Consider the following 72,089-nt stretch of genomic DNA (forward strand, 5'->3'; position numbering starts at 1 on the left):
ACAGCACGCCAGGCACCCCTGTATCACCAGCTCCCAAAGTTTACTCAAATTCATGTGCATTGAGTCGGTGATGCCATCCCACCATCTCATGTTCTGTCGTCCCCTTCTCCTCCTGCCCCCAATCCCTCCCAGCATCAGGGTCTTTTCCAACGAGCTAGCTCTTCGCATCAGGCGGCCAAAGTATTGGAGTTTCAGCTTCAGCATCAGTCCTTCCAATGAACACCCAGGACTGATCTCCTTTAGGATGGACTGGTTGGATCTCCTTGCAGTCCAAGGGACTCTCAAGAGTCTTCTCCAGCACCACAGTTCAAAAGCATCAATTATCTGGTGCTCAGCTTTCTTCACAGTCCAACTCTCACATCCATACATGACCACATAACACACACATATACACATGCACATATCATATGTGGAGTAGAGCAGCTCTCCATTTCACATTTCCTAAAGTCGAAAGTCATGGCTTCTTGATCTTCATCTTTTGCAGATCTTTTCATAAAACAGGAATTGCATAATCTCAGATTGAATTGTTTTCTTTCAGTTAAATAAATTTATCCCCAATATAAAGGCCCTATATTATCCTTATTTTTTTCATTTTACCTCATACTGGTGAAATTTTGTCACATACTGGTATTTGGAAATCACTGGCAGAGGGGCAACTCAGTTAATGAGCTAAATAGAGAACAGGGAAAGGCTGACTCACCTCACCAAGGTGAGGAATGTTCCTGTATAGAAAAACACAAGAAATACCCATTCCAAAAAGGACCATTTAGGATCAACATAGTATTTTAAGTGGTTAATAGGTGTTGTGCAGCAAAGCAGACAGGAGAGTGCTGGTCCAGGCACCCAGGCCTTTCTTTCTTTTGCAGAGATCATCCTTACAACCAGAATCGAAGGACCAATTTTTCACTTCTTTTTTAGTTATTTGTTTAATATAATTTTTCTCCAAACATATCTGAGGTATTATGGCCAATGCCATAGAACACTACGATTAACATTTGTTAATAAACGTTTGTTTTGAGAACATGACCACCCTCAGTGACTCTGTGGCTGAGTGTGACGTTCTGGGTATCTAAGGTACCATTCAGAGCAAGACCAGACCAAGTCCTTGCCCTTAAAGTCCTAATTTTCCGAGTTTATATACACACAGCACAGGCAGTATGAAAAACACAGAGCGTACCAAAGGGCTGGTTTGATGTCTGCTTTAATTCCCTAATAGAAGAAAAGAAAGGAAGGAAAGAGAATGGGGGTGGGTATGGGGAAGGAGGAAAGGAGAAAAAATGGAAAACAATAACGGTGGTTCCCAGAAAGAAGGACAACGGCCAGTGGGAGATTTATGGGAAGTGAAAGCCCTGATCCTGCCCAGATTGTCCGGGAACTTCTTCTTCTGGAGGGTGATTTGTTAACTGCTGTCTGGTCAGCATTTCCAGGGAGTCAATTTTGGACTCTAATCCTCACATTTAGAATCACCAAACCCAAGCCAAGGTTGTCTTCCAGGCATAGGGCTTTATCGGATGAGGCTACTTCATGTATTGTATGGTAACTGGTGAATACTCCACTTTGTATTTAAGAATAGCGTCAAGACAGAAAAAAAAAAAAAAAAGTGGCAATATTACCAAAGCTTGGAAAAGCACTATTTTAAAAACAATTCATTTCTTTCCAGCATAGATATGACTCTACATGACAATGAGTATGAAATGGTTCAATACTCAAACAGTCCTTTGAAAGTCACGAAGGACTTTCATGGATGCTTCAGAATAACCATCATGATACCAATAGTTCTGTTAATAAACCACTTTCAGTTTAATAATAATAGCAGCCAGCATATATTGAACTCTCCCCATATGCCAGCCACTGTATTAAATATTGATGTCACCTGCAGTATATTTAATCTCCACACTAGTCCAGAAAGATAATTAATATAATCATGTCCATTCTACAGATGAAGAAACTATGCCTTAGAAAGTTTAGTCACTTATTCAAAGTTAGTTTGATAATAAAGGTGGAACTATGATTTGAGCACAAACAGCCCAGTTGTAGAATCTCACATTTTAAGACCATTATATATTTCCTGCCATTCTAATAGCTACTTTTCTCACTCAAAGTCACTCTGAGCTTTAAAATCACATAGATATAGATTTAAATCCTGGTGTGTGACCCTAGAAAAGTCTTCTTGGAGTCTTACTTTTTTATTTGTAAAACAGATGTAATCATACCGCTCTGCAAGATTACTGTGAAAGTGAGAGGTAGTTCAGGTAGTCATTCAATATATGGAAAGTATTACCCCAGCATAGACAAGACACAGACCATTGTGATTAAAAGGGGAAAAAAGCATACAGAAAAACACGGAGCCCAGGTACTTAGGACCTATCTCCATGGCCAGGGATAACTGGTAGTAGCTCACCTTCAGAAATATTGTAATAATTTCCCTTTAAGCAATTCAATTGATAAAGTAAAAATTTAAGTATACTTGCAAAATAAGATTTCAGTAATAACATTTAAAGCAAATCAAACAAAAACAGGAAAGAGGAATAGATCCTGTACAAAGAAAACAAAATCTATACCATTAAAAAGATTATGCTCTGAGTCACACCAAAACAAATTAATTCATATAGTAAAGGAGGAATTGATATCTGAATCAGAACCCATCTGCCTGTCATACATAATGCAATATCCACAAAAGCAGGTTAAACCAGACACATTCCTTATCTTATGTTGTGGAGGAGTCATCTCTGTGACTATTGAACCAAATAAGCTCTAGGTTAAACGATCACTCTGGTAGAATCCTAGACAGAGTGGATTGGCAATCCACTGGCAATTGCCATCAAGAATCTGATGTGTGGTGTGGAAAAACAAATAGATAACGGACCTTAGAGAGGATCACATTGGCCGGGTCTCCAGCATTCTTGTGCTCTGCATTCTCTAAGTAATGTAATTTCCAGTCCAGTAGAAGTTCATAGCCTTTCCATTGTAGAAACACTAGAGATCTAAGATAAAAAGGAAAAAAGAATATTATAAAATGGAGAGTGGAAATGATAGCACAAATAGCAAAAGCACAAAAGAAAATAGTCTGAGAGAGGATCTGCTGTACTAGCGACAGAAATCTCCATGAGTACTTTGCTACTGTAAGTTGGAGTCTCTCATTCTGTGGTCCCTATCTTCACAGTGCACTGCAACAAAGAGGTAAAATTTATGAAAACAAAACCTTTTATTTTTTGGTAGCTTGCTTTGTGTACATAAATTTTGCAGAGAAAAGGTGAATTCAAAAACTTCAGTCAATTAAACCTGCAGTTGTAAGACTTGCTTAAGTTCTGCCTACTAAAACAAAATCAACAAACTTTTGCCGAGATCCTTCAAAAAGGCTTTCATTCATCAAATGTTACTATGTCTTTCAGAAACTAACTTTAAAGACAGCTGCTGCTGCTGCTGCTAAGTCGCTTCAGTCATGTCCGACTCCACATGACCCCATAGACAGCAGTGCACCAGGCTCCCCCATCCCTGAGATTTTCCAGGCAAGAACACTGGAGTGGGTTGCCATTTCCTTCTCCATAAAGACAGCATCAGTTCAGTCACTCAGTCATGTCCAACTCTTTGCAACCCCATAGACTACAGCATGCCAGGCCCCCTGTCCATCACCAACTCCTGGAGTTTACCTAAAGTCATGTCCACTGAGTCGGTGATGCCACCATCTCATCCTCTGTCGTCCCTTTCTTCTCCTGCCCTCAATCTTTCCCAGCAGCAGGGTCTTTTCCAATGAGTCAGTTCTTCACATCATGTGGCCAAAGTATTGGAGTTTCAGCTTCAACATCAGTCTTTCCAATGAACACTTAGGACTGATCTCCTTTATAATGGACTGGTTGGATCTCCTTGCAGTCCAAGGGACTCTCAAGAGTCTTCTCCAACACCACAGCATAAATTCTTTGGCACTCAGCATTCTTTATAGTCCAACTCTCACATCCATACATGACTACTGGAAAAACCATAGCCTCGACTAGACAGACATCTGTTGGCAAAGTAATATCTCTGCTTTTTAATATGCTGTCCAGATTGGTCATAACTTGCCTTCCAAGGAGTAAGTGTCTTTTAATTTCATGGCTGCAGTCACCATCTGCAGTGATTTTGGAGCCCCCCAAAATAAAGTCAGCCACTGTTTCTACTGTTTCCCCATCTGTTTCCCACGAAGTGATGGGACCAGATGCCATGATCTCAGTTTTCTGAATGTTGAGCTTTAAGCCAACTTTTTCACTCTCCTCTTTTACTTTCATCAAGAGGCTCTTTAGTTCTTCTTCACTTTCTGCCATAAGGGTGGTGTCATCTGCATATCTGAGGTTATTGGTATTTCTCCTAGCAATCTTGATTCCAGCTTGTGATTCATCAGCCTGGCATTTTGCATAATGTACTCTGCATAGAAGTTAAATAAGCAGGGTGACAATATACAGCCTTGACGTACTCCTTTTCCTATTTGGAACCAGTCTGTTCTTCCATGTCCAGTTCTAACTGTTACTTCCTGACCTGCATACAGATTTCTCAAGAGGCAGGTCAGGTGGCCTGGTATTCCCATCTCTTTCTTATTATATCCCATGCTACGGTGTTTTTAACCTGCTGTTATTACTTGAATACTTAGAAGGGCCTCAGTGGGTATTTGTTACACAGTAGAAAGGATTTTCTAGAGAGTTTTTAAACCTTTCATGATTTCATAGTTTAACATTTCATAATAATTAAGATCAAGCTCTGAGATCAGATGGATCTAACTCACTATCTGTGTCCTTCAGCAGGTGTTTGTAACTTCTTTAAGACTCAGATTTTTTTTTTTATTAAAAGAAATCTCAGTATATAATTACTTCTTCCATTGGGTGTTCACTTAGATTAAAAAGAGAATTTATATAAAACTCATAGCTCAGAACCATGTCCATGGCTCTAAAATGCTAGAAACATTTGCTACTAACATTTTACACCTCATCTTAGGGAAATGATGTACACAATTCTTTAATCTGATCTTCTTGGCCATATGAAGTATATACTAAACCTTTTTGTGATAGTATCAAGTATTTGGTCATGGCAAAATGACATACTTTTTGACGGAGATTTGTATGACTCATCAACAAACAGACGGAAATTCCTCATTTTTCATGGTAGTTTATTGGTAGTAGGAGATGGATGTGTATTCTATAGCAGAGGCCAGAGCACAGAGACCAGGAGGGATAGAATAATATACTTACAGAATAAAAGGAAAGGCCCTATTTTCTGATGCTGAGCCTTATAACACGTTTGATGGGCACATCACTGAAAAAGCTGGATCATCCATGATAACGGTAGTGGGAGGAAAAGGATGCGCCCCCCCTCCTCTTTTTTTTTTTTTGGCAAGGGAGAGGCAAGAAAGAAGATATAAAGAGGAGGAAGAAGGAGAAAATTTCACTATACACAAAATGGGGGTCAAGGTGAGCCTGCTGGGGGCAGTGTGGTACAGTAGACGTCACATGGGCTTTATAATGGGATAGATCTAAATCTGGTTTTCTAGCTGGGTTATTTGTTACGGAGGCTAAGTATCTATTGCTATTTAACAATCTGTGCACCTGTCACTTCATCTTTGTCATGGTAATAAAAATCATAATTATAAAATATATAAATATAAAAAATATGTCATAGGGATCTAGTAAAGACATAATGAAACAACATTGCTAGTTGAGTGCCCAATCCATTTTCTGGTCTTAGAAAATACTTCTCACTCACTCTGCAGGCAAGAAAGGCACAAAAATGCTTGCTGAAGCATTGTTTCTTATACTTTTTTACTCATTTCTCCCATAAGCATTCCTGGTAATTGTGGGAGATTTGTCTTGTGTCAATTTAGCTAAGCTGGGACATTTCCCAGAATCCACCTTTCCCTCATGCAATCAGCTCAAGCCCAGGCTCAGAAGGGCGAAGGAAAGCCTAGCTGGCTTCTGGAGCTGAGAAGGTTGGTGCAGACTAGGTACTGTTGCAGCTTCTGCCGGTGGTGCTGCCTCCTGGCTTCTTGGTTGGAGAGTGGCAGCAGCAAGGTGCTTAACTCCTCCAGATTCTATCAAATCTCCTGTTCCAAGTTCTCCAACTCTCAGCTCAGTTTTGTGTTTAGCAGTGTGACAAAGGGGCATCAGCTTCTCCTGAAGAAAACCCTTAGCATCAAAGTTTGAAACTTGGAGGCAATAAGGAACCAATACATGTTCCAGTTCATTCTCGAGGGTCCCAATTCAGACTTGGAGGTTGCTGTTTGGCCTTGTTGCATCTGCACAGGCAGCTGGCCTTTCCTCACTCCACAGCCATCTTCCCTTCCCAAACATCTGCCTGTGGTATCAGGTTCCAGCATAGACTCAGACACTAAACCTCACATGCGTTGTTTCTTCTGTTTCAATAGTTACGTAAGGTTAAACCTTTATGATCAATGCCTATGTGTGTGTGTGTGTATATATATATATGCCTGAACTTCCCAGGTGGCGCTAGTGGTAAAGAACCCCGCTGCCAATGCAGATGTGGGTTCAGTCCCTGGGTTGGGAAGATCTCCTGGAGGAGGAAATGGCAACCCACTCCACATTCTTGCCTGGAGAGTCCCGTGGACAGAGGAGCCTGGTGGGCTACAGTCCATAGGGTCACAGAGTCAGACACGGCTGAAGTGAGTTAGCACATATGTATATATACTTCAGTTCAGTTCAGTTCAGTCGCTCAGTCATGTCCGACTCTTTGCGACCCCATGAATCGCAGCACGCCAGGCCTCCCTGTCCATCACCAACTCCCGGAGTTCACTCAGACTCACAACCATCGAGTCAGTGATGCCATCCAGCCATCTCATCCTCTGTCATCCTCTTCTCCTCCTGCCCCCAATCCCTCCCAGCATCAGAGTCTTCTCCAATGAGTCAACTCTTTGCATGAGGCGGCCAAAGTACTTACAGATACACATGTACTTATCCTGTTCATCTTATTTCTCTGATAATCTGATAAAAAGCTTAACTGATTCAGTGGGCTCTCTATGTTATGGACTGATAAAACCAATGAGTAAGTACAGATCCTGTATACAATTCTTAGAGGAAAAATCAGACATCACTCATAATATAAGAAATTATGAAGTTTCTATGGATTTGCCTACTCTGGACTATATAATATGTGACCTGTTATATCTGTTTTTTTCCCCACTTAGCATGCTTACTAAGTTTATCCACATTGCTGGTTGTCTCAGTACTTCAACTTTTATGGCTGAATAATATTCAGTCATATGGATGTATCACATTTTGTTTACTCGTTTATCCACTGATGTACGTTTGGTTTGTTTTCAATTTTGGGAACTATATAGTTTCAAACAAGATAGTGATAATCACAAACATTGTGAACATATTAAATGCCACTGAAATACACACTTTAAAATTGTTAAGCTTGTATTGCATAAATTTCACTTCGATAAAAAATTTAAGGTTATGAAGTTATAATGTTTGATTTTCTTTAGTTTAAAATTTTTTTACATGTACACACATGTACATGTCCACAATGAAATTGAAGATACTCCATTGAAATTTATGGGTGCCAAACCGGTAAAAAGTATGTTCACTTAACTAGATATTTTCAGTGATAAGGTCAGATGTTTTCTACATTTGACTCCAATCTACTTCGTATATTATTCTTCGCTCTGCTGTTTTACTACAAACCTGCCATTGACTGGGTTCTTGACATGCACATAAAATCAATTAGCATTCAGCCTGTGAGAATAATTTTCTTAGTAGATTACTGCTTTCACCATTTAGCCAATAGAGAAATGTTTCTGTCCACACCATCCCACACTTATTTAGGAAAGCATTTGGTAACACTTATCAGCCTGCACATGCCAGCAATTAGATGTCAATAGAATTGCTATGTTCAATCCTTTGTATACAAGGAACATATTAACCAAAATTTCCAGTCCTCTCACAATTTTATGAACACATTAGTTTTTGTCCTTTTAGCATGGAGTGTCTTTAGAGACATATACAGGCCCACATCTGCCTCCAAGCAGTATGAAAGAAGATTTCAAGATTGAGGATATTCTAAGCCAGCTTTCTTTCTCTTATGTTTCAGGAGGTACAATAAAAAGTCAGTATTTTCCTTCAATTGCCAAGTCCACTTTCTTTTTTTGTTTGTTTTAATTCTTTCTTATTCTATCTAATACGACTATCATTGTTTTACAGAAATTCCTAGCCCCACCTCCATCTATTATCCCTCTCTTACACTATTCTCCAGTCACACTGGTTTATGTTTAGCTTCAGGAACATGTGAAACTCATCTCCATCTCAAGACCTTTAGAAATGCTCATTCTGCTTGAACATGCTGTCTCAACAAGGTCATTTTTTCATCATCCACATCTCTAATCATATGGTACCTTTCCCCAGTGGGCTCCCATAGCATATCAGCCTTTCAGTCACACTCTACCACACTACCCTATTTGTTTTTTATTTTATGTATTACATTACTATATTATAGCTTCCCAGTGGCTCAGTGGTCAAGAATCCACCTGCCAAAGTAGGAGACCCAAGACATACGGGTTTGATCCCTGGGTTGGGAAGGTCCCCTGGAGGAAGAAATGGCAACCCACTCCAATATTCTTGCTGGGAGAATACCATGGAGAGAGGAGCCTTTGGGCTACAGTCCACAGGGTCACAAAGAGTTGAACACATCTGAGCATCTGAGGCCAGCACATCACTGTATCATATTGTTAACATAGTGGAGGCTCTGCCTGTCTGGTTGACAGCTGTTTTCCCAGAGTTTTGAACAATGCTGGAGCAGTTAGGAGATGTAAAGTAACTATCTTGACTGACTAATAAACTAACAGGTTTATTAGTTTATTAACTAATAATAAACTAATCATGCTAATAAATGTAAATTTGCAATATGATTCACAGTGGTATCATCAAGGTAACACAAGATGCTGAAAAAGATTGGGTATTTATACATATATACATGCATGTATGTATGTATGCTGGTTAGGGGGTTTTGAGGTGGTGAAAGGAGCAGGTTATAAGTTCAGTTTTGATATTTTCATTTTGAAGTATCATTAATATCCCAAGAAGTGATATTAAATAAGTAAATTTTTGGATTCAGGTCAGATCAGTCGCTCAGTTGTGTCCGACTCTTTGTGACCCCATGAATAGCAGCACGCCAGGCCTCCCTGTCCATCACCATCTCCTGGAGTTCACTGAGACTCACGTCCATCGAGTCAGTGATGCCATCCAGCCATCTCATCCTCTGTTGTCCCCTTCTCCTCTTGCCCCCAATCCCTTCCAGCATCAGAGTCTTTTCCAATGAGTCAACTCTTCGCATGAGGTGGCCAAAGTACTGGAGTTTCAGCTTTAGCATCATTCCTTCCAAAGAACACCCAGGGCTGATCTCCTTCAGAATGGACTGGCTGGATCTCCTTGCAGTCCAAGGGACTCTCAAGAGTCTTCTCTAACACCACAGTTCAAAAGCATCAATTCTTCAGCGCTCAGCCATCTTCACAGTCCAACTCTCACATCCATACATGACCACAGGAAAAACCATAGCCTTGACTAGACGAACCTTTGTTGGCAAAGTAATGTCTCTGCTTTTTAATATGCTATCTAGGTTGGTCATAACTTTCCTTCCAAGGAGTAAGCGTCTTTTAATTTCATGGCTGCAGTCACCATCTGTAGTGATTTTGGAGCCCAGAAAAATAAAGTCTGACACTGTTTTCACTGTTTTCCCATCTATTTCCCATGAAGTGATGGGACCGGATGCCATGATCTTCGTTTTCTGAATGTTGAGCTGACCAAACTTAAAAATTAAAAGTGTGGTATAGTGATGATTCATGAGACATCTGCTCCTCATTGCTTATTAAATGTGGGCATGGATAAGATCATCCAGGAATAGCAAGAAGAATAGAAAGAGAGGAATGCAAGTAAGAATGGATAACAATTGAAAGCAAACAGAACAAGAGTTGTCAGTGAGAGGGGAGGATAACCATGAAGGTGTGGCACCCTGAAGAAGAGTGTAGTTTTAGGCTGAGTATGTCTTAAGAAAATCCACATGCTGAAGTCCTAATCCCCAGTGTAATGATATTTGGAGGTGGGGCCTTGGGAAGTAATCAGATTTAGATGAGGTCATGAAGGTGGAGTATCAGATGAGATTAGTGCTCTCATAAGATGAGAAAGAGACACCAGAACTTTTCTTTTTCTCCCCTGAATTTGAACAAAGAAGAGGTTATGTGAAGACACAGTGAGATTTGTTGTTGTTCGGTCACTAAGGCGTGTCCAATTCTTCGCGACCCCATGGACTGCAGCACGCCAGGCTTCCTTGTCCTTCACTATCTCCTGGAGTTTTCTCAACTCATGTCCACTGAGTCAGTGATGCCATCCAACATCTTACCCTCTGTCACCCCCTTCTCCTCTTGCCCTCAATCTTTCCCAGCATCAGATCTTTCCAATGACTTGGCTCTTCATATCAGGTGGCCAAAGTATTGGAACTTCAGCTTCAGAAGCAGTCCTTCAAATGAATATTCAGGACTGATTTTCTTTAGGATTGACTGGTTTGATCTCCCTGCTGTCCAAGGGACATTCAAGAGTCTTTTCCAGCACCACAACTCAAGAGCATCAATTCTTCGGTGCTCAGCTGTCTTTATGGTCCAACTTTCACATCCATACATGATTACTAGAAAAACCATAGCTTTGATTATACAAAACTTTGTCACCAAAGTGATGTTTCTGCTTTTTAATATGCTAAATTTGTCATAACTTTTCTTCCAAGGAGCAAGCATCTTTTAATTTCATGGCTGCAGTCACCATCCACAGTGATTGTGGGGCCTAAGAAAATAAAAGCTGTCAGCTTCCAATGTTTCCCCATTTATTTGCCCTGAAGTGTTGGGACCAGATGCTATGATCTTAGTTTTTTGAATGTTGAGTTTTAAGCTAGCCTTTTCACTCTCCTCTTTTACTTTCATCTAGAGGCTTTTTAGTTCCTCTTTGCTTTCAGCCATTAGAGTGGTATCATCTGCATATTTGAGGTTGTTGATATTTGTCCTGGCAACCTTGATCCCAGCTTGTGATTCATCCAGTCTGGGATTTTGCATGATGTACTATGCATGTAAGTTAAATAAGCAGGGTGACAACATACAGCCTTGACATACTCCTTTCCCAATTTGAAAGCAGTCTGTTGTCCCATGTTCAGTTCTAACTATTGCTTCTTGACCTGCATACAGGTTTCTCAGGAGACAGTAAGGTGTTCTGGTATTCCCATCTCTTCAAGAATTTCCCACAGTTTGCTGTGATCCACACAGTCATAGGTTTCAATATAGTCAATGACGCAGAGGCAGATGTTTTTCTGGAATTCCTTTGCTTTCTCTATGATCTAATGAATGTTGGCAATTTGATCTCTGGTTCCTCTGCCTTTTCTAAACCCAGCTTGTACATCTGGAAGTTCTCGGTTCACATACTGCTAAAACCTAGCTTGAAGGATTTTGAATAATACCTTGCTAGCTTATGAACTATGTAGTTTCAAACATTCTTTGGCATATGCAATTGTATGTTTGAACATTCTTTTGCATTGCCCTTCTTTAGGATTGGGATGAAAACTGACCTTTTCCAGTCCTGTGGCCACTGCTGAGCTTAACAAATTTGCTAACATATTAAGGGCAGCACTTTAACAGCATCACCATTTAGGATTTGAAATAGCTCCACTGGGGGCTTCCCTGGTAACTCAGCTGGTAAAGAACCTGCCTGCAATACAACAGACCCTGGTTTGATTCCTGGGTTGGGAAGATCCCCTGGAGAAGGGATATACTACCCACTCCAGTATTCTTGGGTTTCCCTGGTGGCTCAGCTGGTAAAGAATCCACCTGCAAGGTGAGAAACCTGGGTTCGATCCCTGGGTTGGGCAGATTCCCTGGAGGAGGGCATGGCAACCCACTTCTGTATTCTTGCCTGGAGAATCCCCATGGAGACAGGAGTCTGGAGGGCTATGGTCTATGGGGACACAAAGAGTTGGACAGGACTGAGTGACTAAGCACAGCACAATAGCTCCACTGGACTTCTGTCACCTCCACTAGCTTTGTTCATAGTAATGCTTTCCTAAGGCCCACTTCACTTTACAGTCCAAGATGCATGGCTCTAGGTGAGTGACCACACAATCATGTTTTATCTGGGTCATCAGACCTTTTTGTATAGTTCTTTTGTGTATTCTTGCCACCTCTTCTTAATCTCTTCTGCTTCGGTTAGATCCTTGCCATTTTTATCCTTTATTGTGCCTGTATTTGCATGAAATGTTCCTTTGGTATCTCCAATTTTCTTGAAGAGATCTCCAGTCTTTTCCATTCTACTGCTTTCCTCCTTTTCTTTGCATTGTTCACTTAAGAAGGCTTTCTTAAGTCTCCTTGCAGTTCTCTGGAACACTGCATTCAGCTGGGTATATCTTTCCCTTTCACCTCTCTTCTTTTCTTAGCTACTTGTAAGGCTTCCTCAGACAACCACTTTGCCTTCTTGCATTTTTTTTTCCTTGGGATATTTTTTTTCATCACCTCCTGTACAATGTTACATGCCTCTGTCCACAGTTCTTCAGGCAATCTACAAGACTACCAGATATACTAGTCAAGAGATCTAGTCTCTTGAATCTATTCCTTTCCTGTACTGTGTAATCATAACAGATATGATTTAGGTCATACCTTAGTGGCCTAATGGTTTTCCATATTTTCTTCAATTTCAGCCTGAATTTTGCAGTAAGGTGATCATGATCTGAGCCATAGTCAGCTCCAGGTGTTATTTTTGCTGATTGCATCTTCATCTTTGGCTGCAAAGAATATAATCAATCTGATTTTGGTACTGACCATCTGATGATTATGACAGTGAGATGATGAACCTCTAAAAGCCAGAAAGAGTGTTCTCATCAGGAATGAAAACTATCAGCAACTTAATCTTGGACTTTCAGCTTCCAGAACTTTGGGAAAATACATTTCTGTTGTTTAAACCAATTAATCTATGGCATTTTGTTATAGAGCCCAAGTTGGCTAAGGCAAGAGTGTTTCAAGAAGGAGAGAATTTATATTTCATCCTAACTTTGAGATTTTTATTGGAGACTCTACTTCCTAACCAATTTTCCCCCTATTTCCTATGTTTCCTACAGGAATCATTTACATGCCTCTTTTTTTACATGATTTTTTTACATGACTCTCAGTAGACTATATTTCCTCATTGGTCAATATTTCCATGACCTTGAAATGTCCATGCCATGGATCACTTCTCCAGTTTATAACACTTACCCATTCAGACCTGCTGTAATCATTGCAAACTTCAGGTACTTATTTCATATTTCAGTTTTTTAGAAATACCAAGCACAAATGACCATATACTCTGTTTCTATCATCTTATTTTGACCCCAAGTTCTAAGGGTTCTAAGCATATGCTGGAAGGTTGGCAGGTTTCATCCACGTCTTCTAGTTCAGGTGCTCGTCTTCTGAGTGTAGAGGACTTTTATCATATAGGGCAGTTCCCCATCAACACCCTTTTCTAGCAAGAAACCAGAGATCATTGGAGTACCATCTGATGATCTTTCTTTTTTCTTTGGAGTGGCATCTGACAGAACAGGCGCAAGTGTCCCAGTCTCAATCAACCAGAAGCTCCAACATGGGACAGTGACTCTGTAGTGAGGGACACAAAACCAAAGTGACCATTAAGATTCATTCATAGCAGCAACAGCAGCATCAGTGATGTCCTACATGCAGCAGCAGCTCTAGACCATCCTGCTTGGTTAAAAGACCCTGGCTTCCTCCCTCTTGGCATAAAAGAACAGAAGTGCCTTCATTCATACCCAGTCTCTATGCCTGGTTCCCTATCCTCACGTTGCTTCTGTGACATCCTTGGTATCCTTGCAAATTTATATACCTTTTTCTCCCTTTTTCCTAACACTAGCCAGTTAGTTTGTGTTACCTGTAATCAAAACCTTTCAAACTAATAGAAAGGGATGTCTTCACATGATCCACTCAAGTAAGAACCACGTCACCATGATTAATGGCTAAGCTAGCACTTCCTAACAGAATTATTTGTTACTCTTGGCAGATTTCAGGGAGAAAAAACCCCACTGCTTTGCCAGAGCTTCTGTTGCCAGTGACTATCACTCTAGGGGTATTCTCCAGAGAAAGAGGACACTGGGGGGTAAAAAACATTTGCAATTTAGATTGCCACTTCATTTAATAAATGGGGAGATGGTATTACTTTACTGGTAATTAATTTTTTAAAGCCTTTGTAAAATGTCAGTTGGACTCTGTTTATTGGAACATACCAACACATTAGACAAAACTAACCTTGTGGATTTACTCAAGACAGCTAAGCTGACAAATTTCAATGGAGCCTGTTACAAGGCTGGCTCTGACTTATAAAAATGTCTATTTTGAGTCATGACTAAGTAGGACTGTATATGTATTTATAAGTGTATTTTCCTGCCTCTAATGAAAGACACAGACACGTGGGAAAGTTGTTCATCCTATGAGCACCAAACATCATACTGATCCCCTTGAAATGTTAAAATTTGGAGCTATTGGTCTGTTATCTACAGAGAGAAAAACAATACTGTGGGTTCAGGAGAAATGGATAGGAGGGTTTGAAATGGGAAGAAAAACACCAACAGGAATGATAAACTGGGTTTTAATGACAAAGTCACTTTGCCAATTGTAACTCGGGTGCTGGGTAAGCTGATCTGACTTCATTAGGTGATAGCCAGCCTCCCAAAGCCATCATCAGGCTGGAAGAAAGCCATATGTGTTGGTCGCACAAATGGACATTGATTTTTCAATAAACTGGAACCCAAAGCCAACATCACTCCAATGATATCTTTTCTCAGGAGAGACGATTTCTCGCTCATGCCTGGCACCATGTCTCAGCCCTTATATTACAAGAATTACATGGGTGAAGCAGAGTAGAAAACATCAGCTCACTTAAGTTATGTGATGAATGAGGCAATTAAGTCAATTAGATGCAGAGTTACTGAGCTATATCTATTTTGCTTTGTAAAATATAATTTTAAATAAGATCATCTGTCATATCATACTCGACAGCATCAGAATTCTGTGTGGCAGAAAAAATGTGGTTCATTACTCTGTGAAAACAGTGTCTACTCTCTCAACTGGATAAAGTAACCTTCTTCTTTAGGTTGAAGGTGATTGTCTCTTAACTCTTTCTCTAAAAGAAAGCAGAACACATTTTGTGTTTGCTATATATTTCCACATTTCTTTAAATGAATAGTTTTTCCAATAGTCATCATGTGTTTGGGGGATTAGTAGACAGAACTCATTTGAGTTTTTCAGTGTATGATATACCAGATGCATCTCTTTCTGGAGGGAGAGAGACAGAGAGCACAGATTTTCATTGTTCTGGTAAGCATCACTTGAGTGACTTTGTGGTGAAAAATGAACAGGCACTCTTGTCTAAGAGAAGAGTGCCAGGATCTTTAAGTTGCTTAACTAAAGGTATTCACCACCATTCTATCCCTTTGGTATGCAGAACTTGTCACTAGGGAAGAGGTGTGTATCTACAGTGGAACGGAGGAGGCCTTTTCAGTGACTGTAATCAGACTCTTTGCTTTTGGAGGAATATTTCTAGAGCCTCTGATGGATTGTGATGGTCCTACTGAAGATGTGTGGGCAGGTTAGGACACCAGGAGCTACCATTGGGAAACTAACCACAAATGTGGATAATACTGGACTGGTGGCCAAGGCTAGATTAGAGGCTTATCAATAAATTTCTTATGAGCTAAGCTGTTTTCTTTGTTTCAAGGTAGAGAACCAATAAAACTTAGTGAACTGTTTAACAGAATATTTCACATATAAATATGAATTACATTGGCCAGTGCACATGTTCTCAGTTTTCTCAAAAGCCTACCACTCACATATATATTATTACTCTTCCTGCTTCACTCATTTCTCTAACTTGCTGGAACACAGAAGGCAATTGAGTTATTTGCCTTTTGCCAAGATGGTTGTGAAAGTGAATGCCTCTCAGTTGTGTCTGACTCTTTGTGACCTGGACTCTGTTGCACAGTCCATGGAATTCTCCAGGCCAGAATACTGGGGTGGGTAGCCTTTCCCTTCTCCACGGGATCTTCTCAACCCAGGGATCAAATCCAGGTCTCCCACATTGCAGATGTATTCTTTACCAGCTGAGCCACAAGGGAAGCCCCTTTTTCTTCAAAATGGTGGAGTAGAAGGACATGCGCTCTTCTCCTGCAAGAACTCCAAAATTACAACTTGCTTCTGAACAACCATTGGCAGGAAAAGTTGGATCCCACCAAAAAAAGATACCCCACGTCCAAGGGCAAAGGAGAAGCCCCAGCAAGATGGTAGGAGGTGCAAAATTACGTTTAGAATCAAAGCCCATACCTGCCAGAGACACTCGGAGGGCTCAAAGAAAACCTTGTGTGCATCAGGAGACCCTACAGAGACTGAGCCAGACCTGCCTTTGAGTGTTTGAGTATCTCCTGTAGGAGTATGGCTCAGGTAACCTGCTGCAGGGGCAGGGGCTCTGGGTGCAGCAATCCTGTGTGTGGCATAAACCCTCTTGGAGAAAGTCACCATTAACCCCACCATAGAGCCACTAAGCACACAACCCACAAACTGCAGAACAATTTTATACCAAATAAATTTTCACACTGTTAAGAAAGTGCTAGGACACACAACAGATTTCCCAACCTGAGTATCTGGCAAAGGGACTGAGAACCCCCAGGGAATTTAACTTTGGAGACCAGTGGGAATTGATTACAGAAATTACACAGGACTGGGGAAACAGACTCTTGGAGGGCACAAACAAACCTTGAGCGGACCAGGACCCAGGAGAAAGGAGCAGTGACCCCCACAAAAGACTGATCCAGACTTGTCCGTGAGTGTCCAGGAGTCCCTGGAAGAGGCATGGGTCAGCAGTGGCTTGCTACAGGGTCAGGGCACTGAGTGCAGCAGTGCATGCATGGGGCCTTTTGAAGGAGGTCACCATTATCTTCATTACCTCCACCATAGTTTGGTCTCAGGTCAAACAACAGGGAGGGAACACAAACTTGTGCATCAACAGAAAATTGGATTAAAGATTTACTGAGAATGGCCTTGCCTATCAGAAAAGACCTAGTTTCACCCACAGTCAGTCTCTCCCATCAGGAAGCTTCCATAAGCCTCTTATCCTTACCAATCAGACAGTGACAAAATGAAAACCACAAGCACAGAAAACTAATCAAAACTGATCACATGGACCACAGCCTTACCTAACTCAATGAAACTGGGAGCCATGCCATGTAGAGCCACCCAAGATGGACAGGTCATGGTGGAGAGTTCTGACAAAATGTGTCCACTGGAGAAGGGAATGGCAAACCACTTCAGTATTCTTGCCTTGAGAACCCCATGAACAGTATGAAAAGGCAAAAAGATAGGACACAGAAAGATGAACTCCCCAGGTTGGTAGGTGCCCAACATGCTACTGGAGAAGAGTGGAGAAATAACTCTAGAAAGAATGAAGAGATGGAGCCAAGTGAAAACAATGCCCAGTTGTGGATGTGACTAGTGATGGAAGTAAAGTCCAATGCTGTAAAGAACAGTATTGCATAGGAACCTGGAATGTAGGCCCATGAATCAAGGCACATTGGAAGTGGTCAAACAGGAGACGGCAAGAGTGAACACTGCCATTTTAGGAATCAGTGAACTAAAATGGACTGGAATGGGTGAATTTAACTCAGATGACCATTATATCTACTACTGTGGGCAAGAATCCCTTAGAAGAAGTGGAGTAGCCCTCATAGTCAACAAAAGAGTCTGAAATGCAGTACTTGTGTGCAATCTCCAAAACAACAGAATGATCTCTATTCACTTCCAAGGCAAACCACTCAATATCACAGTAATCTAAGTTTATGCCCCAACCAGTAATGCTGAAGAAGCTGAAGTTGAATGGTTCTATGAAGACCTACAAGACCTTCTAGAACTAACACCCCCAAAAGATGTTCTTTTCATTATAGGGGACTGGAATGCAAAAGAAGGAAGTCAAGAGATACCTGGAGTAACAGGCAAATTTGGCCTTGGAGTACAAAATGAAACAGGGAAAAGGCTAACATAGTTTTGCCAAGAGAAGCACTGGTCATAGCAAACACTCTCTTCCAACAACACAAGAGAAGACTCTACACATGGACATCACTAGATGGTTAACACCAAAATCAGACTGATTATACTCTTTACAGCCAAAGATGGAGAAGCTCTATACAGCCAGCAAAAACAAGACTGGAAGCTGACTGTGGCTCAGATCATGAACTCCTTATGGCCAAATTGAGACTTAAATTGAAGAAAGTAGGGAAAACCACTAGGCCATTCAGGTATGACCTAAATCAAATCCTTTATGATTATACAGTGGAAGTGACAAATAGATTCAAAGGATTAGATCTGAAAGAGTGCCTGAAGAACTATGGACAGAGGTTCATGACATTATACAGGAGGCAAAGATCAAGACCATCCCCAAGAAAAAGAAATCCAAAAAGGCAAAATGGTTGTCTGAGGAGGCCTTGAAAACAGCTGTGAATAGAAGAGAAGTAAAAGGCAAAGGAGAAAAGGAAAGACATACCCATATGAATGCAGTAGAGTTTCTAAGAACTTAGAGTTCCTAAGAATAGCAAGGAAGGATAAGAAAGCCTTCCTCAGTGATCAATGCAAAGAAATAGAGGAAAACAACAGAATGGGAAAGACTAGATAGAGATCTTTGCAAGAAAATTAGTGATTCCAAGGGAACATCTCATACAAAGATGAAAAAAGGACAGAAATGGTATGGACCTAAAAGAAGCAGAAGATATTAAGAAGAGATGGCAAGAATACACAGAAGAATTATACAAAAAAGATCATTATGATCTAGATAATGATGATGGTGTGATCACTCACCTAGAGCCAGACATCCTGGAATGAGAAGTCAAATTGGCCTAAGGAAGCATTACTATGAACAAAGCTAGTGGAGGTGATGGAATTCCAGTTGAGCTATTTAAAATCCTAAAAGATGATACTGTTTAAGTGCTGCACTCAATATGCCAGCAAATCTGGAAAACTCAGCAGTGGCCACAGGACTGGAAAAGGTCAGTTTTCATTCCAATCCCAAAGAAAGGCGATGCCAAAGAATGTTCAAAGTACTGCACAATTGCACTCATCTCACACACTAGCAAAGTAATGCTCAAAATTCTCCAAGTCAGGCTTCTACAGTACATGAATTGAAAAATTCCAGATTTTCAAGCTGGATTTAGAAAATGCAGAGGAACCAGAGATAAAATTGCCAACATACATTGGATCATATAAAAAGCAAGAGAGTTCCAGAAAAACATCTACTTCTACTGCACTGACTATGCCAAAGCCTGTGACTGTGGGGATGACAACAAACTGTGGAAAATTCTTAAAGAGATGGGAATACCAGACCACCTTACCTGCCTCCTGAGAAATCTGTATGCAGGTCAAGAAGCAACAATTAGAATCGGACATGGAACAACAGCCTAGTTCCAAATTGGGAAAGGAGTACGTCAAGTTTGTATGTTGTCACCCTGCTTGTTTAACTTCTACGAAGAGTATGTTATGTGAATGAATGAAGCACAAGCTGGAATCAAGGTTGCCAGGAAAAATATCAATAACCTCAGATATGCAAATGATACCACCCTTATGGCAGAAAGCAAAGAAGAACTAAAGAACCTATTGATGAAAGTGAAAGATGAGAGTGAAAAAGTTGTCTCAAAGCTCAACATTCAGAAATAAGATCATATCATCTGGTCCCATCACTTCATAGCATATAGATGCAGAAACAATGGAAACAGTGAGAGACTATTTTGGAGGGCTTCAAAATCAGCGCAGATGGTGACTACAGCCATGAAATTAAAAGATGCTTGCTCCTTGGAATAAAAGCTATGCAAACCTAGAAAGCATGTTAAAAAGCACAGACATTACTTTTCCAACAAAGGTCCATCTAGTTAAAGCTATGGTTTTTCTAGTAGTTATGTATGGATGTGAGAGTTGGACCATAAAGAAGGCTGAGCACCAAAGAATTGATGCTTTTGAACTGTGGTGTTGGAGAAGACTCTTGAGAATCCCTTGGACTGCAAGGAGATCCAACCAGTCAATCCTAAAGGAAATCAGTCCTGAATATTCACTGGAAGGACTGATGCTGAAGCTGAAACTCCAATACTTTGGCCACCTAATGTGAAGAACTGACTCATTGGAAAAGACCCTGATGCTGGGAAAGATTTAAGGCAGGAAGAGAAGGGGAAGACAGAGGATGAGATGGTTGGATGGCATCACAGATTTGATGGACATGGGTTTGAACAAACTCCGGGAATTGGTGATGGACAGGGAAGCTGGTGTGCTGAAGTCCATGGGGTCACAATGAGTCAGACACGACTAAGCAACTGAACTGAACTGAAGATGGTTGTGGGGAGAGGGTATCAAGTCTGTCACAGAATAGGGCTGAGACTGGCAGCCTCTTTAAGCCAGCCACCTGGGAATATGCTTGAGAAACTGTGACTGAACACGTGGAGAGAAACTGACTTGTGACCTTGGGAATATACCTAATTGAACTGAGTATATGAGTGATTATCTCACACACAAAGTGTGGGGATCTAGCAATGGCATTATTGCAGGAAGGGACAAGGACATCAAACATGGATTTTTAAGATATAATTGCTGGTTAAAGAATATGTTAAATCATAAGTTTAAAAATGTTATCAAGTTGATCTCAGAAAGGTTGAACCAAGTTATATACAAACCAGCAATTCATGAGAACACCAGTTTGCATATTAGTCAGCATTGGCTATCATTGGTTTTTAAAGTTTTGCTAATCTGATGGGGAAAAATTGATGCTTTAACTTTTCCTGAATACTGGTAAATTTAGGCATATTTTCAGATGTATGCTGGCCATTTTTATTTTTTCTAAGAACTACCAGGTTAGAACTATTGTTTATTTTTGTTTTTAGGTTATTTGCTTTTCCTTATTGAACTGTAAGAACTCTTAGATGGTTCTCTTTCTCTGTCATATTTGTTGCAAATATTTTTTCCAATCTGTTAATTGCCTTTTAACTTTGCTGCTGCATCATACATTGTGCATAAATAGTTAATTTTTATTTAGAAAATTGTTACTTTTTAAAAATGATTTTGGGATTTAATGTCATTCATAGATCACCTCAGCTACACAATGCCAAAATAATCCCCTCAGATCAGTTCAGTTGTTCAGTCGTGTCTGACTCTGCATTACCTTGTAATGCAGCCCGCCAGGCTTCTCTGTCCATCATCAACTCCCAGAGCTTGATCAAAATCATGTCCATTAAGTCAGTGATACCATCCAACCATCTCATCTTCTGTTGTCCCCTTCTCTTCCTGCCTTCAATCTTTCCCAGCATCAGGGTCTTCTCTAACGAGTCAGCTCTTCACATCGGGTGAGCAAAGTATTGTAGCTTCAGCTTCAGCATCAGTCTTTCCATAGAATATTCAGGTTTCATTTCCTTTGGGATTTACTGGTTTGATCTCCTTGCAGTCCAAGGGACTCTCAAGAGTCTTCTCCAACACCACAGTTCAAAAGCATCAATTTTTCAACACTCAGCTTTCTTTATGGTCCAACTCTCACATCCATACATGACTACTAGAAAACCCATAGCTTTGACTAGATGGACCTTTGTTGGCAACATAATATCTCTGATTTTTAATATGCTATCTAGATTGGTATCTAGCTTTTCTTCCATGGAGCAAGTGCCTTTTAATTTCATGGCTGCAGTCATCATCTGCAGTGATTTTGGAGCCCAAGAAAATAAACTCTCATTATTTTCATTGTTTCCCCATATATTTGCCATGAGGTGATGGGACCAGATGCCATGATCTTAGTATTCTGAATGTTGACTTTTAAACCAACTTTTTCACTCTCCTCTTTCACTTTCATCAAGAGGCTCTTTAGTTCCTCTTTGCTTTCTGCCATAAGGGTGGTGTCATCTGCATATCTGAGGTTACTGATATTTCTCCCGGCAATCTTGATTCCAGTTGTGCTTCATCTAGCCCAGCATTTTTCATGATGCACTCTGCATAGATGTTAAATAAGCAGGGTAACAATATACAGCCTTGAGATAGTCCTTTCCCAATTTGGAACCAGTTCATTGTTCCATGTCCGGTTCTGTTGCTTCTTGACCCGCATACAGATTTCTCAGGAGGCACTTGACCTGCACACAGATTTCTCAGGAGGCAGGTAAGGTGGTCTGGTATTCCTATCTTTTGAGGAATTTTCCAATTTGTTGTGATCCACACATCAAAGGCTTTGGAATATCAATAAAGCAGAAGTAGATGTTTTTTTGGAACATTCTTGCTTTTTCTATGATCCAATGTATGTTGGCAATTTGATCTCTGGTCCCTCTACCTTTTCTAAATCCAGCTTGAACATCTGGAAGTTCTCAGTTCATGTACTGTTGAAGTCTGGCTTGGAGAACTTTGAGCATTACTTTGCTAGCGTGTGAGATGAGTGCAATTGTGTGGTAGTTTGAACATTCTTTGGCATTGCCTTTCTTTGGAATTGAAATGAAAACTGACCTTTTCCAGTCCTATGGCCACTGCTGAGCTTTCCAAATTTGCTGGGATATTGAGTGCAGCACTTTTAACAGTATCATCTTTTAGGATTTGAAATAGCTCATCTGGAATTCCATCACCTCCACTAGCTTTGTTCATAGTGATGCTTCCTAAGGTCCCCTTGACCTTTCATTCCAGGATGCCTGGCTCTAGATAAGTGATCACACTATCGTGATTATCTGGGTCATAAGATCTTTTTTGTATACTTCTGTGTATTGTACCACCTCTTAAAATCTTCTGCTTTGTTAGGTTCATACCGTTTCTGTCCTTTGTTGTGACCACATTTGCATGAGCTGTTCCCTTAGTATAACTAATTTTTTGAGATCTCTGACTGAGTGAGTGAGTGAAGTCGCTCAGTCATGTCTGGGATTCTCCAGGCAGGAATACTGGAGTGGGTTGCCATTTCCTTCTCCAGGGTATCTTCCTGACCCAGGAATCGAACCCAGGTCTCCCGCATTGCGGGCAGACGCTTTAACCCCTGAGCTACAAGGGAAGTCTTTCCCATTCTATTGTTTTCCTCAATTTCTTTGCATTGATCACCAAGGAAGCCTTTCTTATCTCTCCTTGCTATTCTTTGGAACTCTGTACTCAGATGGGTATTTTTCTTTTCTCCTTTGCCTTTCACTTCTCTTCTTTTCTCAGTTATTTGTAAAGCCTTCTCAGACAACCATTTTGCCTTTTTGGATTTCTTTTTCTTGGGGATGGTTTTGATCACTGCCTCCTGTACAATGTCATAGACCTCCATCCATAGTTCTTCAGGCACTCTGTCTATCGAATCCAATCCCTTAAATCTATTTGTCTACCTATTTACTTGTAAAGTGATTGATTTTTGTATGTTGACATCGTATAAACCTGTTTTACCTTCCCTCTCTGAGGCATATAATAATTCTATTATATGCAAATAATAAAAGTTTGAGTTTGTTATTCCAAATTTCTATTTTCCTTTATTGCTTTGTTGGATTGGTAGAGTTTCAGTTTTAGTAGCTATGATGGTATTCATTTCGGTTCAGTTCAGTTGCTCAGTTGTGTCCAACTCTTTGCGACCCCATGAACCACAGCACGCCAGGCCTCCCTGTCCATCACCAACTCCCAGAATCCACCCAAACCCCTGTCCATCAAGTCAGTGATGCCATCCAACCATCTCATCCTCTGTTGTTCCCTTCTCCTCCTGCCCTCAATATTTCCCAGAATCAGGGTCTTTTCCAGTGAGTCAGCTCTTCGCATCAGGTAGCCAAAGTATTGGAGTTTCAGCTTCAACATCAGTCCTTCCAATGAACACCCAGGACTGATCTCCTTTAGGATGGACTGGGTGGATCTCCTTGCAGTCCAAGGGACTCTCAAAAGTCTTCTTCAACACCACAGGTCAAAAGCAGCAACTCTTTGGTGCTCAGCTTTCTTTATAGTCCAATTCTCACGTCCATACATGACCACTGGAAAAACCATAGCCTTGACTAGATGGACCTTTGTTGGCAAAGTAATGTCTCTGCTTTTGAATATGCTATACAAGTTGGTCATAATTTTCCTTCCAAGGAGTGGGCGTCTTTTAATTTCATGGCTGCAATCACCATCTGCAGTGAGTTTGGAGCCCAGAAAAATAAAGTCAGCCACTGTTTCCACTGTTCCCCCATCTATTTCCCATGAAGTGATGGGACCAGATGCTATGATCTTCGTTTCCTGAATGTTGAGGTTTAAGCCAACTTTTTCACTCTCCTCTTTCACTTTCATCAAGAGGCTCTTTAGTTCCTCTTCACTTTCTGCCATAAGGGTGGTGTCATCTGCATATCTGAGGTTATTGATATTTCTCCTGGCAATCTTGATTCCAGCTTGTGCTTCTTCCAGCCCAGCATTTCTCATGATGTACTCTCATATAAGTTAAATAAGCAGGGTGACAATATACAGCCTTGATGTACTCTTTTTCCTATTTGCATTCTTATTTTGGTCAGGACTTAAATGGGAAGTTTTTTAATGTTTCTCCATTATCATGTTTGCTAAGTTTTTGTGCCAATTTTCTTAATTAAATTAGGGAGGAACCTATTTATTCCTAGTTTGATTTTATTAATAATGATATTTATTCATGGGAAACACCTTTTTTATAATAAGATAGGTATATAGTATTCTCTGAATGTGTTTATCTAGTTGAATTTTATAAGCAGATATTTCCATGTGAAACTTATTACACTTCTAGAATAAATCCTAGTCATTTTATTATTCTGTGAAAAAGTTACTTGTTATAATTTGTGAATATGTAACTTGAGATGTTCATCCTTATGTTTGTAAATGAGATTAATCTATAGTTCTTCCCAGTTTTTGTTCATTTGTTTCTGGTTTTGTAACAGGGTTACACAGCTTAACTAAATGAATTTTAAAGTTTTTGACAACATTTTTAATTCTTTGGTAAGTTTATTTAATGGAGTAATTATCTTATCTTTAAAAGTTGAATACATTTATTTTGAATTCAGTTCAATTCAGTTCAGTTGCTCAGTAGTGTCCAACTCTTTGTGACCCCATCGATCGCAGCACGCCAGGCCTCCCTGTCCATCACCATCTCCCGGAGTTCACTCAAACTCATGTCCATCGAGTCGATGATGCCATCCAGCCATGTCGTCCCCTTCTCCTCCTGCCCCCAATCCCTCCCAGCATCAGAGTCTTTTCCAATGAGTCATCTCTTCACATGAGGTGGCCAAAGTACTGGAGTTTCAGCTTTAGCATCAGTCCTTCCAATGAATACCCAGGACTGATCACCTCTAGAATGGACTGGTTGGATCTCCTTGCAGTCCAAGGGACTCTCAAGAGTCTTCTCCAACACCACAGTTCAAAAGCATTAATTCTTTGGTGAATTATTGTCTTTCTAAATGGGATCTTTGTTGCAACATGTGGAATCTTTCCTAGCAGCACAAGGACTCAGTAGTAGCAGGGTGCGATCTTAGTTGCCTCAAGGTGTGTGGGATCTCAGCTCCCTGACCAGAGATAAAACCCGTGTTCCCTGCATTGGAAGGCAGATTCTTAACCAGTGGACCACCAGGGAAGTCCCTATATTTTTTTTAATTCATAGAATTTATTCATAGAATTATTTCATGATTTCTTGACATGCATATCCCTAGCTATATTTTTTCTTGTTTCAAGTTATTTTATCTTTTCTCTTTTTTCCTTCAATATATTTACCAAAGAAAAGTTAAAAGTTCTCATTTTATTGATTAAATCTATTATATATTTTATAAATGTCCACTTCTTTCTTTATTGAGTCCTGTTCCCATTTCAGCAGGTGTTGGTCTTTAGTGTGTGCTTTACTGGAAGTTTTTGAAAGCACACTACAGCACCGTGAAATTTTTTTATGTGGGATTCTCTCAGTTTATGAGAGCTTTTTCATTGATATTATGGAAAATGAGGTAAATTTAATTACAAATCACATTCTCTCTGGATGGATAGAGCTTGTGAAATCTTCCAGCCTTACTGCATTTGTATTTATTCAAATATTTTATATAAAAATATTTAATTCCCACTATGTATTACATGTTATACTGTGCTAAGAATATATCAGTTAATCAAATAAACATTGTTCCTACCTTCGTAAGGCTTCAGAGTGATGGAAAAAACAGATCAATAATTCATGATAAACAGATAAGTAAATTATAATTGTTCTATGAAGTTTAAGAAAGTAAAAGAGAATAATTTAGATGGAGAAATCAGAGAATGTGTCTCTGAAGAAATGACATTTAAGTTAAGAGGAGAATGATGGTAGGCATGCAAAGGTAGGCAAAGAACGAAGGGAGGGCAGTAGGGGTAAGGAGAAGAGCATATGCAACAGCATGGAGAAGAGGATGATTCTGGCTTGCTCAAAGATTAAGAGTGAGACTACACCAAATTAAGCAGCAGGAGAGAAGGAAAACTAAGGTGTCTATGGGGTCACACAGAGTTGGACACAACTGAAGCGACTTAGCAGCAGCAGCAGCAGCAGGCCAAGATCTGAGCTTGATGGGCCTGTAGCCACAACCAGAAGTTTGGGATTTGATTATAAAATGATAAACCACTAAAAGGCTTATATGGGGAGTGATATAATCTAATCCACATTTGTAAAGACCAATCTGGCTTCAAGGCAGAGAACAAATTGAAGCAGAGCAATTGGACTTCCCTAAAGCTCAGATGCTAAAGAAACTGCCTGCAATGCAAGAGACCCAGGTTCAACCCCTGGGTCAAGATCCCCTGAAGAAGGAAATGGCAACCCAATCCAGTATTCTTGCCTCGAGAATCCCATGGACAGAGGAGCTTTGTGGGCTACAGTCCATGGGGTCGCAGAGTCAGACACGACTAAGCAACTGACACACATACACATACACAAAGGTGGAAAGGAGAACAGGAGTTAGAAATTGTTATGTATCATGCAAGAAATAATGGTGGCTTGGCTTCCCTGATGACTCAAATGATAAAGAGTCCGCCTGCAATGCAAGAGACCTGGCTTGGATCCTTGGGTTGGGGGGATCCCCTGGAGAAGGGAGCGATTACCCACTCCAGTATTCTGGCCTGGAGAATTCCATGCACAGAGGAGTCTGGCAGGCTACAGTCCATGAGGTCTCAAAGAGTCAGACATGACTAAGCAACTTTCACATTCACTCTTGGGCTAGAATAGTAGAATTAGGATGACAATTGTACATTGATTTAAGGCGTTTTACGAGATAAAATCAGTATGACTAGATGGTGATTTTTTTCCTCTGGTAAGATACCCACAACATAAAATTTACCATTTTAAGTGTACAATTCTGTAGCACTTAGTATGGTCTCCCGCATTGCAGGCAGAGGCTTTACCATCTGAGCCACCATGGAAGCTGCATTTAGTACATTCACGATGTTTGCAACCATTACTGTCATGAAGTTCCAGAATATTTTCATGACTCTAAAAGAAAGAGTTACACCCATTGAGCAGTTATTCCTTGTTATGGGCTGAATTATGCTCTCCCCAAATTCCTGTGTTATCCAACTCCAAGTACCTCAGAAGATGACTGTATTTGGAGACAGAATCTTTAAAGAGGAAATTAAGGTAAAATGAGGTCATATGTTAGGCCATACTTCAATATGGCCGGTGTCTTTCTAAGAAGGATAGATTAGGACATAGACATGCAGAGGAGAGATCATATGAAGACAGAGAGAAAAAGCATCCATGTTCAAGCCAAGGATACAGGACTCAGAAGAAATCAACACTGCTAACACCTTCGTCTCAGAGGCCTAGCTTCAAGAATCATGAGAAAATACATTCTGTTGTTTAAGCCACCCCGTCTGTGATACTTTGTGATGCAGGCCTAGCAAACTAATGTACTCTTCTTTCCTTTCCTCCCCTCAGCTCATGGCAACCAATTATTTGCTTTTTCTCATTATAGTTTTGCCTATTCTGGATATTTCCTATACAGAGAATCTTACAATATGTGGCCTTTTGTGTCCATTTTATTTTACTTAGCATAATGCTTGCAAGATTCATCCATGTTATAATATGTATCATTACTTTATTCCTTTTTTGGCTGAATAATATTTCATTATATAAATATATCACTTTTTGTTTACTCTTCAGTTGGCTGATGATGACTTTGTTGTAAGGAATGAGGAAGAAGTTTTCAAGAATGACTTCTAGATTTCTGAATGAATGGATGCCATTTATTGAGGTGGGAATGAATGTGGTAAGAGTATAGTAGAGGGAAGATTTGGGAAGCTTACGTCTTCAAAGGGTTAATGACAAGTCACCTGGTTTATGCAGGTCCGTTTGCTACCGTTCTATTATCCTCTCTCTTTCTCTAAGAAATCAGCATGTGTGAGAGAATCTAAACCATTTTAGTCATTTCAGCTATTTTCCTTTTCTTATCTACCAAGTAAAATTATTTCTGATCAATTCTAGTCCAGGTATATGCCCTCTGACCCATGACAACAAAAGTTCCTGAAACAAACTAACAAAGTATGAGCCAAGAGTTTCAACATACGAACACATAATTGGGTTTAAATACTAAGCCAGCCACAGAGTTAGAATTCAATCAACCAACCACCAAGTGATCCTTTCTCTTGGTCTCCCAGAACATTCTAGTTCTTTTTAAGCAGTACTTTTTCTATTTATGAAAATAGTAAATACACATTATAAAAATTGGTATATACAGAAAGGAACACAAAAATAAGCTCTTATGATCTTTTATGATCTCTCCACTTACAGATAAGCAGTGTTTACATTTCTGAATATTTCTTTTTTTCCTATAAATTTTATAGGAATCTCTCTAAATTTAGGGCTTGTATTCCTAAAAGAATTGTAATTGGCGAAAGAATGATTGGCATGCTCAAGGTGCTATAGGAAATATAGGTTTAAGGCGAAGGGTTAAACGGTACTGAATTAATTTTAAAACATTGCAAATACAAATTCTAAAATATGTTTACTTTAAAAAGAAATCTTAAACATTTGTTAGAAGGCCCTTGTCTAAATCACCTTCTTCAGTTGCACATGAAATATTGCTGCAGTGTCATGACCTGCTAGGGATTTTAACTTATGCAGACTCTATCACTTTTTACTTTTTAAACAAGTTTTTACTGCTTTGAAAATGTCTTTTGCATTCAAGGTCTCCATCATTTGTTTTTGCAATTAGTGGCAAAATGTTTGAGTATTTCATTACCCCTACTCCTTGTCTTGTCCCAGCCTCTTCACAGTCTATCATTGGGCTTAAGAACACATTTCTTTGAATATAGCCTTCCATTTCTCCATGAGAGGGTGTGTTCTCTTTTGTTTGGAGTATCCCATAGACTGGCTTACATGGAATATAGAAAGAGCTAACAATAACAGTGGTGTTCTTTTAAGAGAATCTGACAAGAATAGGAATGATATTCATCATCAACAATAATATGAACAGAAGCAGCAGCATAGAATGACATTTTCCAGATGTTTTAATTGATATGCTATAATATAAAACTAAGTTACCTAAAAGTCAAAATAACGAGTTTGAGCAAACTCCGAGAGATCATGAAGGACAGGGAATCCTGGCGTGCTGCAGTCCATGGAGTTGCAAAAAGTAGGACAAGACTGAGCAACTGAACAATAACAACAGTATATTTTTATGTTGAAATCTATTATTTTTGTCATCTGTGTGCTGCTGCTGCTGCTGCTGCTAAGTCGCTTCAGTCGTGTCCGACTCCTTGCGACCCCAGAGACAGCAGCCTACCAGGCTTCCCCGTCCCTGGGATTCTCCAGGCAAGAATACTGGAGTGGGTTGCCATTTCCTTTTCCAATGCATGAAAGTGAAAAGTGAAAGTGAAGTCGCTCAGTCGTATCTGACTCCTAGCGACCCCATGGACTTTAGCCCACCAGGCTCCTCCGTCCATGGGATTTTCCAGGCAAGAGTACTGGAGTGGGGTGCCATTGCCTTCTCCGTGTCGTCTGTGTACTCTTCACTTAATATCTTAGAAGAATTTCTGCTATGTGATTAAGATACAGCCTTTCTTTGAAAAATGTAAAGGATTGATGCATAGTCCAGTGCTTTGTTTTTACAGTTAAAGAGACGTGGCTGTTAGGGAACATCCTCTCCAGGAGAAAACTGGAGAAAACAGGATAAAACTGGTCAGCATGAAAACTGACCTCCTTATTGAAAACTACATACATGTAGCCATGGTCAAAGTACTATCTACTATGATCTCTTTCAAGGCTATGGTGAATTTCTGGTGCCACTGCAAGCTGGTGATAGAAAGAATAAAACACAGTGTCAAAACTTGGATCACTGTAACTTGTCACAACTCATCTATATGAATGTACCCTTAAACTTGAGTCTTATTAAATAGGAAAGTCCTAAGAAGACCTAGGCTGATCCAATCCCATGGCTCCAAAGCCAATTAGCCACATTTGGCAGCATGGCCAAGTAAAAATAAAATGCTGATCAACACAGAAAGATGAATTTTGTGGCAAAAATACAAAGTCAAAGTAACTGTCATTACTTGTCAATATCCCCTCTTGCCAGAGGTAATGGTGGAAACATGGCTAGAGTTTGAGCCATTTCTGGAAAAAAGTCATCTGGTCAGATTGCACATGATTCATTTGTTTCGAAAAAGGTTAAAATATCAAGGATGTTTTGAAACTGACTTCAGCCAAAAATCAATTTTTTCACATTAAATTTAAGCTACTACATTTCCAAATATTTTAGAATATTTTATAACATAGCACTTGTAGCTTACTGATATGCATAATGCATTATATATGTTGATTTTCCTTATTTTAAAACATCTTATTTTGGAAGATTAAAATTTTTATGTTCATAGTCAGTATTTATAAACTGTGTTTGAGTATTTAAAATTTTATGAAAATAAAGATTTGAGTGACTATTTTTGGAATCACTGAGATGGAAAGAAGATAAATTAGATTGAATTCCCTTCCCTCCAGGCTGCATCATCCTAGCATGCATGCGTGCTAAGTCGCTTCAGTCATGTCTGACTCTTTGTAACGTTATGGACTGTAGCCTGCCAATCTCCTCTGTCCATGGGATTCTCCAGGCAAGAATACTGGAATGGGTTGCCATTTCCTCCTCCGGCATCTCTGGTGTCTCCTGCATCGGCGAGAGGGTTCTTTACCACTAGCACCACCTGGGAAGCCCAGTAGCTGGAAGGAATAGCTAGTTGGCCTTTGAACAATGTTTTGATTTACATTTTCTTGTTAACTTGAAATTTTATCTCAATACCTGTAAGATTTTTCTAGTCAAGCCCATGACATTTCACTGATTCTTTAATTCAGATATTCAGCAACTATTTTGTGCCAACTGACGGGGTTAGCAGAGCAAGCAATGCCATCATTCATTCATTCCATAAATGTTCACTGGCTACCTACTATGAGTCAGGCGTTGTTTTAGATGATTGAGATATATCAATGAAAAGAAAATCAGACAGAATTCCAGCCCTCGAGGTGCTTACAGCATTCTTATTCGGGGGAGAAGGGAAATTAAATAAAAGATAAACATAGTGTGTACTGTGCATTTTGTTAGAAGGTGAAAAATACTATTCGAAAAAATATATAGAAAGGTGGTCAGTGGAAGGATTGGAATTTTAAATAAAAAAATCATAGTAGGCCTCATTGGGACAGTAACATGAGAGCAAAGACCTGAAGGAGAAGAGGGGGTGAGCCATGTGCATATCCTCATGGACAAAGGAAATAGCCTATACAAAGGCAATGGGATAGGATAGACTGGGCCTGCCATGTTTAAGGCCCTGAAGAGAGGTCAGAATATCTAGAAACGAGTGAACAAGAAGAAGCATCAGAGGAGATAAGGGTAGAGAAGTCAGGGGAAAGACCATGGAAAAGTCCGTTGAAGGATTCTGGCTTTTATTCTGAGGGTTTTGTCTGAAGGAGTGACATGAACTGACTTAGAGTCCCCAAAAGTACTCCTACAAAGGGTTTGGTATCCTGTACATATTCTCCTAATTTACTGACCTCCCACATTCCATTTCTGCTATCCAGTTCTGATATTTTTCCTCTCCTCAACGGTAATTCTCCCTTTGAATTTCCTCCCCTTCAGTACATTTCACATTCACTATTCCTCTACCTTTCACATGAGTTCTTTACAGTTTGTTATCTCTTTTTAAAACAGTTAATAATTTTTGCTGCCTATTTTTTGTTTTTATTCTTCTTTCAAATTATTTTGCTACCATAGTACAACCAATATGGATAATGTTACCTAATTGTCATAACTCCCCATATTAAACTATATTCAGTATCACATGTTCCCACCCATTTCCAAATTACTGACATTTTCTGGAATGAGTATCTTAACAACTGTGGATAGCATTCTCCTAGGTAATGAGGCAAAGACCTAGGCATATTTACCATTTCCTAATGTTTTTATTTATTTTTAATTAATTTATTTTTATTGAAGGAAAATTGCTTTACTTAATTTTGTTGTTTTCTGTCACACCTCAACATGAATCAGCCATGTGTATACAGATGTATCCTCCCTTTTGAACCTCCCACCCATCTCAGGACCCATCCCACTTATCTAGATTTATACAGAGCCCCTGTTTGAGTTTCCTGAGCCATACAGTGAATTTCCTTTGGCTATTTTACATATGGTAATGAAAGTTTCCATGTTACTCTTTCATATATCTCACCTTCCCCTACCCTCTCCCCATGTCCATAAATCTATTCCCTGTGTGTTTCTCCATTGTTGCCCTGTGAATAAATTCTTCAGTATCATTTCTCTAGATTTTGTATATATGCATTAGAATATGATATTTCTCTTTCTCTTTCTGACTCAATTCACTCTGTATAATAGGTTCTAGGTTCATCCACTTCATCAGAACTGAATCAAATGTGTTCCTTTTTATGGCTGAGTAATATTCCATTGTGTATATGTATCACAACTTCTTTATCCATTCATCTGTCGATGGACATCTAGGTTGCTTCCATGTTCTAGCTATTGTAAATAGTGCTGCATGAATAATGGGATACATGTGTCTCTTTAAATTTTGGTTTCCTCAGGGTAGATGCCTAGGAGTGGGATTGCTGGGTCATATGGTCAGAGAAGGCAATGGCACCCAACTCCAGCACTCTTGCCTGGAAAATCCCATGGACAGAGGAGCCTGGTGGGCTGCAGTCCATGAGGTCGCTAAGAGTCAGATATGACTGAGCGACTTCACTTTCACTTTTCACTTTCATGCATTGGAGAAGGAAATGGAAACCCACTCCAGTATTCTTGCCTGGAGAATCCCAGGGACGGGGGAGCCTGGTGGGCTGCCGTCTATGGGGTTGCAAGGAGTCGGACACGACTGAAGCAACTTAGCAGCAGCAGCAGTAGCAGAAGCATGGTGGTTTTATTCCTAGTTCTTAAATGAATCTCCATATCATCTTCCATAGTGGCTGTATCAATTTACATTCTCACCAACAGTGCAAGAGTGTTCCCTTTTCTCCACACCCTTTCCAGCATTTATTGTTTGTAGACTTTTTGACAAGCGCCATTCTGACTGGTGTAAGGTGATATCTCATTGTAGTTTTGATTTGCATTTCTCAAATAATGAGTGATGTTGAGCATCTTTTCATGTGTTTGTTAGTCATCTGTGTGTCTTTGGAGAAATGTCTGTTTAAGTCTTTTCTCCACTCTTTGATTGGGTTGTTTGTTTTTCTGGCATTGAGATGTATGTGTTGCTTGTATATTTTGGAAATTAATCCTTTATCAGTTGTTTCATTTGCTATTATTTTCCTCCCATTCTGAGGGTTGCCTTTTCACCTTGCTTATAGTTTCCTTTGCTGAGCAAAAGCTTGTAAGTTTAATCAGGTCCCACTTGTTTACTTTTGTTTTTATTTCCGTTACTCTGGGAGGTGGGTCATAGAGGATCTTGCTTTGATTTATGTCATTGAGGGTTCTGCCTATGTTTTCCTCTAAGTTTTATAGTTTCTGGTCTTATATTCAGGTCTTTAACATGTAGCTCTCCAGTTTTCCCAGTACCATTTATTAAAGAGGCTGTCTTTGTCCCATTGCATATTCTTGCCTCCTTTGTCAAAAATAAGGTACCCATAGGTGCATGGGTGTATTCCTGGGCTTTCTATATTGTTCCATTGGTCTATATTTCTGTTTTTGTGCCAGTACCATACTGTCTTGATGACTGTGGCTTTGTAGTATAACCTGAAGTCAGGAAGGTTGATTCCTCCATTCTTCTTTCTCAAGACTGCTTTGGCTATTTGGGGTCTTTTGTGTTTCCATATGAATTGTGAAATTTTTTGTTCTAGTTCTGTGAAAAATGCCATTGGTAATTTGATAGGGATTGCACTGAATCTGCAGATTACATTTGGTAGCATAGTCATTTTCATGATATTGATTCTTCCTACCCAGGAACATGGAATATCTCTCCATCTGTTTATGTTATCTTTGATTTCTTTCATTAGTGTCTTATTTTCTGTGTACAGTTCTTTTGTCTCCTTAGGTAAGTTTATTCCTAGATACTTAATTCTTTTTGTTGCAGTGGTAAATGGGATTGATTCCTTAATTGCGCTTTCTGATTTTTCATTGTTAGTATATAGAAATGCAAGTGATTTCTGTGTATTGATTTTGTATCCTGAAACTCTGCTAAATTCACTGATTAGCTCTAGTAATTTTCTGATGCTATCTTTAGGGTTTTCTATGTATAGTATCATGTCATCTGCAAACAGTGAGAGCTTTATTTCTTCTTTTCTGATCTGGATTCCTTTTTTTTCTTTTTCTTCTCTGATTGCTGTAGCTAGGACTTCCAGAACTATGTTGAATAATAGTTGCGAAAGTGGACACCCTTTTCTTGTTCCTGATCTTAGCAGGAATGCTTTCAGTTTTTCACCATTGAGAATAATGCTTCCTGTAGGCTTATCATGTATGGCCTTTACTATGTTGATGTAGGTGCCTTCTATGCCCATTTTTTGAAAAGTTTTACTCATGAATAGGTGCTGAATTTTGTCAAAGGCTTTTTCTGCATCTACTGAGATGATCATATGGTTTTTATTTTTTCAATCTGTACAGTAGATTGACCCGGGGAACAAAGGAAACCAAAAACTATATCTCCCAGAACAAAACTAACTAAAGCACAAACTGGAAAACAAAACTGAAGCAAGGTGCCAACTGGGGAATAAAGCAATGAAAATAAAACTAACAAGTTTTTTGAGAGGAAAGGAGAGAAAGAAAAGAAAGAAAGAATAGATAAGCAAAGTTAAATAGAAGTAGATAAAGAAGATTTATATACATTAAAGATTAACTGTAAGGGGAAAAGAACAGTAGGAAAAGCAAACAAAGGAATAAATGTAGAAAAAATAATAGGTTTAAAAATTAAATTAAAAAGGAAAAGAAAAAAGAGAGAGAGAAAAAAAAAAGAGGGAAACACCACAGAACTGCAAAAGCCCAATGTATAGGCAGAGGTTGATGACAACAATAAAAAATGTGACTGAGGAAAAAGAAAAATAAAGAATTTAAAAAGCTCAAAAGCATAACTGGATTTCTTAGTGCCAATAAAATCAACTACAATGGGGTGGGGGAGGATAAAAAAAGAAAAAAAATCCAAAAGAATCTACAGAACAAGTCAAAAGATAAGAATAATAAATGCTTTTCTTGAGTCATTGCTGTCAGAGTCCTTTCCTGAGCTGGGAATCACAGCCCGCCTTACCTCCCTAGGATGCCCTCCAACACTGTACTGATCTCTGGATCTGCTGTGGGGGCCGGTCAGACTCTAATCTGGTCCTACTCCTGTGTGTTCTTGCCTCCAATGTCCACAGCTATCAGAGTTAGTGCGTTTCTGTGTGTGTGGGGCTGGGGGGCGGGGGTGGAGGGGGGAGCGGTGGAGCTCTCAATGGCCTTTTATATATTCCATAGACACAGAGTCTGCTTAGTTTATCATGTGGATTTAATGTGCAGCTTGTACAGCTGGTGGGAAGGTTTTGGGTCTTCTTCCTTAGCCACACTGCCCCTGGATTTCAATTGTGGTTTTATTTCCACCTCTACATGTGTGTTGTCCTCTGGGGTTTAGCTCCTGAGGATGCCCTGGAGGGCTTGGGTTTGCCCCTGTGAGGGCCGGGTGTGGAAGTGGTGCAGCTGCTTGGGTCGCAGGGGTTTTGGCAGCACCAGGTACTTGTGGTGGGGGGGGGGGGGGGGGGGGGGGGGGGGGGCGGGGGTGGCGGTTAGGGCAGCAGGAAATATAGTGCTCTAGAAGGGTATGGCAACCAGTATTGGCCAATACGCTCCAGTATTCTTGCCTGGAGAACCCCCTCTCTGACAGAGAAGCCTGGCAGGCCACAGTCTACAGGGTCGCAAAGAGTCCGACAGGACTTTTTTTTTTTTTTTTTTTGGCCTGTGGCATCACTACCCCAGTGAGAGCTGTTAAGGTGATGTAGCTGCTTGGCTTGCAGGGACCCTGGCAGTGCCAAGTGTTCAGGGACACAAACTGCCTCTGCTGCGGGAGTTATGGCCCTATCAGAGTCTTTTTTTGAGCCTTTTGTAGCTGGCGATCAGAAGGCCTCTTTGGCCAGTCTTTCTCTGTAGCTCCACCAATTCAGGCACATAGAGAGGGCCCCCCCTGACTGGGGTCCTACTCTGTAGATTGGCCCATCAGGCACTTAAAGGAGCACCCTGGGTGGAGTCCTGCTCTATAGTTCAGTGCGTTAGGCATTTGATGGGTCAGCCTCTCTATTGTTCAGCGGTGCATGCTGGCATGTGGAGAGAGAGAGGCTACGGTGATGGCTCCACCCTCTACGTGTGACTCAGCAGTATCGCCTTGCTTCCATGGCTGCCTGGCTTCCTTCCACAGGCATTTCCCATCACAATCTCCTCCCTCACATCTCCTCCATCTGTCTCTCCACAGTCAACAACAGCCCTCGCATTGGGATTGCTCTACAATCCCTAAACTCCAGCTCCCAGCCACTGCCCCTTCCAGGAGACCCGGGTTCCTTCTCAGCATATGTATGGCTGTGGCAAAGACTGTGTGATACTTATTCCATTTAGGCTGTCACAGATCAGCCATTTCACTCTCAGCCTTAAATATTTCTCCTCTGACTCAGACAGTTGCCCCACTATGGGCATCAGACCCCTGCTTCAGATCCCTCACCTGCAGAGGACAGGTCCAGAACTACTAATACTCCTGTTTTTCCCCCTAGTTCCTTCGTCCTACCTTTTCCGTGGTTCTCTATATACTTTTCCACTGGTCAGGTCCTCCTGTATGCTCTCAGCTGGTGTTCTGCATGCACCAGCTGTGCATTTCTGTGTCTGAAGGTGTATTCCTGATGTATCTGTGGACAGAGATGCACTCCATGTCCACCTACTCCTCTGCCATCTTGTTCTTTTTAACGCTGCCCCTAATGTATTTTTGACTGCTGTGTCACAGCCTCTGAGTTTCTGTGCTGCTGCTGCTGCTAAGTCGCTTCAGTCATGGCCGGCTCTGTGCAACCCCATAGACGGCAGCCCACCAGGCTCCCCCGTCCCTGGGATTCTCCAGGAAAGGACAGGGGAGTGGGTTGCCATTTCCTTCTCCAATGCACGAAAGTGAAAAGTAAAAGTGAAGTTGCTCAGTCGTGTCCGACTCTTAGCGACCCCATGGACTGCAGCCTACCAGGCTCCTCCATCCATAGGATTTTCCAGGCAAGAGCACTGGAGTGGGTTGCCACTGCCTTCTCCAAATTTCAATTTTTCTACTATTTAGCTCCCTATATGGCTAATAGAAAAAACTGTGGTTTTCACATTTTATTTCCATGTACTCTAAAAAGAGAATAAGGTTGTGACTAGAGTTTACTTTAAAGACCTGTAATATTGGGTAGAAACAGAAGCAACATTTATTTGAGCACTTTGTGACTTGTTACAGTCCTTTAATTGGGATTTTTAAATTGTTTATTCAATTTATGGTAGTAGAAGGCTACATCTTGCAAGAATGTCCATTGTAGCTTGGCAGCTGTTCAGGGCCAATAATCCAACTTCAGTGGACAAGGAAGAGGCTTCTACAAAGGAATCAGAATTGCAACCACATTCTGGAAAGTTTTAAGCAGAAATACATTGCACCTTGTTTTAGTTTCAGATCGCCCAGAAGATCCTGGGATAATAATTCAAATTTGAGTGATTTATTTGGCAAGTAGAGGGACTATCAAAAGAAGAGGTAACCCAAGAAGTGGAAGGCAATCAATAAAGGATATACTATTCCAGCTACCATGTGGGCAACTGAAGCTTATTCCCATAGGGTACCTCTGGGAAATGGTACAATACACATGCTTCAGAATTATCCCACCCAAGATGCATCTTGGGTGGGATAATTCTGAAGCATGTGTATACACACGCACGCACACACACACACACACACACACACACACACACACACATATATATATATATATATATATATATGGCTTCCCTGGTGGCTCAGAGGTTAAAGCGTCTGCCTGCAATGCGGGAGACCTGGGTTCAATCCCTGGGTTGGGAAGATTCCCTGGAGAAGGAAATGGCAACCCATTCCAGTATTCCTGCCTGGAGAATCCTATGGACGGAAGAGCCTGGTGGACTACAGTCCACGGGGTTGCAGAGTCGGACACGACTGAGCGACTTCATTCACTCACTCACTCATACTTTCAGATTCATTTGTCAAGAGATGTTCTGTGGGTATTAACTCAGTACTTCTGGCATGCCATTTTTCACAGTTGGGGTAAGAGGATGAAGAAGACAAGTCCTTGGGCTCATCTGGAAGTTAGAAGTCTGGCAGAGCAAATTGAGACATTTGAGTAATATGATAGCATCTCTACACATCTGGGTCCACCTCCCCTCCAGGGCTGCATACATGAACTCACAGGTTGTCTGCTGCATATTCTTGTAGAACACAACACACATAGATGACAAGGTGAGTGGGCCCCTCTGGAGTGATGCGGCTGGACTATTCCCATCTGGGGTCCAGCTCAGTCCTCACAACTACTAGTCGTTTTGGTCCATATGACATTAAACTGTCAACTTCTCTCATAAACTTCTCCCACAATTGCTTCTCATAGTAATCCACAGACAAGGCCTAACTCCAGCCACCATGGTTCAATTAGAGAAATTTATAAATAGCTTCCATTGAGATTGAGACTGAATTTTCAGATTTGTTAACCCTTGTCTCTTTAGAATAATTACTTTTCACTAACTGGCCTAATCAGTCAGACATATACAATCCATTACACTTAATATGATGCTTTTAGAACCAAAGTAGAGACTGATGGATTACAACAGGCAAGATAAAAAGCTAAGAATAGTTGTTTCCACTATAACACACTTTGTATCTTGGGCAATGCTCTCTTTCTCTAGTAATACAGGAACACACACACACACACACACATATATATATATACATGCCTTTATTTAATAAATTCATGATGTACCAATGGTAGCCTCTCTTTTTTTAGAATTGGCATATAATTACTGTATGATGTGTTAATTTCTGCTATACAACAAAGCAAATCAGATATATGTATATACATAATTCCTCCCTCCAGAGCCTCCTTCCAAACCCCACAATATCCCACCCCTCTAGGCCATCACAGAACAGATAACTCTTCTTTGATGTTGGGTATATTCACAAGAATAAGACACACTCTCAATCCACATTAAGCTCATGGTGTATGAAAAACACAGACATGAAAACAATTATAATACAACAGCTGGTAACATTCTTGTTGAAAGGTGCTAATGAGGGATGCTAATATAATTTTGAAAATTCCAGGTGTCAATATTTAAATGCAGTAGTCAAGTTGGATTCACAAAGCTCAGGCAACCTTGTTTACAAAGTCTTTAACTTGGAACTTTATGAAAACAATAAGAAAACTTGAAAATGTTTGAACTTAGTCATTGACATGGGAACTATACAATTTGTCACACCCTATCTTAAGCCAGGGTATTAATAATAAGCCAAATATCATTTAGTGGGGTTATGATACCTGTGTTTGACTTTTACTCACTTAAGGAATGACTAGAAGAGTAGTCAAGACAATAATGTCTATTCTGATCTCAACTGGGATTCTTATTCTTCTAAGTTTGCTGATTTTTTGTATATCCCACAATGTTTTATTTTTGTCCCATACAAACTACCCTGGGATGATGTCATCCTGAGAACTTATCTGAAGTCTTTTTGAGGTAGAATCTTTATCATTATTTGCTTTTGAGTTTTATTTCTCCCTAAAATTCTCTTTAAAATGCCTGCTTGGCTGTCTCAGTAAGCTTAGTGTTTTCTGGATGTGTTCTCCTGCCATGGTGAAGGATGGCTCCATTCAGCTCCAGCTCTCCTAAAGATCTGCTTCCTAATTAAAGCCTGTGCTCAAAATAAGCCCCTCACTTCATAGTGCCAAGACTCTTCAATATACAGTACTACATAGCAGCTCAACACTGGAGGCTCAATGTTCTGAGGTCATGTGATAATAAAAGCAGGAGCTAGAATTTCCAGTAGATACTGAGTACTCTAACTGTATACCGACTCTACCAGGTAGGTCCTGGTACAGCATGAGAGTCTTACTCTGGAATATATTTCTTTGATTTGCCTTTGAGTATAATAAAGATGGCTTTATAGGATTTTTAGACAGACTAGCTAATTCTACAAATACTATAGTTTCTTGGATTAGCCATAGAGTTAGTTCTCTGGCTTTCCTTCCATGGAATAAAGATGATCTGATTGTTTGACTTTTTTCTCAAAAATAAGCAACTTCAATAGCAGATCTTATAGAACTATGTAGATATTTCCTGAGTTTTGAAAAACTTGTTAAAATCACTATAAAGTATCTCATCACCATAAATTGGAAAATTATTACCAATTTACACTTGCTTATTTAACTTATATGCAGAGTACCTCATGCAAAATGCCAGAATGGATGAAGCACAAGCTGGAATCAAGACTTCAGGGAGAAACATCAATAATTTCAGATAGGCAGATGACACCACCCTTATGACAAAAAGCAAAGAGGAACTAAAGAGCCTCTTGAGGAAAGTGAAAGAGGAGAGTGAAAAAGCTGGCTTAAAACACAACATTCAAATACAAAGACCCTGAATAGCCAAAGCAGTCTTGAAAAAGAAGAATGGAGCTGGAGGAATCAACCTTCCTGACTTTGGATTATACTACAAAGCCACAGTCATCAAGACAGTATGGTACTGGCACAAAAACAGAAATATAGATCAATAGAACAATATAGAAAGCCCAGAAATATACCCATGCACCTATGGGTATCTTATTTTTGACAAAGGAGGCAAGAATATACAATGGGGCAAAGATAGCCTCTTCAATAAATGGTGCCAGGAAAACTGGAGAGCTACTTGTAAAAGAATGAAATTAGAACACTTCTAACACCATACACAAAGATAAACTCAAAATGGATTAAAGACCTAAATGTATGACCAGAAACTGTAAAACTCTTAGAGGAAAACAGGCAGAACCCTCAAAGACATAAATCAAAGCAAGATCCTCTTTGACCCACCTCCCAGAGTAATGGAAATAAAAACAAAAGCAAACAAGTGGGACCTGATTAAACTTATAAGCTTTTGCACAGCAAAGGAAACTACAAGCAAAGTGAAAAGACAACCCTCAGAATGGGAGAAAACAATAGCAAATGAAACAACTGATAAAGGATTAATTTCCAAAATATACAAGCAACACATACATCTCAATGCCAGAAAAACAAACAACCCAATCAAAAAGTGAGAAAAAGACTTAAACAGACATTTCTCCAAAGAAGACACACAGATGACTAACAAACACATGAAAAGATACTCAACATCACTTATTATTCAAGAACTGCAAATCAAAACTACAATGAGATATCACCTCACACCAGTCAGAATGGCCCTCATCAAAAAGTCTATAAACAATAAATGCTGGAAAGGGTGTGGAGAAAAGGGAACACTCTTGCACTGTTGGTGGGACTGTAAATTGATACAGCCACTATGGAAGATGGTATGGAGATTCCTTTAAAAACTAGGAATAAAACCACCATATGACCCAGCAATCCCACTCCTAGGCATCTACCCTGAGGAAACCAAAATTGAACGAGACACATGTATCCCATTGTTCATGCAGCACTGTTTACAATAGCTAGAACATGGAAGCAACCTAGATGTCCATCGACAGATGAATGGATAAAGAAGTTGTGATACATATACACAATGGAATATTACTCAGCCATAAAAAGGAACACATTTGATTCAGTTCTGATGAAGTGGATGAACCTAGAACCTATTATACAGAGTGAATTGAGTCAGAAAGAGAAAGAGAAATATCATATTCTAATGCATATATACAAAATCTAGAGAAATGATACTGAAGAATTTATTTACAGGGCAACAATGGAGAAACAGATATAGAGAATAGACTTATGGACATGGGGAGAAGGTGAGACGCATGGAAAGAGTAACATGGAAACTTTCATTACCATATGTAAAATAGCCAAAGGAAATTCGCTATATGGCTCAGGAAACTCAAACAGGGGCTCTGTATCAATCTAGAGGGGTGGGATGGGTCATGAGATGGGTGGAAGGTTCAAAAGGGATGGGATATATGTATATCTATGGCTGATTCATGTTGAGGTTTGGCAGAAAACAAAAAAAATTCTGTAAAGCAATTATCCTTCAATAAAAAAATTTAAAAAACCACTTCAACATCCAAAAAACTAAGATCATGGCATCTGATTCCATCTGTTCAGTTCAGTTAAGTTGCTCAGTCGTATCTGACTCTTTGTGACCCCATCAATTGCAGCACGCCAGGCCTCACTGCCCATCACCATCTCCCAGAGTTCACTCAAACTCATGTCCATAGAGTCGGTGATGCCATCCAGCCATCTTATCCTCTGTCATCCACTTTTCCTCCTGCCCTCAATCCCTCCCAGCATCAGAGTCTTTTCCAATGAGTCAACTCTTCATATGAGGTGGCCAAAGTACTGGAGTTTCAGCTTTAGCATCATTCCTTCCAAAGAACACCCAGGGCTGATCTCCTTCAGAATGGACTGTTTGGATCTCCTTGCAGTCCAAAGGACTCTCAAGAGTCTTCTCCAACACCACAGTTCAAAAGCAGCAATTCAGTGCTCAGCTTTCTTCAAAGTCCAACTCTCACATCCATACATGACCACTGGAAAAACCATAGCCTTGACTAAATGGACCTTTGTTGGCAAAGTAATGTCTCTGATTTTCAATATGCTATCTAGGTTGGTCATAACTTTTCTTCCAAGGAGTAAGCGTCTTTTAATTTCATGGATGCAATCACTATCTGCAGTGATTTTGGAGCCCCAGAAGATACAGTCTGACACTGTTTCCACTGTTTTCCCATCTATTTTCCATGAAGTGATGGGACCAGATGCCATGATCTTTGTTTTCTGAATGTTGAGCTTTAAGCCAACTTTTTCACTCTCCTCTTTGACTTTCATCAAGAGGCTTTTTAGTTCCTCTTGACTTTCTGCCATAAGGGTGGTGTTATCTGCATATCTAAGGTTATTGGTATTTCTCACTTCATGTCAAATAGATGGGGAAACAATGGAAACAGTGACAGATTTTATTTTCTTGGGCTCCAAAATCACTGCAGATGTTGACTGCAGCCATGAAATTAAAAGACGCTTGCTCCTTAGAAGAAAAGCTATGACAAAGCTAGACAGCATATAAAAAGCAGACATATCACTTTGCTGACAAAGGTCCATATAGTCAGCTATGATTTTTCCAGTAGTCATGTATGGATGTGAGGGTTGGACCATAAAGAAAGCTGAAGAAGTGATGCTTTTGAACTGTGGTATTGGAGAAGAGTCTTGAGAGTCCCTTGGACTGCAAGAAGATCAAATCAGTCATTCCTAAAGGAAATCAGTCCTGAGTACTCATCAGAAGGACTGATGCTGAAGCTGAAGCTCCAGTACTTTGGCCACCTGGTACAAAGAACTGACTCATTAGAAAATATCTTGTTGCTGGGAAAGATTGAAGGCAGGAGGAGAAGGGGAGAACAGAGGATGAATTGGTTGGATGGCATCACCGATTCAATGGACATGAGTTTGAGCAAGCTTCAGGAGTTGGTGGTGGACAGGGAAGCTTGGTGTGCTGCAGTCCATGGCATCACAAAGAGTCAGACACAACTGAAGTACTGCACTGAACTGAACTGATTGCCAATACTACTCAGAGTGCGCTGCTCGTTGCTAGTCCACCTAGTGACATCATGAAAAATAAATATGGAGTGGACCACTAGAATTGACTTTCTCCAAAAGATTTGTCTCAGGATTTTGCTTTTATCCCTTTGCATGCTAAGCATCTATGCCTGGAACTAAAGTCAGTCTTAAGGAGAGGGAGAGAGAACTCATATTTACTAAGCACCTCCTATGAATTAGGTAAGCCTCCTTATAAATATCTGATTTCATTTTCATAAAATCCTTGCAGGCTATAAATTTTCTCTTATGGTTTAGGTAACTTGAAGAAGATAAATGACATAGGAGTTGAATCTATGACCTTCAGACTACTGAGATCATGGTTTTGCATTTATGTTTCTGCTACATAATATACATGAAGTTGAAAAACTGTGTTTAATTAAATCTTGATCTTCATGTTAAAACCATTTCTATTTGAAATATTCTCATTCATTCACTCAACAGCCAATATCTGGAGCATCTACTTTATGTCAAGTGTCGTATTAAACCTATTGTTACTCTGTTCATTCTCTATCATCTTATCCTGTGCAAAGAACTGATCTTGCTTAACTTTCCAGATGCTCAAGGACATGACAGTTTTACAGATTTGAATTGATTTAACCTTTTGAAGCTTTGGAAAGATCACGGTTGATCTCTTTCAGATATATCTGTGGTACAGGGGGGAATGTTAATGCCAGTGCTTTGTACATTTTAATCCTTTGACTTGAAATCATCAATGTACTAAACTCAACTGGCTCATTCCAGTGAGCCAAATATCAAACTGGGCTCCATTCCTCTGTGAACTTTGCACAAAACAGAGTCCTCTACAGATCAAAGAGGGATCCTAGAAGTGGATTCACATCCCAGAAAGCAGCTATGCTCATACAGGCTGAATCCATGACATAGTCTTAAATAGAGAGATCCACAAGCCAACCAGAGAAATACTGAGATTGTGTCTCATAGTGCCAGAAAGAAAACCTCATCTTCCCCTGATTTCATCTACAATGAAGTCAAAGATTGGATTTCTGGAAATATCTGGATGACTGAGTAGAATTTTATGCAACTTCATCTCAATATTTGGTAACATTTATGCATAGCCTGAGGTTGCTAAACTCAAGCCATTCTCTACTGTTTAAAACACTTTTTTCCTCCTCCCCCACCCCCCACCCCATAAAATGGCTTCATTGTTCTTTATTTAGTCTAACAGAAAGGTCCATGCACCAGGCACTGCCTTAGCTTTGCTTGGCTTCAATTATACAAACTAACCACACTCAGTTGGATGGTAACTGCTGCTAGCAGGGTGCCTGCCCTCTCCAATTCATGAGTGGAGTTTTTCCATCCACAATGTCAGGTACAGGATATGAACCAACTATCAAAATTCTCTAGTGCAAATGGGGGGAAGTTCCAATGAAATGATACTGCTTCTAAGATGAAGGCATACTAACCTGCTTTCTCATACTTAATAACAATTAAAACAGCCAGATTTTTAATTGATTAATAACTATGATCCTGGCGCTAAACTAACTTCCTTACATACATTATCTCATTTAACAATATGGAATTCATCCATATTTTGTCAGATTCTTGAATACTTGAACATGTTACTCTCTCTTAATCACAGTTTGTTTTAATTCAGTTGAGCTGTCTGTCCTCTCCTGTTTGCGGTCCCCGAGGGCTGTCAACTCCCTGCTGCCATGCAATACCAATTACATACTTTCAGACCACTAATCTCTCTCCACCCCACCAGCTTTCCTGCTCCTGACCACAGAGTGACAACATCAGCTGCGCCATGCCACGGAAAACAGGACTCAACATTTCAGGAGAACCAGCTCAGCTAAGAGAGTTTCCTGAGTTGTGAAAAACCTCTTAGCACTTCAGTGTTGTATTAACCTGAGCTTCACCTGCTTTTGTTTGGGTAACAGGGACCATTAGCCATGTGAACATCTTCCATGCAACCACAAACAGAAACAGGATGATTGCTCTTGGCCCAGAGGACCCTCTCAGCCTGGCAACAAGCTGATACAGCTCAGTGGGCAATGTAGCTGAATGGAAACCCCATTTTCAGGAGAACCAAAAAACCAAGATACTCTGTGACCCTGAGCTAGTATTTAACCTTTGGCTTTACCCTGAGCCCAGCTGCAGACACCTTTTAAAAACAATTAGATAACTCCTAGCCAAACAGAAAAGGAACTATTTTCAAGAATGAGCACAGGTCATCACCTGTCTCGGCCAGTAAATTAGGTCATATATTTTGACCATGTTCAACCAAGACTCCTGTGGATGCTTATCAGGTCCCAGGACCCTTTCCTGTTTCCAAATACACAGCTTTGACAGGATTAATGAAGAGTTTTATCTTATTATTTCAACTGTACATGCACTTTAAAAACATCATCACTAAGCATAGGTATGATATTCTCTTAATTTCTACAGGGTTCTTTGTTGTTAATTGGCCATTCTTTGGAACTTTCATCCACATCTTATAAGGATTTTGAAGTTTCAAATAGATCTGAAAGGATTACAAGTCAATTACATTGTGATTATTTTCTTATTTCTTTTCATTTTCCCCTGCTTTATTTTAATCTAAAATGTATCTACTTTTCAAGTTATTCTCTCCATATTGCTGGGTTAATGCTAGAGTTAACATGGGATGAGAAAGAAGCTTCCTGGTAATATCTCACAAACCACTGAATTCATCCATCTTTCATAGGTTTCTGTCTCCAGACCTTCCACAAAAGTGTAGAACACTTGCACTTTACATTTTGTTGGGTATAATTATTTTCAAAGTTCCTTAATCTGTTTATAAAAGATTGAAACAGTTTTATTAAGGGTCTTGTGGGTAGTTGAGGACACAGTTAAAGTAAGGAAATTAAGTTTAAAGTATTACTATATATCACTATGATCTTTGTTTTATAAACAGGGAAGTGATATCATAGGGTACATTAAGACTCAGCCAAAACCACACAGCATAACAGCGTATGGGAGACTTAGAAGCAAAACTCTGATAATGATCTAAAGCTTTCATATATTGTGCTAAATGATGCTTGATAATACTAGATTAAACTAAGACACTCCTTTATTTTCAAAGACTTTGCAAGGTAAATCATTATGTAAGCAGACGGTACTTCTGATTCAACACTTAGTCAGTGCTCAGAAGTAAGTGTTGAACATGGCACCAGAATGATCACAGTTGTCGGCCATTTGTCCATAGAGGAGTTAACTGGAATGAGAGTACCATATATTTTCCCATGGAACAAATAAAGGAATTTTTTTAACAGTTCAAATAATCTATCCAAATTTAGAGTGAATATCTTATCTGTGAGTCTATTGTCAGCATTTTTTTTTTTTGAGTGCAGGAAAATTGATATGAGGAAAAGAAATAGGTCTGCTCATTTACGGGGAGAATGTTCCATCCTTTCATTTTAGAGATAATTGGCACTTCCAGTTGATTTGTGGATATTAATGATAAGTTGACCATATAGAAAGTATACAAGTGGGTAGATTTACCTCTCCTTTTGAAAATATTACATTGAATCTCATAAAGTTAGAAAAAATAAAATATGTAAGTGCTCCAAATAAGAGCCTGCCCAGAGTCACAAGTGATTTCCATTTATGACCAAGAATTAGAGGATAGTTGAATTCCTTCTACTCCTTTCCATGGCCAATGCAAATCAGTGGCTAGTGTGTGCATGCTCAGTTGTGTCTGACTCTGCAACACCAAAGACTGTAGCCCACCAGGCTCCTCTGTCCCTGGGATTTCCTAGGCAAGAATACTGGAGTGGGTTGCCACTTCCTTCTCCAGGGGATCTTCCGGACCCAGGGATTGAACCTACGTCTCTCAAGTCTCCTGCATTGGCAGGCAGGTTCTTTACCACTAACGCCACCTGGGAAGCCCTGCCAAGTCACCAGCCCAATAACTCCTACATTTCAGTCCAGAATAGAAAGCAAAAGCTTTGTGGCCCTGTAAATTTTTCAAATAACTAAAAGGACTGATGATGATTAACTTCTATGATAATTTGTTTGGCAGGATAACATGTGTAAATCCTCCTCATATCCACTCCTTCTCAAGCAGATTGTTAATATTTTGTAATGCCAGCCCTAGAGACTTTGGCAAGGTAAGAAACAGAAAGAGGAAATGGTGCTTTGAGGCTCAGGAAGTCAAATTCAAGAAGAAAGGAGAGGTGATGCTTTTGAAAAACTAAACGTAGTTGGAAAAGGGAAAGAGATCTATAAATCCTCTGAACAATGTCCATACATAGTCTGTGACAGCAATGTCAGAAGGTGGCAAGACTTTAGAGGGGAATGGTTGCATGGTGTGTATAAGGAGCCAGGATCATAGATGCCAAGATTCCCAGGTCATAAAAGTTCTTCCCTGCACCCGAGTATAACACATAAACAGCAGAGTTCCAGACCTCACGTGACAATGTGAACTGAATTAATGTTGCAATGCAAACTATTGATTGATGTCCATATAAATTTCTCCAGTGCTTTAGCACTAAGTAGGATCACAAAGTTTTAGAGGATGGGGAAAGCTAGTTGCATTGACCAAGAAGTTTTCACTCTCAGGACCGATGTAAAAAAATGTTAAGTGGTATTTCTGTAGAAATATGTTTACTTACTTTACTTTGATGAGAGGCAAACTTTCTTGATATATAACATGTTGCCAATGTAACAAAACACCTAATAACAACAAGATGTGTATTCTTGAGAGTTAAAGAAACTTGCGTCTCCCTGCTTCTGTTTTGGGTATGTCCTTTGACCTTGAACAAGCCCTTGAAATATGCTCAGCTTCACGTACCTCATTTAAGATGGGACAAGTATAGCTATCAGGCTTACCTCATAAAGCTGGTAGACACAGAATCACCGATAGTGGTAGTAGGACCAATAGAGTTGGTGCAACTGTTGCTATTGTTGTTTATTAGGATTGCTGCGATGTGTGAGAATAGTTTCTTTAATAGGACCTACCAATGACTGTTGTCAATATAGCAGTTGATAGGGATCATAGTTTCTCTAGCTGAAAAATGTAAATTTTGCAAGTAATATGAATACACTTTTATATATCTGCACATATTTTAATAAGTTTTTTTTTTTTTTGCTAAGTTGCTTCAGTTGTGTCCAACTCTGCAATCCTATGGACTGTAGCTGGCCAGGCTCCTCTGTCCATGGGGATTCTTCAGGCAAGAATACTGGAGTTTATCACAAGATAACTAGAAACCAACCTACAGATTATATTTCTAAAAGCAGTACAATTATAAACTACTCTTTGAAAAGTCGCTTATTAAATTATTATTAAAAGTCAAATTATAAATTCACTGAGAAGGTGCCCTGGTTCATTTTTGGTCATGTGAGTAATATTCAAATATGGACAGCTTGTATTTTAAATGATATTTCAATAACCAAAGTTTGGGGGCAGACTTACTTGAAATAGAGCATGGTGTTTTAACCAAGCAATATTTTTGCTTTAGGTCAGGGAAACAAGAGCTGCAGAACCAGGAAATGTAGATGGAGCATGGAAAATATTTAATCAACAGTTATCCCTCTAAAGGAAAATCACTAGTATCTATAAAATGAAGCAGATGACAGTGCTGTTCTGCTTCTCAGTATGAAGGGAGGAGGTACTAGCCATGTAGTTTCTTTCATATTAAAGAGAAAAAAGTACATATGCAAAAATATGGGGGAGGGGAAAGATGTGGAGGGGCAGACTCTACATTGCACAATCCAGAGATGAACAAGAGCTAGGAATGCTACCTTTATAAATTATGTATACAAAAGGGAAATGAGTGAAACCATTAAAAAATTCAGATCTAAGGGATAACTTGATACTTTCTTTATAACAACCAGATTATTATGGAAATAGCTAGTCAGTTCCTGTCTACTTTAAGCACGGCTACCTGATTAGTTAACTATCATAGCAATAATCTATCTGTGTTTAAATATAGCAGTGAAGTATTTCCATAATCTTTGAAGTCTTTATTTCTAATTAGCTAAAATTAGATCTACAGCAACTTAGTGTTTACCTGTATTTCCTTTCCTCTTGAGGCTTAGATCTTGGTTTCAGCACCTGTCATCCAAGAGAATGACTGAGTTGAGGCCGAATGGATACTGATCACACTCAACCTCAGAGAGGAGAGATGAGGGGCAAAACTCAGGAGAAAGTTAGATAGCGGTCTTTTCTCATACCATCCTCGTTTAAACTTGATAAAGTCACGCTGGTGGAAGAGTTGCTTTTTTAAAGTTGAAACACAAAGACATGAGGTCTAACATAAAGATATGAGTAGATATGGAAATCCTACTTCTTGATTTTATGCTCTGAGGATATAAAGAAGCATGCAAGTGAAATAAATATACTTAACTCAAGTACTGGTAGAGAGACAGCCAGGGGAAATGATGTTTCAACTTTCATGGCACAGGTTCCAGCTCCAGAGTTAACTTGTGTTTCCTCCAAGTGAACAACATAAGGGTAAAAATGTGGCCATAGTATATTGAAAAACCAGAGTTTTCCTGTCTTGGTACTGACAATTGCAATGGGAGAGCTCTAGCCCCTGATGAGGTCTCCCCAACTAGTTCAGGAAGACCCCAAGCAGTGCTTTTATTTGTTCTCTTGTCCATCCTGTGGCCCCGTATTTCCTCTTCTCCTTATTCAGCAGCTTCTAATGCCCCTTCTAACAGTGAAATCCTCTGCTTTGTTTCCTGTTTGTGGTATTTAGTAGTTATTTTTGCCACCAACTTTCATTTATCCATCTTCTAGCTATAGCAACCAAGGTTTTGCTTTGTGGGAATTCCTCCTTTTCCTCCTCCTTTCTCAGTCCTGTTGCTTGAGTGGGGTTGCCCCCGCCCTGATATGTATTAACTAATTGTATGTATAGCCTTTCTTCGTGGTTACAATAACCTATTCAGGAAAAGACATGTAACCCATCCAAGGTGAATGAGACGTGAGATGTTTGCTCTATCTTCTATGGCAGCAATCACAAAAGCCTGGCTCAACCCCTTGAGATGGTACAGGATGTACCTGCCATTTCCTCTGACTGCCCCTGCCATTTCCTTCCTCTGTAACAGGCCTGTTGAAGCCCTGCTCTGCCACCCACTAGCTATGTGGTCCTGGACAAGTTGTTTAACCTCTGTGTGTTTCCTCATTGTTGTTGTTCAGTCGCTAAGTCAAGTTCAACTCTCTGCAACCCCATGCAAAGATAGCAGCATGCCAGACTCCTCTGTCCTTCACTATCTCCTGGAGTTTGTGCCAGGCTCCTCTGGAGCATGCCAGGATCTTCTGTCCTTCACTATCTCCTGGAGTTTGCTCAAATTCATGTCTATTGAGTCAGTGATGCTGTCTAATCATCTCATTCTCTGTCGTCCCCTTCTGCTCCTGCCTTCAATCTTTCCCAGCATCGGGGTCTTTTCCAATGAGTCAGTTCTTCACATCAGGTGGCCAAAGTAGCTTCGGCATCAGTACATCCAATGAATGTTCAGGGCCTATTTCCTTTAGGATTGACTGGTTTGATATCCTTGCAGTCCAAGGAACTTTTTTAAAAAGTCTTATCAAATACCACAGTTCAAAAGCATCAAATCTTCAGTGCTCAGCTTTCTTTATACTCCAATTCTCACATCCATACATGACTACTGGAAAAACCATAGCTTTGACTGGACAGACATTTATTGGAAAAATAATGTCTCTGCTTTTTAATATGCTGCCTAGGTTGGTCATAGCTTTCTTTCCAAGGAGAAAGCGTCTTTTAATTTCATGGCTACAGTCACCGTCAGCAGTGATTTTGAAACCCTATCTTGGGTTTCTGTCACTGTTTTCACTTTTTCCTCTTGTATTTGCCATGAAGTGATGGGGCCAGATGCCATGATCTTTGTTTTTTGAATGTTGAGTTTTAAGCCAGCTTTTCCACTCTCCTCTTTCACTTTCATCAAGAGGCTCTTTAGTTCCTCTTCACTTCCTGCCATTAGAGCGGTATCATCTGTGGCTGATATTTCTCCCAGCTATCTTGATTCCAGCCTGTGGTTTATCCAGCCTGGCATTTCACATGATGTACTCTGCATAGAAGTTAAATAAACAGGGTGATGATATACAGCCTTGATATGCTTCTTTCCTGATTTTGAACCTGTCAGTTGTCCCATGTAAGGTTCTAACTGTTGCTTCTTCAGCTATATACAGGTTTCTTAGAAGACAGGTAAGGTGGTCTGGTACTCCTGTCTCTTTAAGGGTTTTCCATAGTTTGTTGTGATCCACACAGTCACATTAATTTTGAGATGTATGCTTCTGCTGCTGCTGCTGCTAAGTCACTTCAGTCATGTCTGACTCTGTGCGACGCCAGAGATGGCAGCCCACCAGGCTTCAGGCAAGAACACTGGAGTGGGTTACCACTTCCTTCTCCAATGCATGTATGCATGCTAAGTGGCTTCAGTCGTGTCCGACTGTGTGACCCTATGGACAGCAGCCCACTAGGCTCCTCTGTCCATGGGATTCTCTAGGCAAGAATACTGGAGGAGATGTATTATACTGTGGTTTAAAATCTAGGAGCACTGTTTTTTCCCTTGTTAGAACAGAAGTGACCCTAATTTAAAACAGACTTTTCAGAACTTCTCTGCACAAAATCTCTAATTATGCTTTTATTATTGTTATTGTCATAAGGACAATAACAATGGATAGCAACTCAAATTATTTTATGTAATACTAACTCAAATTTACTGAATGGAAATAAGGAAACGAGACTTTTTTGGAACAATATCACATAGGTTTTTGCCCATGCCATGGATTTGCTGACCTTGGCTCAGTTGTCCATCAAGTCCCATCACCTGGGTGCAGGGGATCACAGGGCAGAGGGTCACGTGGTATACAGCCTGGCCATCTGAAACTACTTCTCACAACCTGTTGTTGTGACTGCATCCTTGACCTTGGAAAAGAAAATAAATAAGAAGAGAAATTTTTCCTCTTAAACGATCAACTAATACATCTAGCTGAAAAAATTGAATCACTGAATCCACCATCATCGTCAGACATTAAGAAAGGAAAATAAGTCATTGTACTGTAATATTCTAGCTTGACAAAAAATGCTTAACAATCTTATGTTAATTTATTCTTTTTGCATCCCTGACAAATTGGTAAATTTTTGCCTATTCCAAAAAGTAGAATTGTCAGATAGCTAGAATTTGTACTCAACATTCTAGGACATGAAATCTGTTTTCAATATAAACCAACTAGCTTCCAGCTGCTGTGATACTGGCTGCTTTGAAAAATACACAGATCTCTTCTTACTGCACCAAAAAAAATCAATCCATATTGGGAAATTAGACCTCTCCTTGCAACTATCAATTTGAGAAATAGCCATTTGTTTCTGTGGGAGTGCAGGATGAACCTGGCTGTTTTAAACAGATGACCTAAGAAGCCCATTAACAGATGAATCAAGATTTGATTAGAAAATAAATATGAAAAAAATTATCAGAGTTAATGCTGTGAAATGGCCTAAGTTCATTTTCACAAGAAGTGCCAACTGCACTGAATTATTGATAATGCTGTATAATGTGGTAAATGTAATACAGTGTTTGGAAAGGATTCTGTTTAGTTGGCTGTTGATTTTAAGCCACTGAGTCTTTAAAAAGTTAAAGCCCTTAAATCTGAGATGGGATATGATTACAACATGTCTTATGAAGTCTGTATTATTCTCCTCCTTCTGTTGTCTAATCTCCCATCCCTCAACACTGAGAACAGAAGTAGCCATAGTGTAAGGTCAGACAGGGGTCCATTAGCATGATTTTATGTAGTAGATTAGATGGACAAGAGAAGGTCTTCCCCTACATCCACTCCTATGTCCAAAAGCTATGGTTCAATTTGACTATAGCCTTAAAAGGGAGTAGTGAATAAGATAAGAATGACCCAGCAAGGATAACACTCAAACTACACTCCTGAAACCAACTATCATCAGTTTCTTCTGACCTAATTCATGACTACAATGCTTTTAAATATTTCAGGAGTTATTGCCAACATGTGCACTGATACTCAAGTGTTTGTAGTCGCTAGTTCTCCTACATGGTGATCTAGCTATTAAACAAATAATATCTATCGAGTTAATGTTAGGTAAACACCTATTAATTAATAGGTGTTTAATAATGTAATTATATTATTAACTAATAATATAGGGAATCTGATTAATAATATAGGGAATCTGTTTCTGAACATGTGGCTCTTTGAGAGAATATATAACCAGACTCCCTCTTAAAAGAGCTTTCAGTTGGAAAGTAAAATCTGTGCCTAAAGATTTGATTGTTTTTTATCATTTTAATATTTGTTATGTAGTGAGTTTCTTCTCTCTCCACATTCTTCTACTCAACATCACAACAATAAAAACAAACTTCTTTTTTTTTGTGAAAATGCAGGTGAAAAGTTAACTTATTACTTATGCCTAGTCTTAATGATATATTTTTAGCATCATCCCTGGTATTTCATATCTTAACAAACATTTTATATTATTATTTTTGTGCTGCAAGCATATTGTTTTGAATCAAGTACCCTTTATATAAATGTGAGCAAATTTGGAAAACTTAGCAGTGTCCACAGGACTGGGAAAGGTCACTTTTCATTCCAATCCCAAAGAAAGGCAATGCCAAAGAATGCTCAAACTACTGCACAATTGCACTCATCTCACACGCTAGTAAAGTAATGCTCAAAATTCTCCAAGCCAGGCTTCAGCAATATGTGAACCATAAACTTCTAGATGTTCAAGCTGGTTTTAGAAAAGGCAGAGGAACCAGAGATCAAATTGCCAACATCCGCTGGATCATGGAAAAAGCAAGAGAGTTCCAGAAAAACATCTATTTCTGCTTTATTGACTATGCCAAAGCCTTTGACTGTGTGGATCACAATAAACTGGAAAATTCTGAAAGAGATGGGAATACCAGACCACCTGACCTGCCTCTTGAGAAACCTATATGCAGGTCAGGAAGCAACAGTTAGAACTGGACATGGAACAACAGACTGGTTCCAAATAGGAAAAGGAGTACGTCAAGGCTTTACATTGTCACCCTGCTTATTTAACTTCTATGCAGAGTACATCATAAGAAATGCTGAGCTGGAAGAAGCACAAGCTGGAATCAAGATTGCCGGAAGTAATATCAATAACCTCAGATATGCAGATGACACCACCCTTATGGCAGAAAGTGAAAAGGAACTGAAAAGTCTTGATGAAAGTGAAAGAGGAAAGTGAAAAAGTTGGCTTAAAGCTCAGCATTCAGAAAACGAAGATCATGGCATGTGGTCCCATCACTTCATGGGAAATAGATGGGGAAACAGTGGAAACAGTGTCAGACTTTATTTTGGGGGGCTCCAAAATCACTGCAGATCATGATTGCAACCATGAAATTAAAAGACACTTACTCCTTGGAAGAAAAGTTATGACCAACCTAGACAGCACATTGAAAAGCAGAGACATTACTTTGTCAACAAAGGTTTGTCTAGTCAAGGCTATGGTTTTTCCAGTGGTCATGTATGGATGTGAGAGTTGGACTGTGAAGAAAGCTGAGCGCCAAAGAATTGATGCTTTTGAACTGTGGTGTTGGAGAAGACTCTTGAGAGTCCCTTGGACTGCCAGAAGATCCAACCAGTCCATCCTAAAGGAGATCAGCCCTGGGATTTCTTTGGAAGGAATGATGCTAAAGCTGAAACTCCAGTATTTTGGCCACCTCATGAGAAGAGCTGACTCATTGGGAAAGACTCTGATGCTGGGAGGGATTGGGGGCAGGAGGAGACGGGGACAACAGAGGATGAGATGGCTGGATGGCATCACTCGATGGACGTGAGTCTGAGTGAACTCCAGGAGATGGTGATGGACAGGGAGGCCTGGCGTGCTGTGATTCATGGGGTCGCAAAGAGTCAGACATGACTGAGCAACTGAATTTAACTGAGCCCTTTAGAGCACCTTCTTCATCTGGCTATACATCTCTGCATGAGCACCTGAGCCAGATGCTCAAAAATAGTACTGCTATCTATTCAATAAACAAGTATTAAGCTTTTGCTATTCCCTAGACCCTGCAACCTCTCTGCCTCTTTACATACTGACTCCAATTTGCACACTTAAGTAACCACATTTTCTCAGGATGTCGAGTTTAAGCAAATAGTCTCTAAGCATCTCCATTCACCATTCTTTGACTTGATCTCATTACTCTTTTTGTAGTCCAGCCTTCCTACATATTTAGTGTCTGAGTTCCTAGGCTATTAATGCACTCAGAAATCTTAGGGACTGAAACCTTTCTTGCATCATTTAGTCTTCTGTTGCTGTCTTGATCCAGGATATCTCAACCTTGTATCCCAGGGCTGGGGCTTTGCTTCTTGCTACTCCTTTCTCTGATACCCACTTCAGTATCCAGGATTCCAGATTTCCAGAAGATCACTTGCTCTCACATCCCTTATAACTATATTCCCCTAGTTGAAATAATTGCCTCATTACATTCCACCTACCCCATTCCTACCATTCCAGGCTGCTAGTCTAGCTACTTTTATATAATAATTCACACACTGACTTCCATATTCCAATTGCCAAACTGGATTTATTTCCCTGCCTGTAAATTTTGATATTTGGCAAAACTAATACAATTATGTAAAGTTTAAAAAAAATAAAATTAAAAAAATAAATAAATAAATGGGACATGTGGGAGAAACAGTGGGAGAAACCAGTTCCAAATCCTGGACCCTCTCAACTTGGCCTGTCCCATTGTAATTCACTACCCACGGTTAAGTGCTCCTAACATAAGGGAAAAAAAAAACAAGGATATCATGGTATTTGGTCTTTAATGGAAGAGAGAATCTGTATAGTCTATCAGAAAAAACAAATGCTAAGTTAGATCCAAGCATCTACAATTTCTACTTGGCCTTCTGATAATTTCTAGACAGGTTAAGTACGTGGACTATGCTGGATGAGGCAGTTATACTGTTCTTCCAAGTTACTGAATTTCTCTGCAGTGAGAAGCAACATTGTAGAGTAGAAATGGCAGATAAATAAACAGAAAAATCTATGATCTTGATCTTGATCTTGATTTTCCACTTACTATTATACCCTCACCTTGAGCAGTCTCTTAACGTCTCCTAGCTGTCCTCCTAGGGAATGTGGGAACAATAACAGTTCATTAGCAGTGCCTGTAAACCATCAAATCTTTAAGACTTGACTTTGGTAAACTACAAAAGTCAATAAATAAATGAAGAAGAATTTGTCCCAGCTTGGCCTGGTTGAGAATAACTTAAGGTTTCTCTCCTCTTGCGCTATGCTCTAGGACATGTTTGTGTAAAAGCATGTCCATGAAATGGGCTAGTTTCCTGCATGTATATTGTACCCATTCACCATTAAAAACTCAGATTCCAGTTTTCCTATGGATATCAAGTTTCATAGTGTCTATTTTAAAGAAAACACAGAGCAACCTGCTCCACAGACGTGCTTGGCTCCTATGGCCCTGCCCCCTTGCCACCTCTATTGCATCCACATATGGACCTGGTTTCAGATGGTCTTGCTCAGAGCATAAAATGGCCTGGATTAATCCAGGACATGTAGCTGGCGGTCTCCACCATGACCCTCCTGCTTAACCCTTTTCTTGCTCTTACTTCCCTTTAGGAAGTGACATGTTTTTAGCACAAAGGAAAAAAATCCTGGTCTTGAAACTATTAAACTGCAGGGGAAAAAAAAAAACAAACAACTTTTTCTAAAACTGAAAAATAAACCATGAAGAATGAATCTATGTGGTCCCATGTGGCTAGAGGTCACCTATGCTCTACCTGAAGTAAATAAAGTGAGACTAGGTGCTGTGGGAACAAAGAGCAGGGGCGCCTGACCAGATCTGAGAGGACTGGGAACACTTCCTAGGGGAGGTGATGCCCAAGAGCTCTTCCTGAGATGCAGCTATATTTCCCAGAGCGCTCTAGGCATGAGTTCTGGTGCTGAAACTGAGGAAAGTCACTCTGACCACAACAATGCACAGTAGGGGTCTCCAGCTCACTAATGGGGCACATGGGCTTCCTTGCTCTCATCACTGTTCACCTCTAGGGTACCTGCTGGGTGTCTATGAGGCCAATTTGACATGTTCATACATCTTAAAGCAAAAACTCTAAACATGTTGATAAATAGGGTAGTTTTAATAAACTTTCTGTGGAGAAACAAAGAGCATTATATAACACAATACATTCAAAGGACAGGAAACCTGAGAAACCTTTATAAGGACTCCTTTTCTGCCAAAGTTCTAGTAAGTGTAGTCGCTACTACATCTCATTCTCTCTATTGTGCCATTTGATGCCTGTCTTTTTATATATCTCTAACTTTATCTCTCTGTTCTCTTACTGCTTCTGTCTCTGTCTGGGTGTATATTCTATTTTTATTGAGATATAATTGACCTAAAACATCGTGTAAGTTTAAGGCATACAATGTGTTGATTTGGTACATTTACCCATTGCTATATGATTACCACTATAGCATTAGGTAACACTTCTATCATGTTGCATAATTATCGTTTCTTTTTCGTGCTGAGAACATTAAGATCTAGCCTCTCAGCCACTTTGAAGTTTATAATATGCTACCGTGAACTATAACCACTATGCTCTACACTAGATCTCCAGCACCTATTTATCTGTTAGTTGCAAATTTGTACCTGTAAAAAGCACCTCCTCCCTTTATGGCTCAGGAAGCTCAAACAGGGGCTCTGTATCAACCTAGAGGGGTGGGATGGGGAGGGAGATGGGAGGGAGTTTCAAAAGAAAGGGGATATATGTATACCTATGGCTGATTCATGTTGAGGTTTGACAGAACACAGCAAAATTCTGTAAAGCAATTATCCTTCAATAAAAAATAAATTAACTAAAAAAAAGTCAAACACCTCCTCATTTCCCCCTTCCCACAGCCCTGGTAATTACCATTCTACTCTCTGTTTTTATTATTTGGATTTTTAGATTGCATATGAGTGAAATGTATGAAGGCAAAGTGGTTATCTGAGGAGGCTTTACAAATAGCTGAGGAAAGAAGAGAAGCCAAAGGCAAGGGAGAAAGGGAAAGAAAGGGAAAGACATAACTGAATGCAGAGTTCCAGAGAATAGCAAGGAAAGATTAGAAGGCCTTCTTCAATGAACAATGGAAAGAAGTACAGGAAAACAATGGAATAAGAAAGACTAGAGCTCTCTTTAAGAAAACTGGAGACATCACAGGAACATTTCATACGAGGATATGCATGATAAAGGACAGAAATGGTAAGGACCTAACAGAAACAGAAGAGATTAAGAAGAGGTTGCATGAATACACAAAAGAACTCTACAAAAGGTCTTAAGGACATGGATAACCACTATGGTGTTTTTGCTCACCTAGGGTCTGACATCCTGGAGTGTGAAGTCAAGTGGGCCTTAGGAATCATCACAAGGAACAAAGCTAGTGGAGGTGACAGAATTCCAGCTGAGCTATTTAAAATCCTAAAAGGTGATGCTGTTAAAGTGTTAAAGTTCTGTAGTCAATATGTCAGCAAATTTTAAAAATTCAGCAGTGGCCACAGGGCTGGAAAAGGACAGTTTTCATTCCAATCCCAAAGAAAGGCAAGGCCAAAGAATATTCAAACTACTGTACAATGGTGTTCATTTCATGTGCTAGCAAGGTTATGTCCAAAATCCTTCAAGCTAGGCTTCAGCACTATGTGAACCAAGCACTTCCAGATGTACAAGCTGTGTTTAGAAAAAGCAGAGGAACCAGAGATCAAATTGCCAATAGTTGTTGCATTATGGAGAAAGTAAGGGAATTCCAGAAAACATCTACTTCTGCTTCATTGACTATGCTAAAACCTTTGTATAGATCACAACAAACTGTGGAAAATTCTTAAACAGATGGGAGTCCCAGACCACCTTTTCTGTTTCCAGATAAACCTGTATGCAGGTCAAGAAGAAACAGTTAGAACCAGACACAGAACGACTGACTGGCTCAAAATTGGGAAAGGAGTAAGACAAGGCTATTTGTTGTCACCTTGCTTACTTAACTTATATGCAGAATACATCATGCAAAATGTTGGACTAGATGACTCACAAGCTGGAATCAAGATTGCTGGGAGAAATATCAACAACCTCAGATATGCAGATGATACCACTCTGATGGCAGAAAGTGAAAAGGAATTAAAGAGTCTTTTGATGAAGGTGAAAGAGAAGAGTGAAAAGCTGGCTTAAAACTTACCAGTCAAAAAACTAATATTATGGCATCTGTTTACATCACTTCATGGCAAATAGAAGGGGAAAAGTGGAAGCCATGACAGATTTTATTTTCCTGGGCTTTAAAAATCACTGGGAATAGTGACTACAGCCATGAAATAAAAAGATGCCTGCTCTTTGGAGGGAAAGCTATGACAAACCTAGACAGTGTATTAAAAATTAGAGACATTACTTTGATGACAAAGGTCCACATAGTCAAAACTATGTTTTTTCCAGTAGTCATGTATGGATGTGAGAGTTGGTCCATAAAGAAGGCGGAGCACTGAAGAATTGATGCTTTTGAATTATGATGCTGAGGAAGACTCTTGGGAATGTCTTGGACAGCAAGGAAATCAAACCGGTCATTCCTAAAGGAAATCAACCCTAAATATTCATTGCAAGGACTGCTGCTGAAGCTGAAGCTCCAATACTTTGGCCACCTAATGTAAAGTCCTGATTCATTGGAAAAGACCTTGATGCTAGGAAAGATTGAAGGCAAAAGGAGAAGGGGGTGGAAGAGGATGAGATGGTTGGATAGTTTCACTGACTCAATTGATGTGAATTTGAACAAACTCCAGGAGATAGTGGAGGACAGAAGATCCTGGTGTGTTGTAGACCATGGGGTTGCAAAGCATTAGACATGACTTAGTGACTGAACAATAACACAGTAACATGTGAGTGACATCATATAGTATTTGTCTTTTTCTGTCTGACTTATGTCACTTGGCATAATGCCCTCAAGGTTGACAATACTGTCACAATGGGCAAGATTTCTTTCTTTCTCATAGATGAAGAGTATTCCATTGTGTGTGTGTGTGTGTGAGACATCATCTTATCCATTCATCCATTGACAGCAAGTCATATGCCATATGTCTTTCAGAATTATGTCTAATGTGTGTTTGTATGTGTGTATGTCTTTGTTAATCTTAATCTGTATTTTTTAATCTCTCCTTTTCCTTCTATCCTACCACTATCTCCTCAGCTTTTCCACCTGCATCTTCCTTCATCCAGATTGTCCAAGACTCTAAGCTCTACCTCCCAATTCTTGGCTCTCCCTCTGGGTCTACCCATAGTTTTTAGTGTATGAAGCTATTCTTAGTTTCTTTAATTTTCTATTACCATCTCTCATCCTACTCAGAAAATAAGGACTACTCTCTTTGGTATCTATAGTTCATAGAATATTGGAGATGAAAGATGGTAAATCTTATAATGTAATTATATTCTTTTTACCAGGCTCATCTCTTATTTCTCCACTCTTTGCACTGTCCTTATAAGGTAGACAGAACTTCTTGCAGTGCCACAAACTCCTTTCTGTTAATAGCCTGTCAATCTTATGTGTCTTACTACTCCCTCCTTTTCCCTGGAAACTTCCACTCTTCTTTTAAGGGCTGGGTCATCCACCTAGAAAGGAAGATATTCCCTTCAATGTGGAGTTCGATAAGCCTCAGGGAGGCCCTTTCTGCTTACCGTTACAGATTAACTACATTGGTCAGGAAATGTCAGCAAGCTTGAATGTCTTCTCCACAGGACATGGATCCCTAGACATGTGAATGCATATGTACCTTCAGTGTTTGGCTTCCAGTCAGCCTTCCATAAATGTTTGTGGAATGAAGATAGAAATTCTATGCAATAAGCAGTAATCTATGACAATCTCTCTTTTCTCTGAGTCAATTATAAATGTAAAACAACAACAACAAAAACAATGTGTCAATGTCTATAAGCCCGTCTATCTTCCTCAAAAACTTCAGGAAAAAGACAAAGCTTGCAAGAGAAAGCGCGAAAAGACCAAGTTCAGTGCTAAAAATCATGAGGTCATTCTTGCGCAATCACAAACTGAAACCACCTTGGTCACAAAGAGCCACTTTTAAATGGGAACCACATAATTTAAAAAGACCATTTGTATAAGGGAGGCATTAACTTTGGCCAACAATTCTCTTGCCACTGATTTAAAGATTTTGAATTAGGTGATTTCAAGAGAAAGGTTTAAAGTAAAGGAAAAATATATCCAAATCATAATCAAATGAAATGTTACAGAGGAGGTCATTGAATAGAATTCTTTCATGGTCCTACATTTAACTAGATGGGATTTTTTTTCAAAGTATCATCATAGCCAATCTTTGGGAATGAAGGATTTTCTTCTTAATAGTAAACCACATTTCATCACAGAGATGGACCCCTTTATTCCCCTTGACCACAGACAATTTTTCATGTTCCATATGTAACATATAAGAAAATCAATGATTGTAGCTTTTCTTTATCATGGCAAACTGAGCTACAAATATATGAAATAAGCAATAGTTAAAATCTGTTTTCCTCTCTCAATGAACTGAGTTACCTATACTAAATACTCTCAGTGGGGATATCACAGCTAACCATTTCACAATGCAATATAACAAAGGGACTAAAAGGGGCAGCTTTATGATGTGTGAATGATGTGCTTAAATCATTTTATAAACAAGTGCACTACAATAGAGGCTATTTAACTGTAGGTTTAAATGATATGACATAAGCATTGTTTAAATCTTATTTACCTGGGTTATACTCATTTAGTAACTACCCAAATACTTATAGGGTTTCTCTAAGTGTCAGAGACTGAGTGAGTTTTCTACTATAGAGTTAAGGGTATGAGTGAAGTTTTGGGGATTGTATACCAAGATGAATGAGACTTGGCTTCTAGCCTGGAAGGGCTCATAGTTAAAGGAGAGAGACTTGTAAACTTGCAATTGAGCAAGAAGGAGAACAATGGTTCTTCTGAGTCCCCTCAATAGATGGAGCCTTAACAATCAAGCTTATTAAGATAGGATTATCTTTCATATGTCCTGGTATAAAAAACAATTGGCCAGATACTAGTCTTCCTAGCTCACCAAAGAGATTAAAGTCACTAGCAATAGTGCTGGTTTTAGGAGAAAAAGAAAGCAACTGCTTATGCTCATTCATATATTCATTCATTCAAATAACATTTAGTGAGTAGGTAATATAGGTTAAGAAATGCACTTAGCAGTAAGGATATAGATACTGCAATGTAACAGAAAGACATATAAATTGACCACATTACAGTGTGGAAAGGGGTATGGTGGCCTATGGCATATCAAGGACAGTAGGAACTTACAGAAGAATTCATACTTGAGATGGCCTGTCATCTTATTCATGTCTTTAGTTTTGGAATAGAAATGGTCTTTTCCTTACATTAAATTTGAATGACTTCTTGATTTCTTTCACTTCTCTCCTTTCTCTATAATCTTTTCCTCAGTTGGCTATGTTTACCAAGCTTTCTTATTTTGACAGATCTGCCCTATCTTGGGGTAGGGAGAGGATAGATAGTTAAATAGGTTGAACTCGATGTCATGTTCTAGTTGTCATCTGATTTCTCTAAAGTATTTCATCTTATTACATTCCTTACATTTCACCTATATATGTATTACTTTCATGTCCTCTCCATTCATTGTTTTGGCTTGCATTTCCCACCACTGACATGACTATTTAAAAAAAAAATTATTGGAGTATAGTTGCTTTACAAAATTGTATTAGTTTCTGCTGTACAGCAAAGTGAACCAGCTATATGTATACATATACACCCTTTTTTTGGATTTCCTTCCCATTTAGGTCACCACAGGGCATTCAGTAGAGTTCCCTGTCCAGTAGGTTCTCATTAGTTATCTATTTTATATATGTGAAAGTGATGCATTAGTCACTCAGTCATGTTCAACTCTTTGTGATCCTATGGACTGTAGCCCGCCAGGCTCCTCTGTCCATGGAATTCTCCAGACAAGAATACTAGAGTGGGAAGCCATACCCTTCTCCAGGGGATCTCTCTTTTATTTTGTGCATAGAAGTGTATATATGTGAATCCCAACCTCCCACTTCATCCAGCCTTCTTTTCCCTCCTTGGTGTCCATAAGTTAGTTTTCTATGTCTGTCTCTATTTCTGTTTGTGAAATAAGTTAATATATACCATTTTCCTAGATTCCACATATATGAGTTACTGTACATTTATTTTTCTCTTTGTGACTTACCTCATTCTGTATGGCAGTCTCTAGGTCCATCCACACATCTCTGTAAATGGCACAATTTTGCTGAAATGACTATTTTCTTAAAAACTGTTAATACTAATAACTAGTTATATACTGAAGGATTTTCAAAACCTCATCTTCAAGTTATTAATGATGAGTCAGAATTTTGACTTTACTACTGAGGCTCAGAGAAATTATTTGATTTGACAGAGATTACGAAATTACTAAGAGGCTGAGCCAAGATGCAGATTGACATTTACCTCGTAATTCTTGTCTTCTGTCGCATTTGATATTTTAACTTCCTCTTTGTGGACATCTGTTTTTGCTGATCTGAAATCTGTTCCTCTTAAAATTTGAAACAGCATTCCAGTACTCCCTTTAGAGACCAACCTATGTTTCTATTTCCTAATAGTTTGAAGCCAGGCTGATTTCAGTCACCCCCAGATCTAGAGGTAAACACCTGATATAAAAGAAAGTAAGCATAGGAAGTCCAAAAAATATATGTATATGCTGCTGTTCCTGCTTATTTTAGGTATCCCATGTCTACATAACCCTGCTTCTTCTAGTGACAGGCCCATGCATCGGTTCTAGAAATTGAACTTGCTGAAAATAACAACTTGTATGATTTGGTGAAATCCCTGTCCCCCTTCCACTGCACTATGATGATCTAGCGTTTGGCTGGTGTTTTCCCAACTCAGGCCTTTAGCTCACAATTTACATGGCCAGAAGCCACCAGAAATGAATCACTGGCTGGCCAGCCTGTTCTCTGTAACGATTTTGGATGTTCTTATTTTCCTTCTGCCTGCTCCCATTCTCTGCTTGGTCCTGGTGTCTACAAGACTCCGTCTTCTGAATTTTAATTTATGGCAATGAAATTTCATTGTTAAAAGCCTGAAAGTAATTGACTTTAGAATTCTCCAAGAATGCGTTTTTGTTGCTTTATTATTCATAAACTAGGTCTGCCCACTCATGAATGCTTCAGAGCAGTTACTAACACAAGATCTAGCCTTCCACTATCCAGACCTAGACCTAAATCATTTTGCTAAAAACCCAGGCTAGTTATCCTGGTCCCTCAGAAGAGAATTTGACAGTCAACAGGTTGAATTCACATTTTCCTCTCTCATTTATGAGTTAGAAGCTCAGAGAAAGTGACCAGGTCCAGTTAATCTTTGGACTCCCGTTTCTAACATCATACTTCATACACGTTAACTCTGTAAGTCACTGCTGATTGAACTGACTAGACCTTATGTGTCTCAGGATTATAACCTTACAGTTTCAGTTTTTAACATGCCAGGCATTCTCCCTCTAACCTCGAAAGACTCAAGGTTTCCCTTACATATAACTTAGGGAGGCTGACTGAGACTGTGTATAAAAGTCTGTAACATTTTAATAATTCAAGTGAATGCTATAAAATACATTTCATGACTATCATGTAGCAGAGAAAACCCAAAAGAAAAAGGCTTTCATTTGTCATGAATTCTGAGCCTAATTTCAAAGTTTATCTTTTATATAATAATGGCTGCAGGACAAAAAAAAATTCTAGAGTTTGGAGAAAATTGGTTTTCATTCAGATAAGTTGTAATAAAATCCTAGAAAATGAGAATTATATGATATTGAAAGTGAAAGTCACTCAGTTGTGTCCAGCTCTTTGTGACCCCATGGACTAAGAGGAGATTTGATTTCCCAATGAAGAAGACAGGATTTCTCTTGCATCTGTTCCTAGTAATTTCTTATTTTGTTGGGTGGTAGACTCATCTTTGTTTTGTTATCTACATGATAAAAATAGGGAATAAAACCATGTGACCACAAGAATTCTGCTGAATCAACTATTGTGAGATGGATACTGGGAACATACCGAAGAGGGATGTATTTTGGCCTCTTTGAGATGATTAAATCATCCAAAAAGTAGTTATATCTTGCCTTAAAAATGATAGAAAGATTTCTATTTGTATCTACTGCCAGGTAGGACATGTCTGTGAAATGATTGTTCTCTGATGCATATTGTTACAAATACTGGAGAGTTAACTCGCTGTGGAAGTTATTATTAGTTTTGAGGGAATTGGTAAGTATCTCCCCAGTTTTCCCCTCCTGAATTCTGAATCAATGACATGGACAAAAGAATGAGGCAGATGGAGACAAAAGGGGGCTCTTGGAGAATATATGGTGAGAACAGACTTCCTGATTCTGAGTCCTAGAATTAAGCATATGTTATCTCCCACTCACTCTGACTAAAAAGCAAGTTTGAGACCTTTACCACTGAGTTTTCCACATGATCCATCAGGGCAGATTCTCTACAGGCAGGCAGATCCTAAAAACGAAAGGGACAGGAAGGAACCCCACTTGCCAGGTCCTTCTCTGAAACTCACCAAGCTTTAAATCATTCTACTCTGCAAAGAAACAGAAAGGAAAGAAACAGAGAAGGGAAAATATCCTTTCTGAAGGAGAGGAGGAGTGGGGAATGAGTAAGAGCAGTCCCTATCCCTGTCAGCACCACCAGATTATGTGTTTACAATTGGTGCACTCTTGAGAGTATCTGCTCTTCAGAAAAGCATTTGGGGGAGTGAAGAATAATAGAGAGCTTCTATGGAAGTTAGTTCCCTAAGAACTAAATTAAGATTTTATTCTAGTGATGGTTTTGGCTTTGTAAGTCACTTTGTAACTGTCCTTTTTAATTTACCTCTTCACACCAAAATAATTGTTGTTTAACTCTATCACAGAATTTTCCCCCCACAATTTTGGGTGCTTCAAACCATGCTATTACTATTACCTCAATAATAATCATTTCCCTAGAATGTATTATTTGGTATGTCAAATATCCTACAATGTTTAAACTCTTAATAATATTCCCTAATAAATACAACATTAGCCCTACTTACTATTCAATTTCTAATATTTATATTTGCCAGCTGAGGAATGAAAGATCTGCAAAGGGTCTTCTTAAATATGGATGCTGATGAAGAAGACAGAGGGAAGGAATGGTGAGGGGTGGGATGTGAGCTGAGAAGACTTTCCTGAAATCCAACAGAGAAGATTCAAGAAGCTTCAAGAGGAATCAAAGTTCAAGAAGTGGTCAAGATGTTGATGTTGAATGGTTAAGCAAAATAAGGACTAAGATAGATAACTGCCCCTGGCAACTAGGAAGTCGGTGCACACCCCAAGGAGAGTCTGAGCAGAGTAGAGGGATTCAAGCAACCTGTAGAGGGTTAAAGAGTAAATGAGCTATAGAAATGGAAACCACACTACTATAGAATGCAGGTTTCCATTTCTAAAGATTTAGCTATTAAAAGAATAAAGTACAAAGTGTTACAGGAAAGGTTAGGTTAAGGGGAAATTAATATTCTTTCATAAAAATTGCTGTACTAAATAAATATACTCTATAAACCCATAATAATTAGTAAAACGTGTTCTACTTAATAGTATCATATAATAAAGAACTAATTTCTGTCCCAATAATTAGAGTATGCAATATAAAATGGGGCTAAATGCAATTAAAAAGTAACATATGAAAGAGATAAAGAACGTTCTAAGTGGGCCAGGGATTTTGCAAAAGGCTCTGTGAAGGGAGTAAGCCCTGTGTTTTCCTTAAAATTAGTTACAATACCAACAAAAGAGACAAAAGGAATGTTGATCAAGACACTCTACAAGTTGCATTTTTAAAACATGCAATCAAATTAAAATTTCCCCCGTCCCCTGCTCCTTTTTCAGAAATCCCAAACAATTGCTCAGACTCAACCCTTATTCTTTTCCTTCAATAGACTACCAAATCGAGAATTATGAGAGAAATGAGACATGGGTCAATTTAGAGTACATAAAACAGATTGAATTGGTTCATAATTTTTTTTTCTTTTTTCCTTCCCAAGCACATAATTACAATATATCACATACATGAGACACTGGTTTAAGTACCTTACCAACTGATTTTGTTTCCTGTTTACCAACAGCAAACCTGTAAGGAAAACACCTCTATTATGTCCATTTTACAAATAGTAAAATTGAGGCACAAACTAAGTAAATTACCCAAGGTTATCCAGCTAGGAAGTAGCACACCTGTGGTTCAAACTCAGTCAGTCCGGTGCCTGGGCTGATTCAATCAAGTGCCACTCCACACTGCCTTTTTCTACTGCCTTTAATCATTTTCCATCTTTTTGAAAATCGAAGTCAAAGTAATATATGCTCATGATCTAAAACATTCAAAAGTACACTATTTCTTGGCATACTCACTAACTCTGCTGTGAACAGCTGTGTGTTTAACAATGTGGAGAGGATATGGGTGAGCAGACTGATGCAGCTTTCTATAAACACTTGTCAAAAAATTTCCTCCTTTTGGCTTTACTTCTCATTCCTGACCTTGCTCTCTATCAGTTAGGGTTCCATATTCTCTCTAGGGATCACCAAGGATATTAGCTGACATTCCCCACCCCAACCCACCACACACGTACTGAAGCTCCTTCCTCCTTCTGGGCTACAATTACCTTCAGCTTCTATTTCATCTTTCAACTTGCTCCCATTTTCTTCCTATTACTAAATATTTTTTTTTGAAATTCACTCTTGACGTCTAGCCCAATTCTCATTTCCTATGTGTTTAATCCCATTTTGTGTTCCTTTTATTTTTCATAAAATCGCAGCTTGAACTGGAAATCACAGGAAAGATTTTGTAAGAGATATCAGTGATATTTAACTATATTTATGGGCTGAAAACACTGATTTAGATGAGAAGCAGAGAGGAAAAATACAGGAAAATTTGAGAATAGTTGATAAAACAATTTCTAAACAGACAGTAGGGAGTGGATTCAGTGTATAAACAAAGAAGTTGCTTAGGAAGAAAAAAATAATTCATTCAACAAACATCTATTGAATTTCAACTGTGTGCCAGGCAATGTCATAATCACTGGGAGATAGAGCAGTAAAGAAAACAAACAAGCATCTTTTTTAATGCATCTTATATTCTGGGAAAGATTGACGGCAGGAGGAGAAGGGGATGACAGAGGACGAGAGAGTTGGATGGCATTACTGACTCGATGGACATGAGTCTGAGCAATTTCCAAGAGATGGTGAAGGACAGGGAAGCCTGGCATACTACAGTCCATGGGGTTGCAAAGAGTCAGACATGACTGAGTGACTGAACAACAACAACATCCTTGAGGGAGAAGACAGACAATGAAAAAAGAGGTGAATATACCAAAAGTTTTATTGTGGTAAGCACTATGGAGAAAATAAGATGTGAAAGGGAAATAGATAGTGATCAGTAGGATTAGATGCTTGGGAGCAATTTTAAATACAGTGATCAGAAAGGACTCACTGAGAAGAAAATGTTTGAACAGCAACCTGAAATAAGTAAAAGGAAAGACAGGCAAATAACCTGGGGAAGACTATTGCAGGCAGAGAGCAACAAGGCAGAGGCCTAAGGCCAAAGCAAGTCCATCATATTCAAGGAATAGCAAGGAGGCAGATAAGTGAGAAGAGTAGTCAACCTTAAAGGCAATAGTGCACCCATCTGTAAAGAGCCTTATAGGCTATTGTAGAGACTTGGGCTTTTCTTTAAGGTGTAATGGGGCTTCCCTGGTGGCTCAGATGGTAAAGTATCTGATTGCAATGCAGGAGACCCAGGTTCAATCCCTGGGTAGGAAAAATCCCCCGCAGAAGAAAATGGCAACCTACCCCAATATTCTTTCCTGGGAAAACCCTTGGTCAGAGGAGCCTGGAGGACTACAGTTTATGGGAACAAAGAGTTGGACATGACTTAGTGACTAACAGGCTTCCCTTGTAGCTCAGTTGGTAAAGAATCTGCCTGCAGTGCAGGAAACCTGGGGTCAATCCCTGGGTTGGGAAGATCCCCTGGAGAAGGGAGTGGCAACCCACTCCAGTATCCTTGCCTGGAAAATCTCATGGACAGAGGAGCCTGGTGAGCTGCAGTCCATGGGGTCGCAAAGAGTTGGGCACAACTGAATGACTAACACTTACTTACACTTAGTGACTAACACATTCACTTTACTTTCACTTTAGGATGTAATAGGAAGAAGACAGTGGAAAGGTTGGGGTAGAGAATGTGATCTGATTTACAATTTTGGCAGGATGACTCCAGATGTTGTGCTGAGAATAGATTGTAGGGCTCCAAGGGCAGAATAAAAAAAGGACAAACTAGGAGATTATTACAATAATCCAAACAAGAGATGATAATGACTTCGCTGGCAAGGGTGATGCCAAAATCTGGGGCCTGAACAGCCAGAAGGGTAGAGTCATCATCAACTGGCAAGGGGAATACCCTAGAGCAGTGGAACTTGGTAGGAAAGGTCAGGAGTTTTGATTTCAACATCTTAAGTTTGAGAGATTTATTGGATATCCAAAGGAGATGTTTAGCAGGCAATAAGAAATAAGAGTCTGGCATTTAGGAGAGAAGTTTGGACGGAGATATACAGCAAATAACTGATAAATATCACCTCATTTTCCCTTAATACAAAAAAAAGGATGAACACTACTATGGACAGTTTTATAATGTAGGGAAGAGGATTTATTAATATTATATTTATTAATATATTTTTTCTCTGTCAAGGCTGAGGCAAAGTTATATAGTAAAAAAGAAACAGCTTTGGCTATTAACCAGCATTAACTAAAGGTTTGCCTAGTAGCATTGAGAGGCCAGCTGGGCTTGAAAATCCTAAATTTGTGGCAGTTTGGGTTTGTGGTTATATAAGCCTATGTGGTAAAGCATAGGAGATATATGTTGAATCTGTTAGGGGAAGTGCGCTGACTGAAGCCGCCCACCCTGGCCAAGCACCACAGTAACCATGTGCATGAGTTGTTTTAAGACACAAGGTCCTGGTAAGGAACACGGAATTAATAAGCTACCACAAACCAGAAAGGTCAAAAGGCACACCACATGTCCAAACACCTCCCAGAATCCTCCTCTCTGGCATCCATCTTGGCTGAACAAAGCAAGCACCACCAGGAAGGACTCTGAGTCAGAATGACTGGCTAAAGACATCTTCCTGCAACAAATCCATTCAGGGTTAGGGAATGACCGGTGGATGTGGAGGAAGGAAAGGGAGATAGAAAATTGATTCTGGTAATGGTGTCATAGAATTGCTGACCATAGAACCCAAACTAAGCAAGAGGCATATATCATAGTGGTGATGAACTAACTCACTCTCTCTCTCTCTCTTTCTTTCTCTCTCTCTCTCTCTCTCTCTCTCTCTCTCTCTCTATATATATATATATATATATATATACTTACATAATACAAGAAATTGATGTAATACTGGGACTCAAAGGAGCTAGATACCATGTAACAGAAGTTATGTTCTATAACACCAAGATCCTTGATCACCTTTTAAAAAGTACACCACTGTATATACAATTTATAGGACATTTAAGGAAGGAAAATTTTGCAGTAAAATTGGCACTTTTAACAGTTGTGAAATTTCTTTTACTGCTCATATTATCTTTGCTTTTTCATTCCAAACTGGTTTCATTTGACACAAGCCAAAATCCCATGTGATTCTTTCTAAATTTCTTTGGAATTTTTCAACAGACATAAGCATAATAATACAATTGTGGTCAGGCAAGCTCCTTAACAAAGGATAGAATGTCTTCTCATGGCATTCCAAAGAGATGACTTAGTCTCAGCTGAGTAGAGAGCAAGACAAGTAATGGTCTTAGACATGGAAGCTCTCTTTAAGCACCTCTAGGCTTATACTGACATGTTTCAATGAGATAATGATCAATATAGAATCT

The sequence above is a fragment of the Bos indicus genome, chromosome 14 (assembly GCF_029378745.1).
Source record: "Bos indicus isolate NIAB-ARS_2022 breed Sahiwal x Tharparkar chromosome 14, NIAB-ARS_B.indTharparkar_mat_pri_1.0, whole genome shotgun sequence".
Taxonomy (NCBI): Eukaryota; Metazoa; Chordata; class Mammalia; order Artiodactyla; family Bovidae; genus Bos; species Bos indicus.